The following is a 72,089-nucleotide window of genomic DNA, read 5'->3' as shown; positions in this document are numbered from 1 at the left end:
CAGATGACTGACTTGGAAAAGAGTCACTCGATCCCACGAAATTGACAGCTATTTCAACGTCGATTGCAGTAGAGCATCTTATTGAAGAGACCCAGCATTGTGTTTTATGTCCAGAGACCATATTTCATGTTCCAGAAGTAACGTCCAGGATCGCACAAAAAGACGTGGTTGGCAAAACGGAGGGAGTGAGCACAAAGGCAAAGAGTGTCAGACCAAAGATGGCGGCACGTATTAGGCGTCAAGCCGGGTGGTTCACGGCACACGTGTGGTGCCGCACGTACATCAGCAGCATCTTCCTGCGTTGAAATCACACCAAGGAGAAAGCTGACGTGGACAAAGCAGATGACGAATCCAGCATGACGAGATACCACGCGGCTTCAAATGGAGGTAAGCTTGCGCGAGCCAAAGTCTCGTGTTACCAATTAAAATGTCGCGGTTAAACTGCCATTCATCAGCGGTAACGTTAAACATATGAGCGAAGCCTTGATAGAGTGTAATATTTCAAAGTCCTCAGCGCTGACAGTAACACAAACGTGAAACAGAATAAGCAGCGTTCAAACTATATACTGTGCATAGCACAACCCAATCTATAACGCACCGGGTCAGCACATAAATTCACACATGTAGCCAGATTAAACCAGTAGTTGAGAGGATTTTCAAACCTTCACTGTGCGAAGTACGATTCTGTGGATGAAAACTACCATTTGGTTGTGGCATAGAACTGCTCCACGTAATTCTGATAAATATCCACTATGTGAAAAATGTTTAAAAACACACACCTTGTTACCAGAGCACTAGAGTTAGCAACACCACGCCACACTTGTGTTGCACTTGTGAATAAGCTTCACACTTTAACAGTCACAATTCTTCATTGATTCTGCAGTGTGTGTCTTTCAAAATAATCTTTCTGTTGCTCATGTGTCGCACGTCATTCACAAATTGTGACAGCCACACTACTCCTAGGTGGCACCTGTGAATTATCTTCACTGAGTTGTTCATGGTCATGCCAGTATCCTCTAGGAAAAATGACCATGACTGTGCTTTAAAGGCACGAAGCTTAACGCCACAGCGCTCCTTGCTTCACAGAGTTAGTCCATAACTCAAATCTTGAACAGCCACAGGCGCTCCAAACAACACAGAGTTAGACATAACTCTAAACTTGACCAACCACAGTTCTCTTGCGCAGTGAATACATCCATACTGCAGGATAAAAGTCTCCACCAACATACCCAAACTGCAAACAGGCCATACCTGTGGACAAGTCCATGGAGTAGGATCAGGCAACAAGTTGGGGCCGTCCGATGACTGGACACTGGTGGAGCTAACTTGCCTTTTACTCCATACTTTTATTTCCTTTATTTTTCTTCAAGTTACTCTGGTTACAAAGATTTCTTAGGAGTCTCTGGATCTGTGCTCAGTCCTTAAGTACGCTTGGGTCTTGGTCCTCGTCGCCAAAAATATGTTGTACTTTGTATAAGAAGACACTTGTAGTCAGGTTGTAGGTTTCTTGAAGTCTTCTTTAATAATCCATGTCTAGCAATATCTAACAGGGATCAACTTGGTACAACTGTAATCCAGCTCTTATGACTCCTGTGCCAGCCCCACCAGGAGCAGCCTGGCTAGCTGCTCAGCCCATCTCCAACTGTCACACACTCATCCACACAGGCACCCAGGCATTCCATTCATCACAGACACACCAACATTCCGTCACCATCTCTTGCTCTGGCTGAGCAGCTAGGAAGACCTAGGCTGATTTACATAGCAATGTAAATCTCAGGATACAACAGTGAGTTTTCCCAGAATTTTAGGAACGCTTTGTAAATGGCATTGCACTAGTCCTTGCATGACTTCAATCTGAGGGAACCCGAGAGTCATTTTGGCACTAATCAGACATGACAGGATGTCCAGCATCCTATTCTAACCAAGTTGATGATTCGTCAAAAGGATCTTAATTTTACATACAAGGGTGTAACCTTTGCACTCCCTATGAAGCATACCACTACCTATGCCCTCTCTTTTTTACATCCCTATAGTGTTGCTCCACACTCTCACACTTTTACTTCATCATTCCTTCTCGACCTCATTGTATTCCACCATCTCAAGATCTGTGCCTCTGACTCACCCTCTACACAACTGACCCAACCGCTACACAACTTACCCAACCTCTACACAACTGACCCAACCTATACAAAACTTACCCAACCTCTACACAACTGCCCTAAGCGCTACACTACTGACCCAACCGCATCACAACTGACCCAACCGCTACACAACTGACCCAACCGCTACACAACTGACCCAACCACGACACAACTGAACCAGCATATGCAAAACTTACCCAACCTCTACACAACTGACCCAACCTATACAAAACTTACCCAACCTCTACACAACTGCCCTAAGCGCTACACTACTGACCCAACCGCATCACAACTGACCCAACATCTACACAACGGACCCAACCGCTACACAACTGACCCAACCACTACACAACTGACCCAACCGCTACACAACTGACCCAACCTCTACACAACTGACCCAACCGCTACACAACTGACCCAAGTGCTAACAACTGACCCAACTGCTAACAACTGACCCAACTGCTAACAACTGACCCACCCTCTTCACAACTGACCCATCCGCTACACAACTGACCCAACCCTACACAACTGACCCAACCTATAAAAACTTACCCAACCTCTACACAACTGACCCACCCTCTACACAACTGAACCCACTGATACACAACTGACCCAACCGCTACACAACTGACCAACCGCTACACAACTGATCCAACCACTACACAACTGACCCAACCTATACAAAACATATCCAACCTCTACACAACTGACCCAACCTCTTCACAACTGACGCAACCTCTACACAACTGACCCAACCACTACATAACTGACCTAACCACTACACAACTGACCCAACCTATACACAACTTACCCAACCTCTACACAACTGACCCAAGCGCTACACAATTGACCCAACCAATACACAACTGACCCAACCTCTTCACAACTGACGCAATCGCTACACAACTGACCCAACCACTACACAATTGACCTAACCACTACACAACTGACCCAACCTATACACAACTTACCCAACCTCTACACAACTGACCCAACCACTACACAACTGACCCATCCACTACACAACTGACCCAACCGCTACACAACTGACCCAACCACTACACAACTGACCCAACCGCTACACAACTGACTCAACCGCTACACAACTGATCCAACCACTACACAACTGACCCAACCTATACACAACATATTCAACCTCTACACAACTGACCCAACCTCTACACAACTGACTCAACCTCTACACAAGTGGCCCAACCTCTACACAACTGACCCAACAGCTTCACAACTGACCCAACTACTACACAACTGACCCAACCTATACACAACTTACCCAACTCCTACACAACTGACCCAACCGCTTCACAACTGACCCAACCACTACACAAGCCTATACACAATTTACGCAACCTCAACACAACTGACTCATCCTCTACACAGCTGACCCCCTCTACACAACTTTCCTCTTACGTTATAACAGAACCCGTTACCATGCTGGTCTTATTGTATTTATTATGAGACTAGCAATAATACCAGTCCCATACCCAATGAGTATGGAAGATTCAATTAAAGCCGGTATATGGGGCAGTGGATGGCCCAGTCTCCTGGTAAGGCAGAAAATGTGGGCAGCGTGTGGCCCACCATCATAGTAAATCACAGATACTTGATGAAGGAAGGCTAATTTTCAATGAAAACCAGACAGAAGGGCAGAGGAATGTAGAGTATCTCTATAACTGGAACGAGGGGCAGAGGTTGTCCAGGCTTCATACCAAGAAATGGACAGAGGCTAGTCTCACAGTAAAGCAAACATGAGGGCAACAGACCTTTTGCCTCTCAAAGTAAGGCAGGAGAAGTTGTACGTGGGCTGCAGTCCCTCAATGAGACAGGAACTGGACACACTTAGGGGCATATTTACATGTTCTGGCGCATCTCTGCAAATCAGCAGGGATGCGCCAAAACAGATGTGTCATGCAATTCCCTCCTTCCGCCACCAGAGATGCGCCGCATTTACAATGCGGCGCACCACGGTGCAAAGAAGGGAAGATGCGTGACGCATCTTGTGGCGTATGGGCGGCGCATTGCTGGAGTTGCGTCGCAAGCGCGACGCAACTCCTGCAATGCACAGGGGCCACCCATACTCAACATGGTGCGTCACTCCTTACGCCTGCTTCAAGCAGGCGTAAGGATTTGACGCAGCAGCGTTGTAAAACTGACACAGTGAAATCATGTAGATTTCACTGCGCCAGTTTTACGGAGCTTTCCTGCGAGGGAAAGTCCACCCTGCGACAGAACGCCCACATGAAACCTGACGCAGGTTTCATGTGGCGCAGGGCTTTACAACGTGACACATCTGCCTAGATGCGTCACGTTGTAAATAAGTCGCAACGTGGCGCATTGTTTACGCCACCGCTGCGTCACAAAAGTGACGCAACGGCGGCGTAAAAGTGCCGCAAGGGGCTTGTAAATCTGCCCCTTAGTGAGCACATTTTACGGTAAGACAGTCTCAGCTGGAGGAAATGGCCTGGTTTCAGTAGGGTGGGCAACGAGGCAGCAGGAGCTCAGACTCTTACAGTAAGACAGAAGCAGGCTGAAGTGATGGGCCTACCTCAGAATTGCAGTACGGCTAGAGGAGGGGTGAGAGTGTGGCCAGTCTCACAGTGAGACAGGAAGAGGGAGCACGGAGTGATGCAGTCACAAAAGTGTCAGAGACATCGATTGGTTCTTGCTAGCATTGGCATGTACAACTGTATCAAGGTTGCTAAGAATACATCAGTGGAAATATGGATTAAGGAAAGCACGAGCCCCATTCCAAGACGACCATTGACTTGAAGATAAAGCTTGCTGTGACCTCTTGGGGTTGCACCATGTGTACCATATGTGCTCTGTCCCTGCAGTCAGCCATATTGCAGCCTCTATGGACTATTTTCAGACTCTGCACACACCCATATGTAATCACTTCCAGTACTTGCTGCCGGTCAAACACATTGACTGGTTTAAATCAGATGCAATAGCTACAATCTAATTGCCCATAACTCTTTTCCGTTCTGTGCTCTGAATATGAGAATCGACAATTTCAAAACTATTTAATAATAATGTAGGAAATTGAAAGACACGCCGTAATCTGGTTTTAATGGGAAAATAGCATTTTATGTCCATGGGATTAAGGGGCTATAAATGTTGAACACCAGCGCTGCTAAGAAGGTCGAGAGCAAAGGAGCCCTGCTTGACTTGCTGTCCTGGGGTTTGCAAGAAACATGATACAGCGAAACAACGACTAGCAGTCCAGGCGTGGACCAGGAAAAGTATAAGTGCAATTCAACAACATGGCACATTCCAGTCCCCTTCCTTCTTCGAAAACCTCCCCTTCCATCTGGAAGGCATTAGTAGACTCAGGGGCCTCCTACCTGGGAACAGCAGAACCAGGCTTTCTTGCAACTGTATTTTCTATTTATTTTATTTATTTATTTATAGTTACATCATGTATCTGATCCAGACCAAATAATACGAGGGCGTCATTTCCTCTCCTACATTTACTATTGAAAAAAACGTTTGTAATTTAAATCCTTTTGTAGTCCATTATGTTATATTATAGAAACGAACTAAAAGAATGTAACTAAGCGCCATCACTATGGCCCTACAGATCAGTTGGACTGATGTGTCTCCCTATCTCGCCATATGCAAGCCAGTGGTGTGGCGGCAGGCCACGCGTTTATAAGTCTCACAACTACAGAACCTTCCTTGTGTCCTTCTTTCACCCCCTTCTCTCCTGCTTTTTTCTATCACCTTTTTTCTTTTTTTTCTTATTCTCCGTAAACCACGTCAGGTGGGGTTAGCTAAGCAAATGTTTCGAAGTGACGGTTAACAATGTTGTACAAACTACGACTACGATTGGCTAACCCTGTAACAGAAATGCTAATGTTGTGACTATAAAAGTAGTAATAAAATACTTTGAAATAAAAAATAAAAAGATTTAACTTGAAAGTATATATTAGAACACATGTTCTTAAATGTAAACCAGATCGCCTAGTAGATAGATCAGAGTTACAATGGATCCTTGCTTGCAAAAGGCTAAAAAACACTAGTTGCACATAGACATATTTTTGCAACCACAGAGTTTCTGTTGGGGCGTAGTAACTCATGTTCCAGCCATGGGCGTCTATTCACCAAAATGCCTGGGGTAGCGGAAGTGACACCACACACCCCTGACCGTAATGCCATCACAGGAAGTGACATCACATGACCTTAGTCTTCCTAGGAAGTGATGTGCATGACCATAACCGTGATGACATCACAATAATTGACACTACTGAAGTTCTATAATAAATGCATGTTTAATATAAGAACACAACGCAGACACATATCTGCATTAGAAACCACCTGTATTAGGGTGCTTAAATGGTATGCAGGGGGGTGACTGCTTGTTTCTATTATTATTACACGAAAAAATATTTATTCATCTGAAGAGGATGTAATGCCTCAAAACACAAAATAGCACTATCAACCTTAATTTTTATACAACAAACTGGCATGATTTAATAGTTCCCCTATTGTATACCGGAATGAGAAATGTGTTGTTAGGGAGACAAAACAGAGATTTAAATAAAACAATAGTAATGTCCACATATTAATTGATGTAGAACATACATTGAATATTAGCTATATTATTGGCCTATATTATTCCTTAGTGTGATACATCTTGATTTAAGGCCATTTGCAAATCCCTGTCACTTGTGTGAAGCAGAGGTGAGGGTTTGTATTCAGACAGTTCATTTTTCATGTATTTCACAGTAATGAAATATGACAACAACTTGTTTAAATGTGTTTGTTTTTAGTTTTTAGTTTTTTTTATTATTCAGAAGAGTGCACATTGCACTGCTAAATGTTTTACTTGTGTAAAACCGAATGGGTAATGTCCAAGTCCCAGATGGAAGTTGCAGAACATGAACAGTTCCCATCAAGACACTGTTTACCTTTTGTTCTTGAAGTGGTAGATGGTGATTTGTTTAAAGAGGTGAGCCATAATACTTGACCTGAATTGTTGACAGTCCGCATGACATCTTATAGGGAGGGTTCCAGTGGTCTGCCCCCAAGAACTTTTCGAAAAAAATGGAACCAGACAGTGGAATGATACTCAAAGTATAGCCCGGGGCCGCATGCAGCCCTCCTGACCTTTCCATGCGGACCCCTGAGCAACAGCAGCACTGTCAGCTGTTCACTCCACTCCACACTAACACTAAAACAATTGTAAATACACAAGCAGGTCTTGTTTTAAAGGTTCATTGAAGTTAAAGAAAGGAAGTAACTAGATTGTCCTGCACTACTTAATTTTAGGAACACCTTCATTTTCAAAGTCATCTTGCAGCAAAAGTGTTCAAATACACTAAGGTCTTTTCAAAATTCTAACAGTGTATTTCATTAACATACAAAACCATTTCAGCTTAATACATCAAATTACATTTGTGCATTGAGAAGTATTTTTTCAAGAGATAGGTTTCAAACATGAATTTAGAAACATATTAAGAGGCATGTGTACTCTCAGGGTAGCCTGGGTTCCTATAATACATTAACAACATTAGAGTTTAGTAAATCAAACACAGGAGAAGGTTTTGTACAGTGCACATCCTGATGTCATGTATTTTCTAGGTCCTCTTTTATGTGATAATGAAGAAAAAGGAGGGAAAGTGAAATAAAACAATTCCATAGGATCACACAATTTGGTATAGTGGGTACACTGGGATTAATCCCAGGTTTTATGGTTTCCCATTGTTCAATTCCACAACTAGATGTACATGCTTTGCTTCCCCTATAATCTCCTTACCGCTGCCCCCCCCCCATTCCCCTCCAAGACCGCCACCCTGCTGACATCAATGCAGCACTCTGTCACAATACAGACCATACTTATTAGCCCCTGGGAAAATGTTTGTGAGCACCCATGAGATAATGCATTTAAAGCACAGTTTCCATATACATTTCATAAAAGCCACAGGCTCTGAAAAATGAATCATTAAATATTTAAGCCTTTCATGGTATTTAACTTGACTCTCCCCAAGAGATGACCCAATGTTTTCCAAAATGTAGTGGTAACACCCCATATGTCACAAGTGCATAATCTTGATAAACTGCCCGTAATCGCAGTCATTCTCACTCATTTTCATTATCTGTCGCTCGCTCTCACTCACTTTCATGCGCAGATACATGCTCACACGGACACGCTCACACATATACATGCTCTCTCTTTCACACAAACACACTCTTACCTGGCTGCACACAACATCCATTTAAAACCATTTTATTTTACTTACCACAGCTGCCACTTTTTCGGGATGTTCCCCTTCTGTCCCCAAAGGATACAGAATAACTATTGCCTTTGACAGTAGTGAATCTCTGACTGGATTCAGGGTGGGGAAATCATTATAAACGTGTGTGTTTATGCACTAACACATGCGGATATTCATTCACCTACTTTTAAAGGCACCTACTTTTAAAGGCATCCTGGACAGCAACTCCAGCAATGCTTCCTTTCACATTGGGAAAGCCTCATGTGAAAGGGCTTGCGTCAGTCTTACGCCTGCTGTGAGGCAGGCGCAAGATTTTGACGCAACAGCGTCCTAAAAGTGACGCAGTGAAATCTCATAGATTTCACCGCGTCACTATTACGAGGCTTTTTGCGGGTGAACGCCCCCTCTGCATACATTATACCTGACGCAGGTATAATGTAGCGCAGGGGTTTACAAAGTGACGCATCTGCTTAGATGCGTCACTTTGTAAATAGTGCGCATCAGGAGGCATGTTTTACGCCGCCGATGCGTCACAAAAAGTGACGCATCGGAAGCGCAAAACTCACGCAAGGCCTCATAAATGAGGCCCATTAATTTTCGTTATGCACACGGAGATTAAGTGATTTGCCTAGAATCACAGGATGTTGAGCGCCCCTGCCTTGACAGCTACGACGTTGACCGCTCCAGCCGTCAGGCCAGATCCTCTCCCCATGGTTTCTATCCTGACCATTTTCTATATTTACCATTTCTTTAATCCGTCTTAAATTTATTATGCTATCCAATAAAAACCAAATATTCTTCTGAATTATAACGAATTGATAAGTGTTTTTAGGTGTCCACACTAAATAAAATAAAAATCAAGATGATGACGGCGACAATGATAATAATACATCAACCATTAGGACCGTCTGCAAAATTAAAGTAGCAGCCTACTTATGTGAAAACAAGGACAGTAGCAATATTAAAGACCTACATAACTAAAGCATTCATGAATAATGGTTACAAAGAAATGAAGTATCATATTGGTTATCAGTTAGCAATTATGGATGGGTTGAGTGAAAGAGTGGATACATGGATGCGCAAAAGAATGGATGGGTGAAAGGATGGATGCTGGGATGCCGTGACTCCCCAGCTTTATAAGCTACAGTGGGATGGAGTTCTTGATGGACCACTTCTGTCTGCAACTTGGCAGGCAATGGGGAGTGAGTGAGTGAAAGGATGGATGATAGGTGAGTTAAAGAATGGTCGATGGGTAGATGGATGGATAAATGACTTGAAGAATGTAAGAAAGGTTAGATGAGTGAAAGAATGGATGTATTAGTGAAATGGTGGATGTATGGATGAAAGGCTGGATGGGGGAGGGAAAAAATGGATGGATAGATGAGGGAAAGGGTGGATGGATAAGTGAGTGAAAGGGTGGATGGCTGAGTGAAAGAAAAGATGGGTTGATTGATGGATGAGTTGAGATGAGTGAAAAGAAGGATGGACAGATGAGTGGAGTGAAAGGCTGGATGGATGGATGGACGGATGGATGGGTTGAACGGCTGGATGGATGAGTGAAAGGATAGATGGAAGAGTGAAATAATGGATGGATGAAAGGATTAATGAAAGGGGTGGAGGGTGGTTGGATGAGTTAAAGAATGGATGAGTGAAAGGGTGGTGGATGGATGAAAGCATGGATGGAAGGACGAGTGAGAGGGAGGAAAGGTGGGTGTAGTGAAAGCAGGGATTGGTGACAGAAAAGATAGATTGATGAGTGAATAGATGAGTGAAAGCATGGATGGATAGATGAGTGAAATGATAAATTGATGTGTGGATGAGAAGTTGGGTGGAAGGATGAGTGGAAGGATGGATGATTGGATTGCTGAGTAAAAGCGTGGATGGATGGATGAGTGAGAGGGAGGACAGATGGATGGAGTGCAAGGATGGATGGATGACAAAAAGTTTAGATTGCTGAGTGGATAGGTGTATGGAGAGATGGATGAGTGAAAAGGTGGATGGATGGGTAGATAGATGGATAGGCTTGGAGATGGATGCACAGATTTAGATATGGATGGGTGGAAGGACAGAATGGTAAAAGACTGAATGTCGCAGTCACATTCTTCTTTATTCGATCTCCCGAAGGCAGATCATAAAAGATACATACAATAAGAAGGAAACATGTAATATAAAACACATATGTTAAAAAGACTAAACATAATAGAATAATTTATACTATGTAAAGTGACAGTGCATACATTTTGAATCCAAGGACATCAAAACAAAAAAACAAACAACAAGATGGATAAAAAGGAAGATTCCAGGGACAAACTTACAATTTACAATACAAGACCCACAACACTTTATAAAATGGAAAATAAAAACTATTTCATTAAAACAACATGCACCTTCTTTTGGCTAAAACACACTTCAAGAAGCTAGCAACTGTGTGGCATACACTGTGGTCACTGAGTTGCAGCAGGTAAAATTGGGCGGCTTTACACTTGAAAAATGTATGTGTACGTAATAGGGGTAGGAAAAATGTCCTTGTATACAGCAAGTAAAATTGCCAAAAAGAGACAAAGTATAAAATGGTTTGGCTTGAATGCTCATCACATGGACAAATACAAATGGAATCCAAAGAATACTGGCCAAGGGAAAAATAAATTAACCAACAGAAAGTCTATCCTGAACCTTGCCAGAAGTGTTCTCTCATACACATTAATCATGTATAATAAGTATGGGGTAGTAGTTGGCACCATTTGAATGATGCAATAACATCGGACTGCTGGTTTACCCACTTCAGTTAGTTTCCTAGTAGTTTCTTTGTGCTTTAAAAAACAGTCCTGGACCCAGTTTCTGTCTTTCTTCACAATTGTCTCAGGGTGCTCAAACAAGTGGGCACATCCCATCACCTAGAAACTCTCTTTGATATACTTTAACCACAGGATCGCCGAACCATGCTCACAAGATAAACAATCTCTAATGACTGAATTATTAAGTTCGGCGTCTTCCTCATACCAAATAGAACACCAAAGAGCCATGGGTGCAGCATTAATAGTGTCTTGAACATATCCCAAGCCTAACTCCAAATGCAATGAAAAATGCGAGGTAGAGGGAGGGACACCTAGTAACGTGATACAGAATCTATTCTCTTCCATCTGCATTGCAAGGGCATCCCTGTATCCCCAAAAACCCATTCCATATGTCAACATTGGCAAGTATTTCTGTTTAAAGATCTCTAATATCAGGGTAATGGGTTTTTTGTTGATGGACATGGCAAGGGAGGAAATAGTACCAACAGCTTGGGTAAAGCACATTATCCTAGTTCTTTTAGTACAGGTAAACCACGTAAAGCCCTCATCAAAGTCTAATTCCAGATAAGCGAAGGAACTGACCCTGTCTAATGTTTTGCCTGCAATATTGAGGGTGCATGTTTTCGTATTTCTGGGTCCACAAACCACAGTAAAGGTTTTCTTAAGATTAGCCTCCAAGCCCAACTCTTTCATACAATTGACATAACTAAAAATAAGCCTCTTGAAGCCGTTGGCCGTCCTTGCCAGGAGCACTGCATCGTCAGCATAAAGGAGTCCTGGAACTGGCTTTTTCTTCATGCACGGCACATCTGCCCAAACGAATACCAGAGTTTTTTCCAGATCATTTGTGTAGAGGAACAAAAGAATTGGGGCAAGCACGCATCCTTCGCACACCTCCGCTTAATACAGAACAATTCTGTGCATTTACCGGCAGTACCATACCTAACTGTTGGCGTAAGGTCATGGTGAAGAAGTCTTAGAAATTAAACCATCCCCTCGTTAACATCCATATTCTCTCAAATGGACCACAGCTTTGTTCTAGATAAGTAGCCAAAAGCGCTTGACAGGTCCATAAACGGCAGGTGGGTAAGACCCTTTTTTTTTTACTGAGCAGAAACACAGAGAGTAGAAAGAATTGCTGCAAATGATTTGATAAATAGGCATCCTTTTATACATAAAATTTGAACACCAACATACATAAAGTGCAACGTGCCATATTAACAATTATATGTCCTTACAATAAAATTAACGTTGGCTACCATCGGCAGATCTTACCAATAAAAGGTACCAAATGCCTATTTGCCATCTGGACATAAAGATAGAAATTAATCTTGAAGAAGATTTAACAAAGTGCAATTCGGAAATAAAATACAAATATATAGTGCCAGATACAATATTTAATGGATATGTCCTATTCCCATCCAATTAACATTGGTTTCCTATGGATACATTTCCCTCTAAAGTGCAATGTGCTGATTTACCCTCAAAACATGATGTAAACAATTCCATCTTCCAGGCAACCTTTGCCAAATAGTGAAGCCAGTGCAGTTTACTACAGTACTTTCCAAACTACCAATTTCTAAAGTGCGGTGCTAAAGTTCTTTTTATAGATTCAGGCCTACTTCTCCGTAAAGGTCTCTAACCTCCCCATATATTTCCATACAGCATTAAACATTTTATTGGCACCTACTCTCTTGGCATATGCTTCCTCAAATTTCCTCGTACAAATAAATGTACTCAACCATTCCAAATAAGTAGGGATTTTCTGAGACCTCCATTTCTGAAGTACCAGAGAACGTGCCACAAAGGAAGCAATTGCTACAAATGTCTCCTCCCCTTTTGATATCCCATGGATGTGTCTCTGGATTGCAATTCCAAAAAATGCAATCTCTGCATCAGGGTTCAAACTTTTCTGAACTCCCCAGCTTAAAGCCGAAAAGATCCTCTCCCAGAATTGTCCTAGCTTTGGGCAGGTAAAAAAATATGGAGCCAACCTCCCTCGCCTAGCCTCTGACAGCGAAAACATTTATTCTCTAATCCCGCGTATCTAGTGAAGAGCATGTAGAGTATAATATGCCATCTACTCGACAAAAAGTCCATTCTTTTGAAACTAGCCACTATTAGGGCCTTGCTGCCTAGCTGTACAATTACTTGCCAATCCTGGTTTGAAAACCTGCATTGCGTCTCCTGGGTAATTTTTTCTAAGACTTTATTGACCATGATTGGCTCCCCTTGAAAGCGTATACAGCGATACCAATTGCCCACCCCTCTCAGCTTTGCTCTAAATAGAGCAATCACAAGTGGAGTTGGGCCGGAACAAGGTGAGAGACTGCACTTTTTTAGTGGTTGCAAAATCTGAATGTATTAAAAAAAAGAGGCTTACTCTCGTCGCTACACCTCGCTTGGACCTCTTGCCAAGTAATGCCTCTACCCCCCCTCTAAAATATGCCCTAGCTCTTTAAATTCCCAGTTCTGCCAGGACCTTAGATGGCTGCTCTGAATTTGGAGGCCTCCTGACTAATGTCAAGTTGGAGCACTGAGAGTTTTACTCTCGGAGCCTTCTTATTCCAAACAAACCTTCTAAAAATAGTTTCTAAATCCTTAAAATAGGTCATATTAATTTTTATAGCCACGCGGCCTATAACTATAAGCAGTAGTAATGACCATTCTTCTAACAGCTTTACAAATTTTTATCCACGTAGCTTGATAATTTGATTGATACATTTCAGAATATTGACTAGTGACATAAATCCCTAAATATCGGATTGGATTGGTAATAAGGGCTTGTTGTTTAAGATTGTCAGGAAAAAAATCATTGCAAGTATTCAGTATTAAAATCTCAGTCTTGGTGCAATTAATTTTGTAACCTCCAATTAATTCAAATTGTGTAAATTTGGCTAATATTAAATCAATATTCAGTCTTACCGGACCAAGATATAGAATAATGTCATCCGCAAACAACTTCAGTTTGGCCATTCCTGGTATTGGTGCTTTTATCTCCATATTGTTTCGAATTCTTGTGGCTAAGGGTTCGATAAAAAAAGGTGAAAAGCACGGGGGAAAGTGGGCACCCTTGCCTAGTCCCCGATTTACATTGACTGACCCATCTAAATTAAGTACATAAACACTTGTGCCTGTGCCCCTTGATAGATATTACAAAGCATTTTTATGACCTGGGAGGGAATCCCATATCTGCCCAGGCCAAAAAAAGGGCATCCCAGTTCACTAGGTCGAATGCTTTTTCTGCGTGGACCATCATAATGAGAGCTGGAGTTTGGTTACTGTTTAAAAAGTCAAGTGCCTGTACTAAAAACCCTGTATTTGTGGACATCAATCTCCATGCAACTAACCCTGTCTGGAATTTGGGATTACTTTTTGGGCCAAGAGTGTAAAAAGCTGTGCCCAGATTTTTATTAAAATGTTATAGCAAACTAATTGGCCTATACAAATTAACATCTCTGGGGTTTTTCCCCCTTCTTTATAAAAATAACAATAATGGATTCCTTAAAGTCCATAGGAACCGGACCACCCATTTTCACATAATTAAAAAGCTCCTCCAAAAAAGGTGCAAATTCCTTGGCAAAGACTGTATAAAATTCTGTTAGCAGTCCATCGCTACCACATGCTTTTCCTCCTGACATTGAGGCAAGGGTTAGCTGATTTTCAGCTACTGAAATATCAACTTGAATCTTGTCTGCCTGGCTATTCGATAGCTGCAGGTGTTTGATATCCCCAAAGTATTGTTGAATTGCCTCTTGCCCCACCATATATTTAGTCACAACCAACAGCTCATAATGCTGCAGAAAAACTTGAAGAATCTTTTCCTTATCAGTCACCAGGGTTCCTTATAAAAGTTGGAATGTCACAGCCCGAGAGGTAAGCAATCATATTGACCAGGCATCGTTCAGCCAGTAGGGGAAATAGGACCCACCCCCTAGTGTCCATCGTGTAGCAAACTGCATCACAAATTGCATGGCTAGATATAGTTATAGCCAATTGTTACAGGGCCATCTTCAATGTTCCCAAATACGCGTCTCCGGCCCAAATTCGTTTAGAATTTGGGGTGGTCAAACAAACACTAGAAAGACGGAGGGCATATGTAACTAACTGGCGCAAGATTCGCGATGCAGATCCTGATTCCTTAAATGCCAGCGTCTGGGAAGAGCTACTTAGATGTCGCACTTCACTGCCGAGGGACTACCTATTTGGATCTCTTGATGTGCTAGGCTTATCCGATATTTGGGAAACCGCCATAGATCACCAGTCCTTCAAAAAGTTGGCAAGAAAATCTGCCCGAATAATTTCGGCAATAGAAGATAAGAAAGACCTAGCCAACAGGGCGCATGGATGGATAACGGTAGGAGATCATGGCAAAATACGGCCACAGGCATATCTTAATATCGGGATGAAAATAAAAATCAAAGAAAAGTTCCTGAAACTGCGCCTTGGAGCTATCCCGATATTAATGCACCTGCCGCCATGGGAGAGAACTCATGCCTCCGCTCTATGTCGCCTGTGTAAATCTGGCAAGGAGGACATCATCCATGTGATATGCATTTGCCCGAGACAAATGGACTTGAGGCATAAGCTGTTGCTACCTTTTTTTAGATCAAATGCCGTTCGGACCTGTAGGCAGGCAGTCAAACTGTGTTTTTCCTCCAGTGACATTAAACTGAACTGTCAGGTTGTGAAGTTCTTTGATTTAATGAAGGAAAGACTCAAGCACACCTGAAAGACTCATCGGGACTTAATAACAACCTTGAATTGACAATAGTAACTGCTGTATTTTAAATCATTTGTACTGTCATATGGCGTTTTATATTTTTGTAAAGATTTTAATTAATCATACACAAATAAATATTACTTACTTACTTAACTGCATCACAAATAAAGGGTTTAAGAATAGTTGGGAATAGAGGTGGCAAAACCCTAATTTGGTGTTAAAATCCCCTGCCACTAACAAATTGAGGGGACGTTCTGCCAGTGCCTCTTTTCCACCAGCATATCACTTACTGCAAGAGGCCCTGGAAATTACAATTGCCCTTGCTGGAGAAATTGTTATAAAAATTCTCCATATAGAATTCCAGCTTAGGAAAAATACGTGTACCACCCCTGGTCCAAGAAAAGGGCAAGATAGAACAGCCAACATTTACTTTAAACCAGGCTGTAGACCCCTTTGGCTCTTCCAGCTAAAGACAGTATCGCTGGCAAACTAAAAACAAGTAAAACCATCAAAAGCTATCCCTTTCTCGTCCTATATTTCCTGCATAAATACTTTATCATACTTCAAGATAAAAATTTGCCAGTCTTCGTTCAAAATTTAGGAAGCTAGTCCTGCCACATTCCAGTTTAGAAATGTAATGTAAGTATGATCTAAGTCACCTTCTACCATTGGAGCGATCGCTTCTGGACCTTTTGGGAGATTAGTCTGGGCCACATTGGTAATCAATTGTACAGCAGGAATAGGCCTAAGAGATACACCTCCCTCAGCCGAGGAGCCCGAGAATTCCCACTCCTCGCTTGGCCGTCAATCATTGTCCTCCAGCCCACCCAATACTGTGAATCTGTTATTAAGAGGTACAATCAGTTGGGAGGGTTCTGAGGGAATCCTAGAAGGAGCGCTCTTTGTGGCAACTAACCCATCGACGTTACGGTGTAAGGTGGAAAAGTGTCCATAGAAATAGCCAAGTGGCAGAATCTTAACGGAGCTGGTTTTAACCATTCCGGCGCTAGCTTGTCTCAGGATCTCCATTACAACCAAAGGATAAAAAATGTTACCACAATATCATCCCCCTAGTACCCTTTTCCCAACCTGCCAGCCCCTCTTACACGTCTTGCCAACAATATCTCTTTAGTTATGTCCCCGTGGCCAGGCACGTTTGTGTTTAACCAGTGAATAGTTCTGTTCATAAGACCCTTGTATTTTCGAGGTTACCAACTCTGAGTCTGGGAAAGTTCGCCAGAACAATAACCTAGGTAGCAGAGGCAGGAGGTAAGTCAATCACAGAAAATGTGTCCGTGCTGGAATCACATATTACCGGTGGCTGGACAGCTTGATTATCTCTAATGTGGTGTGTTCCGTTGATCCTGGATGTTCTGGTAAGAGTTGGGCTAATATAAAAATCAGAGACTTGGTTATCAGCAGCACCCCCACCCCTGTGAGTGGAAGAATAATTTAAAGGGGAGATAAGGGTGCATTGAGTCTCCTGAGAACAAGTGAATGCACTGATGGCTGGTCACATTGCTATTTTGGCTTCCAACTGGTCCAGGCCATCAATAATGGGGTGCAATTTCACATCCAATAGCTCGCCTATGCGACAACTAAGCTGAGCCCTGATGTTCTCGGTGGCAACAAATACTGGCACAAGTATGCCCTCGTCATTACAGGGCCTATTTTGGGGGCCATTTCGATTTTTGCATCGTGGTATCTATGTAATTTTAACGTATTTTCTTCGGCGCTCAGGTTCTGGGCTACTCTCTGGGTCAGGCTCACAGTGTGGATCGCTAACCACCATGCCAGTAGGACTATGCTCAATGTCAATGGACTCCTCTCCCTTTCCTTTTGCAGGAGGCACACCCCCTGGGCAGGCCATGATAATGTTAGTACACAGCTCTCTCTCCCCTAGTATGGCATCTCCAGGTAAGCCTGCAGGCGGGCCTGAAGCCAAACTAATGTAATATAATAACAAAACGCCAATGCTGCCATTTACACTTAACCATTAATTTGCACAGCTCACTTTTGACTTAAACATAAAGTGAGAGGGTCTGATTTTCTTGAATGAATCTGAGTTTTTTATTTTCTTTTTACTTCATGTGATTATTTGATCATCTTTTTTTGCAAAACATTTTATCAAGTTCAAAAACAATATATACCATACAATATTTCGAAAACATTCCAATATATTAAAACACTCCCCTTTATTTTCTCATTCACCCAACCACTCATATGTGAATCACTTACATACACTCTCATACACTCAGCAATAACAACGCAATATTAACAATAAATCAGAGAATAGTAATGCACTGTATTTCAAATGCTGCCATAGATATGTGCTTGATGCATGTTTTTAGTTGTTTTTACAAAATCTTATATCTTGAACAGTATTCTTATGGCATAGCAAACACCAGGTCTACGCGTTACGAACTCTTTTCAATCTCGAGTTCTCATCAGGACCACACTGTGGGATGAAGAAGTGGGAGACCTTCGTTAAAAATGGATTCTCTGCCATATTAGAAGCCACCAGGTAGCTCAACAGCCACTATTGAACATCTTACCTCATTCTTGTATCAAAATTAATTGTAACATCAATATCACGACGCTGGACAACCTAAGTAACATTAAAGGACACCGCTTAGTTCAGCCTTACACCATAAACAACAGTCTAGTACAATCAACCTAACTTAGTTGATATCACTCACCACTGTGTCTTGAATTCAGTGTTCTCCCTGAAAGCAAATGATGTATGGGTCAATCAAACAGCCTTTTGTTTACACCCTGTCTCCTGCTCTTGGTCCATTTTTGTTTTCTTACCTATTTAAAATGTTCTATTCTTTTGGATTGTTGGATTCTTTTAGTTTAGGGGATGTCTCAATGATGTCCCTGTGAAAGCAACCAAAAACCATGTGTGTTACGGTGTGATCGCCCAGAGCTCTTGGGGGTAACTGTGCTAATCGGCGTGTGTTTACCTTGTTTGAAGGACGCCATTGTGGGGAGCCGACTCGAAAACCTGAAATGACAAAACATTGCATGTTTTTCAGGTCGGCGGTGCAGCGCACGAAGCGTTTTTTTCCCTTCTCACTAGCAAAATTCAGAGCCTCGGTGTAGGTAATTACCTTAGTCTTGTGGTTTTATTTCCAAACGCCGGCTCCTGGGGATCTGTTGGTACGCTGTCCGTCGTACTGTCTGATGCGCATGCGTGACCTCGGTATATACTAGTTCCGGGAAGCGCTGGCTCTGGGAACAGTCCTGTTGTACTGTGGAACAGCCGCGCCATGTTGGAAAGTATTATTCTCTATAGTGGTCATGTTATGAATTAAAAATATTTGCCCTGGGTCCTTGTTGGCAGTAACTGGGTGTCTGACCAGGTTTTCTTTGCTCAATCAGGCAGTCATTTTGCAGAGTGTTCTATTACAATGGAGCAGCTGTCGGTCTGAATATACTGAACGTAAATTCTTGTGTCCTTGTTCTGATTTTACGTGAATGTCAGGGTCCTCGGTCATGGGTGCGTTTATGATAATTTGTACATTTCGGAAATTTCATTTAATCCCTCCATTGCAGAATTAAATCTCACTATCATCATTGCTTCGTAGCGTGATAGTTTCACATCCAAATCCCCTCCTCTCTTGTCCTTCTCAACCTTAGTAATGACAGTCCAGCGTAGATCAGTTTCTGTATGATTTTTTAGCTGCCAATGTTGGACTAAGGGAGCATTGGGGACCTTCCGTTTGATCCTTGATCGATGTTGTTGAATTCTTGTCTTAATTTCTTGATTGGTTTTTCCCACATATAACAAATTGCATGGGCATGTTATTCCGTAAATCACATACCGTGACTTGCAGTTAGTGAATGTTTCGTGTCTCCATGAGATTGTCCTATATTTGAAAACACTTCCTTCAGCTGTGGTCGCACAACAATTGCAGCTCCCACATTTGTGGTGTCCTTGAATGGGCGGAAGACCAAGCATGTTTCTTAAGGTTGCTTGTTCCTTTGTGGGAATTGCTGCTCTTACCAATTTGTTCGCTATACTGGCTTCTTTCCGAAAAGCGAATAGAGGGGCGTTTGTAAATTCCTCATTTAAATTTTTGATTAAGTGCCAGTTCCCCTTGATCACTTTTTTTAGTTTATTCGAATTTGGGCAGTATGTGCTGACTAGAACCATCCGGTCCATTTTTTGTTTGTTTTTCTTTTTCAGAAGACACTCCCTTGGGGTCCACCATGCTCTTTTCAAGCTTCGTTTCAGTAGTTTTTTTGGGTAACCGCGTTCCATCAAATTCGTTATCAGTTTCTCCGAATGTTTCATTAATTCTTCTTTCTGATGGCAATTTCTACGGATTCTTAAAAATTGCCCGTAGGGAAGGTTTTCCTTGAGGCTCCGGGGATGGTTGCTTTGAAAATGCAATGATTTGTTCCGATCAGTATCTTTTTTATAAAGGGTGGTGATTAATCCTCCATCCTGTGAGGGATAGATTTCGACATCCAAAAAAGGCATTCTGGTCTTAGAATGATTTAGACTGAATTTTATCTCTTGGGTCCTATTATTTAACCAATTATGAAAATTGATTAATTCCTCTTCTGGGCCCGTCCACACAAAGAAGACATCATCAATGAAGCGATTCCAATTATTTATCCAGTGGATGAAAGGGTTGTTCCCATAGATAAATTTCTCCTCATAGGCTGACATATACAATATCGCCAGTTCCGGGGCAAAGGGGCACCCCATAGCCACACCTCCTGTTTGAAAATAAAAAGCTCCATCAAAGTTGAAGTAGTTACGTTTCAGTGAGAACGTAGCCAGTTGGATAATAAAATCCGTCTGTATTTTTTGTGGTTTGTCTCTTGTGTCCAATAACTGTCTCACCGTTCCCAACCCTTCATCCTGTGGTATTTGTGTGTATAAGGATGTTATATCCATCGTTACCATCCAGTGGTTGTTCCTGTCAAATTGAATCTCACTCAGTTTGTTGATAAAGTCCATTGTATCACGGATATATGATTTGACATTGGGTAAGAAGGGCTTTAAAAAGAAATCTACAAATTTGGATATTGGCTCCATTAGTGACTCGCAACCCGAGACTATGGGACGACCTGGAGGTGTTCCATAGTAAAATCAGAACAAGGACACAAGAATTTACATTCAGTATATTCAGACCGACAGCTGCTCCATTGTAATAGAACACTCTGCAAAATGACTGCCTGATTGAGCACAGAAAACCTGGTCAGACACCCAGTTACTGCCAACAAGGACCCAGGGCCAATATTTTTAATTCATAACATGACCACTATAGAGAATAATACTTTCCAACATGGCGCGGCTGTTCCACAGTACAACAGGACTGTTCCCAGAGCCAGCGCTTCCCGGAACTAGTATATACCGAGGTCACGCATGCGCATCAGACAGTACGACGGACAGCGTACCAACAGATCCCCAGGAGCCGGCGTTTGAAAATAAAACCACAAGACTAAGGTAATTACCTACACCGAGGCTCTGAATTTTGCTAGTGAAAAGGGAAAAAAACGCTTTGTGCGCTGCACCGCCGACCTGAAAAACATGCAATGTTTTGTCATTTCAGGTTTTCGAGTCGGCTCCCCACAATGGCGTCCTTCAAACAAGGTAAACACACGCCGATTAGCACAGTTACCCCCAAGAGCTCTGGGCGATCACACCGTAACACACATGGTTTTTGGTTGCTTTCACAGGGACATCATTGAGACATCCCCTAAACTAAAAGAATCCAACAATCCAAAAGAATAGAACATTTTAAATAGGTAAGAAAACAAAAATGGACCAAGAGCAGGAGACAGGGTGTAAACAAAAGGCTGTTTGATTGACCCATACATCATTTGCTTTCAGGGAGAACACTGAATTCAAGACACAGTGGTGAGTGATATCAACTAAGTTAGGTTGATTGTACTAGACTGTTGTTTATGGTGTAAGGCTGAACTAAGCGGTGTCCTTTAATGTTACTTAGGTTGTCCAGCGTCGTGATATTGATGTTACAATTAATTGTGATACAAGAATGAGGTAAGATGTTCAATAGTGGCTGTTGAGCTACCTGGTGGCTTCTAATATGGCAGAGAATCCATTTTTAACGAAGGTCTCCCATTTCTTCATCTCACAGTGTGGTCCTGATGAGAACTCGAGATTGAAAAGAGTTCGAAACGCGTAGACCTGGTGTTTGCTATGCCATAAGAATACTGTTCAAGATATAAGATTTTGTAAAAACAACTAAAAACATGCATCAAGCACATATCTATGGCAGCATTTGAAATACAGTGCATTACTATTCTCTGATTTATTGTTAATATTTCGTTGTTATTGCTGAGTGTATGAGAGTGTATGTAAGTGATTCACATATGAGTGGTTGGGTGAATGAGAAAATAAAGGGGAGTGTTTTAATATATTGGAATGTTTTCAAAATATTGTATGGTATATATTGTTTTTGAACTTGATAAAATGTTTTGCAAAAAAAGATGATCAAATAATCACATGAAGTAAAAAGAAAATAAAAAACTCAGATTCATTCAAGAAAATCAGACCCTCTCACTTTATGTTTAAGTCAAAAGTGAGCTGTGCAAATTAATGGTTAAGTGTAAATGGCAGCATTGGCGTTTTGTTATTATTTTACATGAGGCTGTGGCTTGGCCTTGCTGCTTGGGAGCCCGTACCCAGTGGTGTTTTCTTGCATTTATAGCAGGCGGTGGCCTGTGTGGTAGCCCTTAGTGGATACTTTTTGAATAAATGTCGTTGTATAAATATTTGAGATCCTCAAGTGAGGATTTGGAACTTTGTCCTGCGTCGGTGTGAATGAGTGGATTGATAGCACAATAGTTCATTGGTGTCACAGAATACACTTTAGAATATGTCAGATAAAGAGACCTTTGCCTATAGCGAAGACCATATACAGAAACTACTAGCGGCTCCACCGCTGTTTGCATCTGCCTCATTAAGCATAAATGCACAAAATCAAAACGAAACAGACAAATTACTACGACTTCGAAAAAAGCAAATCCGGACAGATTTACATGGGCACTTTCTGCTACAACATTTAAGAGCAGGTACTATTCCGGGAGGCCTACAAATTAAAAACATACCTGTTATCTTTACAGAGGATCCAATTTACAAGAAGGGTCATAGTTTCATAGAAACAAAGTGGAGCAGAGATCTAATGGTCCTGACAATAGAAACCGCACAAAGACTTTCTAAGGTCCAATTGGAAGAGATAGATACCCTAATATCTAGCATTTCCACAAATCAGCTAATAACCGACGCTAAATCTTTGCTTGAAAAAGTAGAGAAAGAAATCGGTGAGTTTAAAGACTACACTATTAACCAAAAAACCAACCAATTCGAGAAGGACCAAAAAAATTTCAATTTGGAAAAAGTCTATCCCTATCTCCAATCCGATTTTTATACACGTCCTGAATCAAGGAAGTATTTACAAGATTATCAAGGGAGATCAGGAAACAAATTCATTACATTCTCGGACACCTCCTCATCAGGAAGCGGAAGTGAGGGAGACAACAGTGACTCTCGGGGCAATAATAGCCGAAGAGGATCATTTCGCCAAAACCAACAAGGCACCAATAATTTTTTAGGAAGAGGACAGTCGAAACCCAGAGGCAGAGTGAGATCAAATCAACCCTGGGAAATGTCAACACGACGTCAAAATTACAAGAACTAACGAAACCTTCTCTGATATTTAACCTCTCCAAATGAATTCTCACAGAACAAGAGGAAAGTGTCCTCCAAAAAGGACTATCTTTCGTTCCAACCTAAAGAACTGATTTTGTAAAACTCAAAACTGAAACGATAGAGTTCTTCAGGAAAATTAGGTTGAAAACCTTCTTTATGGAAAACCCAATGGATCAAGGGATGGAAACCACGGGCCTCAGGAACAAATCCACTTTCTGTCCCCCGAATTACAAAGTACCCAAAGAAGTGATAACCTTTGAAAGAACAATATTGTCCGCAATCTCTGAAATGGAAAAAGAGAAAAAATGGCTGAAACACAATATAACTAAATCAGAATCGATGGCCCTTACCACCTTAAAAAATGACACATCAGTGATTATCAAACAAGCTGATAAGGGCGGGTCCATTGTCATCTGGGACCGGCAACTTTACATGGATGAGGTCAACAAACAACTAAATGATGCGAATTGCTATCGCAAAATAAACAAAGACCCTACATTGGATTTAAAAAATGAATTGTTTTCCATCATAGATGATGCATCCGAACTAGGCTTCCTTGGCAAAAAAGAAAAAGAATATTTAAAGATCAATCATCCAAGAATCCCTCTATTCTACATTTTGCCCAAAGTTCACAAAAACGAAAAAACACCTCCAGGTCGCCCCATAGTCTCGGGTTGCGAGTCACTAATGGAGCCAATATCCAAATTTGTAGATTTCTTTTTAAAGCCCTTCTTACCCAATGTCAAATCATATATCCGTGATACAATGGACTTTATCAACAAACTGAGTGAGATTCAATTTGACAGGAACAACCACTGGATGGTAAAGATGGATATAACATCCTTATACACACAAATACCACAGGATGAAGGGTTGGGAATCTTGAGACAGTTATTGGACACAAGAGACAAACCACAAAAAATACCGACGGATTTTATTATCCAACTGGCTACGTTCTCACTGAAACGTAACTACTTCAACTTTGATGGAGCTTTTTATTTTCAAACAGGAGGTGTGGCTATGGGGTGCCCCTTTGCCCCGGAACTGGCGATATTGTATATGTCAGCCTATGAGGAGAAATTTATCTATGGGAACAACCCTTTCATCCACTGGATAAATAATTGGAATCGCTTCATTGATGTTGTCTTCTTTGTGTGGACGGGCCCAGAAGAGGAATTAATCAATTTTCATAATTGGTTAAATAATAGGACCCAAGAGATAAAATTCAGTCTAAATCATTCTAAGACCAGAATGCCTTTTTTGGATGTCGAAATCTATCCCTCACAGGATGGAGGATTAATCACCACCCTTTATAAAAAAAGATACTGATCGGAACAAATCATTGCATTTTCAAACCAACCATCCCCGGAGCCTCAAGGAAAACCTTCCCTACGGGCAATTTTTAAGAATCCGTAGAAATTGCCATCAGAAAGAAGAATTCATGAAACATTCGGAAAAACTGATAACTAATTTGATGGAACGCGGTTACCCAAAAAAACTACTGAAACGAAGCATGAAAAGAGCATGGTGGACCCCAAGGGAGTGTCTTCTGGAAAAGAAAAACAAACAAAAAATGGACCGGATGGTTCTAGTCAGCACATACTGCCCAAATTCGAATAAACTAAAAAAAGTGATCAAGGGGAACTGGCACTTAATCAAAAATTTAAATGAGGAATTTACAAACGCCCCTCTATTTGCTTTTCGGAAAGAAGCCAGTATAGCGAACAAATTGGTAAGAGCAGCAATTCCCACAAAGGAACAAGCAACCTTAAGAAACATGCTTGGTCTTCCGCCCATTCAAGGACACCACAAATGTGGGAGCTGCAATTGTTGTGCGACCACAGATGAAGGAAGTGTTTTCAAATATAGGACAATCTCATGGAGACACGAAACATTCACTAACTGCAAGTCACGGTATGTGATTTACGGAATAACATGCCCATGCAATTTGTTATATGTGGGAAAAACCAATCAAGAAATCAAGACAAGAATTCAACAACATCGATCAAGGATCAAACGGAAGGTCCCCAATGCTCCCTTAGTCCAACATTGGCAGCTAAAAAATCATACAGAAACTGATCTACGCTGGACTGTCATTACTAAGGTTGAGAAGGACAAGAGAGGAGGGGATTTGGATGTGAAACTATCACGCTATGAAGCAATGATGATAGTGAGATTTAATTCTGCAATGGAAGGATTAAATGAAATTTCCGAAATGTACAAATTATCATAAACGCACCCATGACCGAGGACCCTGACATTCACGTAAAATCAGAACAAGGACACAAGAATTTACGTTCAGTATATTCAGACCGACAGCTGCTCCATTGTAATAGAACACTCAGCAAAATGACTGCCTGATTGAGCAAAGAAAACCTGGTCAGACACCCAGTTACTGCCAACAAGGACCCAGGGCCAATATTTTTAATTCATAACATGACCACTATAGAGAATAATACTTTCCAACATGGCGCGGCTGTTCCACAGTACAACAGGACTGTTCCCAGAGCCAGCGCTTCCCGGAACTAGTATATACCGAGGTCACGCATGCGCATCAGACAGTACGACGGACAGCGTACCAACAGATCCCCAGGAGCCGGCGTTTGGAAATAAAACCACAAGACTAAGGTAATTACCTACACCGAGGCTCTGAATTTTGCTAGTGAAAAGGGAAAAAAACGCTTTGTGCGCTGCACCGCCGACCTGAAAAACATGAAATGTTTTGTCATTTCAGGTTTTCGAGTCGGCTCCCCACAATGGCGTCCTTCAAACAAGGTAAACACACGCCGATTAGCACAGTTACCCCCAAGAGCTCTGGGCGATCACACCGTAACACACATGGTTTTTGGTTGCTTTCACAGGGACATCATTGAGACATCCCCTAAACTAAAAGAATCCAACAATCCAAAAGAATAGAACATTTTAAATAGGTAAGAAAACAAAAATGGACCAACAGCAGGAGACAGGGTGTAAACAAAAGGCTGTTTGATTGACCCATACATCATTTGCTTTCAGGGAGAACACTGAATTCAAGACACAGTGGTGAGTGATATCAACTAAGTTAGGTTGATTGTACTAGACTGTTGTTTATGGTGTAAGGCTGAACTAAGCGGTGTCCTTTAATGTTACTTAGGTTGTCCAGCGTCGTGATATTGATGTTACAATTAATTGTGATACAAGAATGAGGTAAGATGTTCAATAGTGGCTGTTGAGCTACCTGGTGGCTTCTAATATGGCAGAGAATCCATTTTTAATGAAGGTCTCCCACTTCTTCATCCCACAGTGTGGTCCTGATGAGAACTCGAGATTGAAAAGAGTTCGAATCGCGTAGACCTGGTGTTTGCTATGCCATAAGAATACTGTTCAAGATATAAGATTTTGTAAAAACAACTAAAAACATGCATCAAGCACATATCTATGGCAGCATTTGAAATACAGTGCATTACTATTCTCTGATTTATTGTTAATATTTCGTTGTTATTGCTGATTGTATGAGAGTGTATGTAAGTGATTCACATATGAGTGGTTGGGCGAATGAGAAAATAAAGGGGAGTGTTTTAATATATTGGAATGTTTTCGAAATATTGTATGGTATATATTGTTTTTGAACTTGATAAAATGTTTTGCAAAAAAAGATGATCAAATAATCACATGAAGTAAAAAGAAAATAAAAAACTCAGATTCATTCAAGAAAATCAGACCCTCTCACTTTATGTTTAAGTCAAAAGTGAGCTGTGCAAATTAATGGTTAAGTGTAAATGGCAGCATTGGCGTTTTGTTATTATATTACATGAGGCTGTGGCTTGGCCTTGCTGCTTGGGAGCCCGTACCCAGTGGTGTTTTCTGAAGCCAAACTAGGCATACTCAACCAGGCGAGTTCAGATGGACTTTGAGCATTAGGATGTTACAGAAGTACTGCTAGTGCAAGCTCCTCGGTGTAAGGGAGAAGTGTCACTCTACCAGCCTCATTTTATTATTACCCATACCCACAACCCGGGTTAAATATTTATCAATGGTAGAGCGAGTATGAGGCTGTGGCAGCGTGCTAGTGGCACCAAAAGATCCCTTTGATGACGGGCTATGACGGGTTAAGTTGGGGCCTGTGCCGAGCCTGCAGCCATGGGAGAAGCCTTGATGCTTTTTGCGGTACTCCGACATATTACAGGTGTCGCGACCCCTCAGAGCCCTCCTCTGGGGCTGAGGCTGGTGCGGCAGATTTCAGAATCCCACACAGCAGGTTTCAGCGTCCAAGCTCTTCACATGTTTATAACACAGTTCCCCCCAAAATGGCCACTCTGGCCATTCTTTAGTCTGTTTTTTTTTTGTTCTTCATTTGTTTACTTTTGTAACGCATTACATCTCGGCGTTGAGTACTCTATCAATAAGAAGAAAGTGATACTGGTGAAATATATTGTTGTTGTTCTCTGGCCCTATTCTTCGTCCTGGTCTGGCCCGTGCACCTCTCCAAGTCCGGGGTGATTCTGGTAAACGCTTGTGCTGAATGATTGATGAAAAATTGAGTGGATGACAGAATATACAGGTGGAATTTCCAGTCTTAGCGCGTTGCCTACAGCAGCGCTCGCATTTGCAGCAGTCACCGGCGACTTGGAGCCTGTGATTTTAAATTCTCCCGTTTTTGTCTTTTAATTTGTTTTTTGTTCTGGGCACTTTCCCCTGGTTTTAACTAGCCTGGCCACGCACACCCCCACTGCTGTCACCTTACCTGCACTTTAATCGCTAATTCGACCGCATTTGGCGGGTCCTCTGCCCTTGTCTTGTTGGCGGCCATCTTGGGTGAGGGGCTCAGATCGCGCGCTGTAGTCCGCTCTCTATTTCCTTCAGGCGAGCATAAAGGCAGGCAAACTTACAGGATCGTTCTTTCCAGTCTTAGCGCGTTGCCTACAGCAGCGCTCGCATTTGCAGCAGTCACCGGCGACTTGGAGCCTGTGATTTTAAATTCTCCTGTTTTTGTCTTTTAATTTGTTTTTTGTTCTGGGCACTTTCCCCTGGTTTTAACTAGCCTGGCCACGCACACCCCCACTGCTGTCACCTTACCTGCACTTTAATCGCTAATTCCACCGCATTTGGCGGGTCCTCTGCCCTTGTCTTGTTGGCGGCCATCTTGGGTGAGGGGCTCAGATCGCGCGCTGTAGTCCGCTCTCTATTTCCTTCAGGCGAGCATAAAGGCAGGCAAACTTACAGGATCGTTCTTTCCAGTCTTAGCGCGTTGCCTACAGCAGCGCTCGCATTTGCAGCAGTCACCGGCGACTTGGAGCCTGTGATTTTAAATTCTCCCGTTTTTGTCTTTTAATTTGTTTTTTGTTCTGGGCACTTTCCCCTGGTTTTAACTAGCCTGGCCACGCACACCCCCACTGCTGTCACCTTACCTGCACTTTAATCGCTAATTCCACCGCATTTGGCGGGTCCTCTGCCCTTGTCTTGTTGGCGGCCATCTTGGGTGAGAGGCTCAGATCGCGCGCTGTAGTCCGCTCTCTATTTCCTTCAGGCGAACATAAAGGCAGCCATGCCGGCGCGCAGCGGTAACGCGCAGCGGGGACGCTGGATCGACGCCGGAGTTACGCCAGAGTTCAGCCCGTCTGTGCCTGTCCGGGCCCAGACGGGCTCAGGGCCAAACACCCTGGCCGACCCACGGGAGCCACACGCAGCCTGTACTAGGTACACGAAGGAGGAACTCATGCTTTGGCGGTCCCCACATCCCGCCTCATGTAGATTTTCCCATGAGAAGGGGCAACCGTTTCTGCCTTGTGGGGCTGGCAACCCAGGTCAGGATATGGCCAGAGACAACTGTGTGTTGTTAATGGCCCTGCTGAATTGCCGGTCCCTTCCCAGCCATGCGATAGAAATCAATTCCCTCATCCTTGACCATAAGCTGGACGCATTATTTCTTACAGAGACCTGGATCTCCTCCTGCTCCGGCCCGGACATGGTCAGGGCACTTCCACCGGGCTTTCTTATATTCCATCTAGACAGACCATCGGGACGGGGAGGCGGAATTGCCATTATTTACAGGGACACTCTAACTTGCAAGGCCCAGGATGGTGGGATGAGCGATTGTGAGAGCTGTCAGTCCTCCCTACGCGTGTCACCCACTGCCTCCCTGGCTGGCCTTCTCGTTTACTGCCCACCGGGGATCATGGGCAACTTCCCTAACTCTTTTCTCGAAATGGTCGCGCTCCTTGCCTCTTCCACTGCTAACTTTGTGGCATTGGGTGACTTTAACATCCACTTCGACGACCCTCACAATTCCTTGGGAGTCGATCTGCAGCGTGATCTCAAAGCATTCGAGATCAACTTGGTCAACTCTGGTGCAACACATGAAAAAGGACATCTGCTCGACCCCGTCTTTTCAAACTCAGATGGCCTTCTAGCTCTGCCCGCGCTGCCTCTGCCCTGGACGGACCACTTTGTGATTCCGGTTCGGTGGCAGTATGATGCCCCAGTAGTATTTACACCTAGGGTATTCACGATGGAAAGAGCCTGGTCTAGGCTCTCAGTGGACACCTGGGCGGCACATTTGGAGGCGTCCCGTCCCGTCCTCGGAACCGACCCGTTAGTAGCGGACGAGAATGTAAATGCCTGGCTGACCAACTCGTTGAACACCATCCTCCCTAAGAAAAGACAACTTACTAGGGGTAGGAGAGTGGGATCAGCCCCCTGGTATACGCCAGAGCTTAGAACACTGAGGAAAGGCTGTAAGAGGCAAGAGCAGACCTGGAGGAAGGATTGGGGCGAAGTAAGCCGGAGAGAATATCGGGAGGCCCTTAAGGCTTATAAATCGGCCATTAGGGCAGCGAAAGCTGGGTTCTTTGAGGAAAGGATAGCTCGCTCTTCCAATTCATCGAAAGAGTCATTCAAGGTCATCAGAGAACTCCTGAACACCCCCGAATCCCCGGTCTCTCATAACAACCCACGCGAGAAATGTCGAGAACTGGCCTCTTTTTTCAAACTGAAGATAGAAAACATCTTGTCTTCCCTTCCCCGGCTAGCCCAGGAGCCATCTACGGAGGGTCACCTAGGGCTTTGGCCCGAGGCGAGGACGGCAGAGCTGGTCTCCTTTGGACCTGTCACTGCGGATGAAGTTCTCGAGGCTTTGGTCTCTGTGAAGAGTGGGTCCCCGCGAGACCCGGCACCTATGAGATATCTGAAACAGGTAGCCCCTACCATCGGCGGCCTAGTGACGGATCTCATCAATCTATCCCTCACCCAAGGTGTGGTGCCCCCCAGTTGGAAAGGAGCGGTAGTCAAGGCCCTCCTAAAGAAGCCCAACCTAGACCCCGACGACCTGGCGAATTTTAGGCCTATTTCTTTACTTCCTGGCCTTAGCAAGGTGGCGGAAAAACTAGTGAATAGGCGCCTATCGGGCTTTCTGGAAACCAACTCCCTGCTGGGTGACTCGCAGACGGGCTTCCGCCCCCGGCCAAGGGACGGACACCGCCCTGCTGGCAGTCATGGAGAATGCCAGGAGCATTTTGGATTCAGGGGGATCGGTGGCAGTGATCCTCCTGGCCCTCAGTGCGGCATTCGACACCGTAAACCATCAGGTGTTACTCCAGCGACTGTCGGGGGCAGGGGTCACTGGAATGGCCCTGAAATGGCTTGCGTCCTTCTTAGAGGCGCGCTCGTTCGAGGTTTGGGAAGGCCACGAGAAGTCAACATCGTTCCCTCTCCAGTGTGGTGTGCCACAGGGCTCTTCGTTGAGCCCTACATTGTTCAACATCTATATGGCCCCGCTGGAGAGTGTGGTACTCCCACTGGGAATCAAGATCATCAGCTACGCTGATGATACCCAGTTGGTGGTAGGGCTTCCTCAGTTGGCGGACCAACCCGATCAGTTGCATGCATGCCTGGCTAAGATCTACACCTGGATGTGCAACTCAGCCCTCAAACTCAACGGTTCTAAAACCGAACTGATGATGTTGGGGAACTCTCCTCCTTCCCTTCCCTTAAGCAGCTGGCCCTGCTGTCTGGGAGCGCCACCTACCCCAAAAAAAGGAGATTAAGAGCTTGGGGGTGTGGCTGGAGCAGGACCTTTCTTTTAAGACACACGCCAAAAAGACCGCAGGCGTGTGCTTTGGCCTGCTCCGGTCAGCCCGGAAGATTCTACCCCTCCTCCCGACGGCCACCAGGAGGCTTCTAATCCAGGGGCTCATCATCTCCCGGCTGGATTACAGTAATGCGCTGTTCCTGGGGGCGCCAGAAGCAACTCTGAACAAACTGCAGCGAATACAAAACGCCGCTGCCAGGCTTTTGACCGACCTTCCCAGGTGGCAATCAGCCCGCCCGGCGCTGAAGGCGCTTCACTGGCTCCCAGTCAGAGAGAGGGTGAAATTTAAGTCCCTCTGTATGGCCCATAAAATCCTGCAGGGGAAAGGGCCACCTATCCTCCGGGGCATGGTCCAACCCTACAAGGCCTCCCGTGCCCTTCGCTCAGACCATCTGCATCTCCTGCAAGTTGCAAGGGTAAGAAAGGCCAGGACTAGCGGCAGAAGATTCTCCGTCAATGTGGCAGCCCTATGGAACTCCCTCCCGCCCACTTTACGTTCCGAAACCGGCACCCTCCGTTTTCGCAAAATTTTAAAGACCTACTTGTTTCCTGTCTAACGAGTCACTTCTGCTAAGTCCGCCTTGTCTGGATAAGCGCTGGGATGCCCAAGGGTAACCATGCGTGATACAAAACTCACTAATAATAATAATTGTGGATATCAGCAGGTGGGTGGAATGATGAATGGATATACTTGGACAGATGAGGCAAGAGTGGAGAAGTGTGGCTCAATGGTAAGAGCAGGCAGACTACAATGCAAAGCTCTGGCCAGGGACCAGCGTTCGATTCCCGCCTCGGCGGGTCTCGGGCTCATTAATTCCCCAGACCGGATATTCTTGCCTCAGTGCCTGTTCTGATCATGGGTCCCACGCTGCAACTCTGGGCAATAGCTTGCTTAGTCTCCACAACGGCCCCCACAACGCGAGGGATGCCTGGTCTGCACCATGGGGGTGCCCAGGAGTGAACACTTCACAGGGAAAGCAAGGAAGGGTTCCCTTGCGGTATTCGTACAAGCGCCGGGAAACCCACTGCGGGTAGCTGTGCGCTATACAAGTACAAAAACAACAAACAAAACAAGAGAGCTCTTATGTGGAGGATCATGATGACTTGGAATTAAATGAAATTTTTATTGTTTACGTTAATTAAAACCACAACAATACATTTTCTAATAAGTTAGTGAACTGTAGTAAAAATTATTATTATATGATTCATAAAACCGACTTAAAAAAACTTGTATTTAACCGTTATCAGCTCTCAATTCTGTAGAAAATGCCATCAGTCAGTTAGTCGATCTCTTGGTGATATGCTGAGGTTTCTAGATGGTTGTCGTTAGCAGGTGATTAGACCAAAGCTTATTTAATGCCTAGTCAGCTGCACAAGGGGGAATGATTCTACAGACGTTCTTAGCCAACTGTTCAATTATTGTTTTTTAATGCAAGTTCTGGATGAGGACCAGTCAGTCTTGATGTTAAGGTACCAAGCTCAGGGACCATCATAGTTTATTTATTTATTGTTATTATTTGTTTATTTATTTATTTGTTTTTAATATGTTTGCATTTGCCAAGAGGAACTTTATTAATTGGCAGTTCAATGGGGTATCTGTTGGGTCCAAGCCTGCTATGATAGCGGATCTGCATGTCCTTATGCCTCTGAAGTTCATAGCATGTCTTAGAAAAGCAGTTCGTGCTACTGATAGTTTTGGACAAATGCAGACTAGATGAACAAAGTCCTCTTTACTACTCCCGCATAGTCTGCAATCTTTCGGCCCTTTATGTGCCCATGTTGACTGATCTGCGATGAACGGCAGTTTGCCTAGGCGCAGGGCCATTAGTTGTAGCTTCCGGTAGGCCGAAAATGTGATATTTAAGTACAGCGCTGGGGTAAGTGTTTTATAGTTGGTAATTACCATCCAGGCATGTTTTCTCTTACTGGGGATGTTTTTGTCGACTAGCAAAGAGTGACATTTTGCTGACTTATTTATGGCTTGCTTGAAGGCAGAATAAGACAAGTTGGTTTCCCAGAGCTCGCATGTACCGGTTTCTCATATGGCTTTTTTTAGATAATGGTAGTATGGGGAATTTTCATCGTTCTCTAGTTCCTCCCATAATGCCTTATTTAGTTCCAAATCTGCTGTGTTTAGCTTCAGGCTATACCATTGTTTAATAGTTGCATACATTCTCCCCAGTGTTTCGTTAATTACTCCAAATTCTAGCCTTATTTGCGCTGGAGATGCGGTCTGATGGATTTGAAAGACACTTTTGTAAATTAAAACTTGAGATTTATTTAGCAGGTCGGCATCTTTCCAGTGTAGTGCAGGGCTGTCATATGATAGTGTTGGTAACATTTTGGCTTTCATTACTGCTAGAAGGGGTTTAAATGATGGCCCCTTTAGTTTTTTTGCTAGCGACCTGAAAGCAAACGATAGGGCGTTTGTCCTCTGGGCCATGTATGCTTTTTGCTCCTGCTGAATATTCCTGTTGTCAATGTAAAAACCCAGGTACTTATAATTAGATACGACTTCTAGTTTTTTGCCATCTAGTTGAAGTTGCTGATTGGCCGTCCGATGTCTAGTGATCAACAGTGTTTTGCTTTTTGAGGTGTTTATCTGTAGCCTGTTGGCGGCTATATATTCCAGCATTCCTACTAGTGATCTTTGTAGGCCGATCTTAGTTAGGCTCATCAGGACGACATCGTCCGCACATGATAGGTGAGATAATGATAAGGAGCCTAACTTGGGTGGATGAGATTTAATCATGTTACATTTTGGTGCCAGGTCTGCCATGAAAAGGTTGAAGAGATGCGGGGCCAGAACACATCCTTGTTTTAGCCCTTTCTGGATAGCCTTGAGCCGTCTCCTAGCTTTACTTCCATCCATGTGTTCGAGTATAGAAGTAGTATTCCTCTGAGTAATTTTTCTGGGATGTTCCACTTGCGCAGTTTTTCCCATAAGATGTGACGGTCCACACTGTCAAATGCCGCCTTGAAGTCGACAAAACAGAGGTGAAGCTGTTGTTTCCTCCGAATATATTTGTCGGCGGTCATCGAAAGCGACAGGATGTTTGTCCCACATCCTTTTTTTAACCCAGTTTTAAAGTGTCAGACCAGATCGTCAGTTCTTCTTGTAATAGCGAGGCGTAAAACTTTGCATCCACGTCCAGAAGAGCTATTAACCTATAGTTGGACACGGACTCCAATCTGCGCGTCCAACTATAGGTTACACCAATCTCCTTTGAAGATTGGAGTAATTGCTGCTCCTTGCCAGCTTGAGGGAATTTGTCTTTCTTTCTCCACCTCATCAAAAAGGGTTTTTAGTTTTCCACTCCAGAAGTCAAGGGCTGATTTGAAGATTATTGGGGGGATGCCATTCGGACCTGGGGCCCCGTTTCCACGGCCTTTCAATATTACTTTTTATACATCTTCAATACTAAAGCTTTGGTTTCCAAGTGTGGACCAAAAACCACTAGCTTCTTCCCATTGTGTGGCATCTATGTTTTGCATTTCTGGTGGATAGCAAGTTGGTCTGATATTTGTGTTCCGTGAGATAATTCTAACGTAGTCTGTTTGTTCCTCTTGTTCCTTGGTAATTACTTGCCCCTTGTCTCCCCTTGTTTGGCGGTTCAGCGATTCAATATCTTTGAATCTGTTTACCAATAATGAGACCCAATCTTTTTCTTGTACACTTGAGACAGTTGGATTCACGGGCCGCCTTAGCGCGTTTATTATTCCCCAGAATCCACTTGAATTTATGTTCTTCGCGGTGTATAGTAGTTTAGCCCAAAAGTTGTCCTCCTGTCGTCTTTTATGTTCCCACGTCTTCTTTTTATATTCTTTCTTCAGCTTCCGTGTTAATTCCCAATCCTGGCAGGACATCTCAGTTGTTTTTTGGCACCTGACGTTTTTCCTTATTTCTCGCTTAAGTTTAACAAGTTCTGTTGATGTTACAATGTTTTTTTCCGGCTGTGAGGCTTGTTTGGATTTAACAGCCATATTTGTGGCCAGTTTGTCAGTAAAACATGTCCACTCTTGTATTTTATTGCAGTCGCTAGTGTAACTTTCTATTTTGATTCTCTGGACTTTTACTTGTAATTCATCTAAATTCTCTGTAGACCATTTCAATCATTTCAAGTCAGTTGTGAATGTGCTTTCTGCCATTATTGCGCTGCTTTGATGCTTTGAAAGCTTTAAATTAAAATTAATATGTTGTTATGAATGGTCACTTTTAGTCGTGAATTCAATTGAAAACCGGGTGAGAAGGGGCAACAATGGTCGTGAAATTGCTGTGTAATCAATCCTTGCTTGCAAATTGCCTCCCAGGTGGTTATATTTTGGTGGACGGTCTTCTGATGCTCTACCATTGATTATTCTCAGCCCCAGGTATTCCAGAGTTGTCACCAATTGTTGTCCTACTAGGTCAGGCGGTCCGACTTGAGCTGATATAGAGGTTGCACCTCCCAGAACTCATTATCTGCTGCTAATATGTCGTCCTCTTCTGGAGTATAAATTAAATTTGAATTGAAGTCGCCTGTTAAAATGATTTCCCAAAAGGGATTATTGTTTTGTATGTAATTGATTATAGATGTTAACAGAAGAATATGGGCTTTCTTCTCTTTTGCCGATGGATGTATGTAGGTATTAATTAGTAATATAGGTGCCTCTTTGTGTGGAACAGAGAGTTTTATTAGTTGCACGTTTGGTTTATAAGGGGCTATATGCTCTGATTTGAGATCAATTTCAGTCAAAACGTAGACTGCTAACCCTCCCTTCGGGCGCCCATGCCTCTTATTTTTCTCTGCTGGAGTGCTAAAATGTGTAAATCCGACGAGCGGCAACTCCTCTAATGCCCAAGTCTCCTGTAGGGCGATGATGTCGCATGACTCCCAGCTTTTGAAGGGCCGGCCATCTTCTAGCCATTTCTCGGCTCCGGCTATGTTCCATGAGATAAGGTGTAGAGTTTCTTGGGTGTTGTTCGTTTTTGTATTTCTGTAGAGGTCAGTTAGGTTTCATTTTATTCAGTGTACCTGCAATCCAGTACCAGTGGTCCACGGCGTGTTCCATGGTTGCTTTTTCCTTAGACTGGCCCACACTGTGGCTTATTGTTGGTGAACTGTTCCCCCTTGCATTCTGTAAGACTGAGTAAACCTGTTCTTTTTTGCCATGCTATGCCCTACTTTTCGCATCTCTGGGGAATTTTCCCTTAGTGGGCCAGTGTAACGTGGTTTTGCAGGTTTCGAAAATGTGACGCCCCGTGTGTCAAAGTATTGTGCAAAGGACATGATTAGTTGGGCGACTTCCTCCGTTTGCCAGTATGTGAGTGTTTGCTCATTGGAGTTTCCGTGTCCTGCCTGGCAAAGTTCCACAGAGAGTAAATGATCCGACTTTAAATGTTGTAGCCCTGTGATACATGACGTCAGTTTGAGAATGTTACCCCTATTTAAGGTGTCGTACCTCCCCTGGGACTCGTACTCTGGTGATAATAGTATTTGTGGAGGCTGTTGTCTTTGCTGCCCTGTGGAACTTGTAAATCTGATATATTGGTCTGTTCCCTCCACTGCAGGAACTTTTATTCTCCGGTTGTCACCACTGGTCTTATTGCAGTTTTCGATGATGTGTATTGTAATTATTAGTGGTGACCTACTAGGCTGGTTGTTCTGTGTCCCAGTTGAGGCGAGGTCATTTCTCCGGGGGACCTGTACCTTTCCCGAGGTAGCTAACCTTGGCTGGTCCACATGTGCACTTCCTGAAGGGGCATCTTCCTCCTTGTTGTTGACCCTAATTATATGGCTTTCGTGTTGTGGGACTGTCTTTTTTTTCCGGACTGGGAGATGATCTCTTGATGATCCCAAGTGAAGAGACATTACTGGCCATGCCTCGTGGAATAATATCCACAAGGTCTTTGGGCCCTTGTTTGCTGTTTTTTCTGCTTGTCTATTCCCGGTTCGGCCCAACTGGCTCCAGGCGTTTTTCCCTGGTTCCTTACTTTGTTGCGGATTTAATCCTTCTTTTCCAGGTGCCGTTGCTTTTGTCCCTTCTGTCTGCTTCACCTTTTTGGCACAGAATTTGGGCATATGCGACGTGGATTTTGTTACTTGCCCTACTTTTTTCTCATTTTCCCTGCTCCCAGCCGTCGCTGTAAACCTTTTGGTTGTTCACTTTTTTCGTGTTTTCTCGGGCACCAACATTTTGGACTTAATTCAGCATCGATGTCTGTTTGGGTACTGTTCTGTGGGCTGATTATTGTATTTGTCCATGTTGCAGGTACTGTATACTTCCTGGTCCTTGCTGTTTTTTCCTTTTCATTGTTAACGGGCTCCACTGTTCTTTTAGCGTTGGAGTACCTTGGCTTCTTGGGATCTTGTTATACCCTTGCCGGTGTTGATGAAAGGGATGCTGTTGGAGCCTCAGTTGATGTATCCGATACTCCCTCTGAGGATATTGTTATATTTGTTGTGTGATCTTTTTCTTTGATTGTACTAAAAATTGGAAAGAATTTGGTTTCTAGCTCTGCTTTGTCAGCTGGTACTTTATTTCTTGCTTTCCTTTCCCGTTTCTTTTGTCTTCTTGTTCATTTGATTGGATTAGGTGAAATAGGTGAATGTGATAAGGCGCCTGCTTTAATCTCCCCTGATGTTTTTTGTTTTTCCTTGTCCATTTCTTTCTTGACCTCCTGTTTAGGGAACGTTGATTGTGGTTTGCTTTCAGGCACTTTGGACTTAAAGCATGATGTATTTAGTTGTCTAAGTGCTAGTATTTGTTCTAGGAGGGATGTGAGGAGGCTGGGCTTGTCGATGATCGGACCGCAGGTGCAGGAACTTGGTTCTAGCGTTTATTTTGATTGTGCCGCTGTTATTATTTGTTAAGATTGTCCAGTTTGGTGTCTATCCCTGCTATGTGGAGCGCTATAATGTTCATTAAGTCTATTTGGTTATCACGTTTGTCTGATTGCCAGTTCAGTGCTTTAGCTGATGATTGTAGGGTTTCTATAACAGATTTAAGAAGCTCCGGGGGAAGTGTAAGGGTACTCGGTGCTTTCTCTTGCTGGAATTGTTGATTGATACCAGTGTGCTTTTCTGATTTGGGCAGGTGGTTACTGGGTTCTATTTGGTCGATGTACTGGATGGGGATTGTTGCTGTTCCGAGGATGTCCCGATTTTTCGGTCTGCTTCCCTGTGTTTTGCTTTAGGGGCTTGTTGTCCTCCGTGACTCTATTTTTGTTGAGTCTTGTGAGGTCTCCTTACTCAATATGGGGTTTAGGAGCTTTAACCATGAGTTTTCTAGATCCTCCAGGTCATTAACTTCGTCTGCAATTGTCCTGTGAATCTGGGCTTCAGTTGTCAATACTGTAATATGTTTATTGTGCAGTTAATTAAAACCGTTACAAAAAGATTGAATGTCATTTATAAACAGTAAAACATCAATTTAAAATATGTTTGTGACCACGGTTAAAAAGCACACTTTAAGATCACGGAACAGGTCCACTCCTCCGGCCTTGACAACGCATAGTATTGGTTCTTTGTTTTTATCATTTGAGGTTCGCAGCAGTTCATGAGACAGAATTGCCCCGCTAGTAAGAGTCTTGGCTAAAAAAAGACATGCTAACAAATGCATGTATGTAGTGCGTAGTCCCGTCTCAACGTTCATTAGTTTATACAACAATAGGCTATTTTCATTTCCTTTGAGGCTTATATGTGCAAATAGTGCTTAAAATTGTATGCTTAAAAACACAGTAACAGATGTGAGCGCAAAGGATTGACTGGTCTTCGCCATCTCTGTTCCAGTACAGCTTAATCGTTGATCCGATGATGTCTGTTTTAATCGAAGGTCCGCTGCAGTTACAAATTTCACCAGGTTGCAGCTTAATTGAATATCTTCACCAGAGAAGCTTGCAAGTACTGCTTGTCGGCGCGACCGTATTTGATTTTTGTTAAAAGTTGATCTAAGTAGTGACCGGCGTTCCCGCATCAGCTCTGGGCAGATGGTTATAATATGGACTATGTCTTCCTCTCTTCCCCGCAGAGGCGGCACGTTGCTGGCTTTGACGGGCACAGCCAACGTGGCAGATGGTATGCTATTGGCAATAAACCTAACCTGAATTTCAAAAACTTCTCTTTGGTGGCTTTAGAGAAGTTAGCGAGTAGGTAAGCTTGGGAGACGCTTTACTGTAAGATTGAATAGTGAGCCAGCCATGTGAACGCTCCGTCAAAGCCGCTTTGTCTTGTATAATGGACTCTTTTTTGACAATGTTGTTCACAATTTTTTTGAAGCTTGCCATGGTCGCCGATGTTGCCCAGAGTTACCGTACCCCCAGCTGGTCCAGTGCAGTGTCCAGAAAGTGTCTGGCTGGGCAGGTTTCTATGGTTTCTACTTCTCTCCACAAGTAGAAGTTTAGTGTTTCCGGTTGCCCTTTTTTGATCTTGAACCAGGTTTTAACAAAAGCTCCTTTTCTATCTAGCTCCTGACTTTGTATCCCAAAGTCAAGCCGCATTTGTGCAGGAGATGTGTATCCAGGCAAACCATATATTATTCTCAGCGCCCTAGCGATGATGCCATTCAATGTTTCCGCGTCCCTCCCTCTCATGGCTTCACTTCCATATGTGATTGATGGGATAAGTTTGGCCTGTATCACCTTGGTCAGAGGGAGAAAGCTTGGCTTGGTTTTTCAAGTTCCTTAGTGCAATCGCTGTTGTTAATCCCCTCTTTTTTATTGCCTCACATTGCGCTTTGTAGTTGCCTTTGCTATCAATCATGACCCCCAAGTATTTATATTCTTGTACGACTTCAAGCTTAACTTTTGCCAGGTGCCAGTTATACTTTGTCTTTGTTTTCCCGTTGATTTACACACATGACATTTGTTTTATCTTGGTTAATACTTAGTCTATTGATGACTGAGTATTGCAATGTAGTGTCCAGCAGGCGTTGTAGTCCTATGGGTGTCCTGCGGATGAGTACTTAGTCGTCTGCGAATAGAATGTTAGATAGCTGACGACCTCCTAGCTTCTGGGTATGCGCGTTAATTCCATTGAGTTGGGTTGAAAGCTCGGCCATAAATAGATTAAAAAGTGTTAGGGCAAGTACGCACCCTTGTTTTAGTCCAGCGGTTGTATTGATCTTTTTTGATAAGTAGTCTCCAGCCCCCAGCTTTTCTTGTACCCAGGTGTTGCTATGCAAAAGGATTAGTTGTCTCAAGAGTAATGGAGGGATTTGTGAGAAGTTGGCCTGATGTATGATGTCCACAATTCTGTGGGCACCTTGTATCAGTCCAAACAATCCCTTATGGTGGTGGTTGTAAGTAAACCTTAAAAGACAAGCTATCCTAGTGGTAGCATGGACTAAGCAGCCTAAAGGCTTAACTCAAGAGGACATGTGAAGCCAGCTGTTTTACCATATGCAATCCTGTAATATCAAATGAAAGGACACCACACAAGTTATATATTATAAAAATATATGTATTTATTCTCAGAATAATCCCCTGTACTCTTTATGAGTATAGAAGCACAAGCGTTTAAACAAAAGCGCAATATAACATATGAAAGTTGCACGTTTATGGATGAGGCCGGTGGCCACTCAAACCATATATCAAAAAAGTGGTATAAGTATCACTATTCGATCAGTGGTAAGGCCTAGGGCCTTGGGAATCGCTGGGACTACACTGGGCTAACAGCAGTTAGGACGGGAGTAGCCCACGGGAATCGGGTGCAGCGCTAAAAGCACACGCATGCACCAATGCAAAGTCAATGGTGCGTAAAAGTTATCGAGTTACAGTTTTAAGAGTCTTCCAACTGGACTAGAAGGACAAAACTTTAGACTTAGACACTAGAGGTGTAAACCACTACAGGAGCACTGGCGTTCAAGAGTTACCTCACCCACAGGAAGCGGGTGCACAGGTGCAAAAGCGTGTCGGGTCTCGTCGTGTAGATCTATGGAGGCTGGAGATGAAGATGCTGCCGGCGGCCAAAAGAGAAGTGTCCGGTGTGATCCAAGGGTGGATCGAAGATGTAGAGTACCTGAAAGCAGAGGGGGCAGAGTCTGGGTCACTAGCCAGTGACCAGGAAGGAACTAGGAAGGAACCAGGCGATGTCGGGTGCAATCAGGTGCTTGTCGCAAAGCTTCTCTCCGCTGCCACGTGGACTCTGGAGCACCGAGGATATCCAGGAAAGGATCACGATCTGTTCCACAAAGGCTCTCGCTGTGGGCGGTGTCTGCTTCTGGATCGGAGTTAACAAGCCTTGGCAAGGGCAACCCACGCCAGATTCGAAGATCGCTTCTTACTCGGACCAGCAAGGTCAGAGCGGGTGCTCCTTTTCAGGGGAGCGAGGGCCAGTCTGGAGCACCAGACTAGCAAAGCAAATTCAAAGGTTCATCGGTACTGGGGCCGCTAGCCAACGGGCAAGCGACTGGACCAACACGTCGAGCAGGAAAATGCAAAAGGGCCCCACGCAGCACTCAATGAGTGTGGAGGGGTGAGCTTTGGTGCACAAGCTGCTCGGGGCTAGAGCTTCTCAAACTCCAATGTACAGCTTCGAGGGATCCTCGGAAGCTGCACGGTCAGCACTTAGTAGTTTTTCCAAGATTGCCGGCCTCACGCTTCAGGTCGCCTCCACGGGTCTCAGCTTTGCAGGGACTGTGGATCCACCTGTTGGAAGGCAGGAACGCTGGGTCTTGTTGATGTCTGTTGCTCGAGTTTTGGCAGGAACTGCAACAAAGCAAACGGTGACGTGCTGGATGGTGCCTGTTTGCACAGGGTGGTCACTCCTTGACCACAAGGGAGATTCTTCAGTCTTCTACGTCGAGTAGGATGTCAAAGGGTCCAGAACTTTGTTTCATAAGTTTCAGTCAGGATAATCTGATGTGCATTGGCACTGCTCCCACCTTTATTCCAAATCTGGGGGCTGGATTACCTGCTAGGTCCCGCCTATGGGTGGGACCCAGGAAGGGGGTGGGTACACCCCTTTCCCTTTGTCCAGTTTTGCGCCAGAGCTGGGGCTGGAGTGCCCCAGAACCGGTTAGACTGGATTTTGCATGGGACACCTTGTGTGCCCCAGGCAGTGTCTAGTTTCTTTCAACCCTCCCTGCTCCAATCCACTATCTCCTGTCTGGGGTGGTGTAGCACCTCCCTATGACAGGAAACCCTTTGTCCAGGCCTCCCCTGCCAAGTTTCGGTCAGCAGCAAGAGGTCAGACTTGTGTCGGGGAAGCAGCATCCATTTTGTGATGCTGAGGCTCTGGTTAGGATTAACCGCGTTTTAAATAAAGTAACATGTCTTCTCCCTCTAGAAGGGTGGAATGCTACCCTCGTCGCCAGAACTGGCGAGGGGGTAGTATTCCAAAGTGTATGACACCAAACACGACATGTTTTGATACATCCAAACCAAAGTTAGCATTAACCGCGAGGATTGTAATGCACTTAAGAGTATATCGTATGGCAGTATCACTGGAACAGCAGTAAGGAAATGGTTCCGAACACTGCAGACAGGCTCAGCTCATGCTAGAGCACCATCTCACATAAAACCAAGCACTCTGCCTCCAGGATTGTTAAGGCCTGCTATAGGAGTGACTGATAGGTATGTATGTGTCCAGATATAGGTTTAGATATAGGTATACTATATCTAAACAAGGGGTGATTACACCACCTTGCCCCAGCTGAGTGATCAGCCAGTTGTATTGATTTAAGTACCAGCCAGGGGTGGCAAAAGATATGCTGCAGCCCCTGGTAGGCCTTGGATGCACCTATGCCCTGGGCACCTATAGTGCATGGTACAGGGTCTGATAAGGTGTCCAGTACCAATTTAGTTATGCTCCTAGGGTACATGGAGTCCATTTTAAGAGAGAGCAGATAGCCTGGGGCCCTGATTAGCAGGATCCCAGGCCAACTAAGTCGAAAACCAGCTAAACACTAGGCAAAAAATCTGGGGTAACCATAGTCAGGTATCCACCTTCCTACATAATCCCCCCAAATGAAAGGAGATAAGGCTATCCTTGATCAGGTAAGCCTATATTGCCTAAGTGGCCATATAAGGAAGTACCTGCACTAGCATGGTTACCCCCTGTCTCATGGTCCACTAAGCAATCCCTCACCCTAGGGGTATCAGAGGGTCTCCACCATAGGGAATCACTACCTGTGGTGTGTTTTGGCAAAGTAAAAGGCTGGTGTTGAGATGGAGTACTGAAGTGAGGCTCCACTAATGTAGGGTTCAGCTTCCTCCAATCATTCTCCACCATGTGTGCCTTTCTTTCCTTGACTGAGTTGCACTGTGCTCTCAGGGTCAACCTCTGGCTGCCTACAGCTAGAGGTTGGGTCCCTTCTGTTGGCTTACTGGAGGGACAGGTCAGGTTTGGGGCCTTGGGGTCCCAGGTTTGGCTGTGCCCAACAGTGTCCATTTGGGGGAGGTCCCTAACTAGTTGTAAGGGGGATCCCTCAGGAATTTTTAAAGTTTTTACCTGGCTAGGGCTGCTAGCTTTGGTGCCCCTAATCTGCTGATGGGGGTGTTTTATTTGACAGGGGGCCCTTTGGGGCTCACTGACCTCCTTGACCTCTGCAGCCCTGGGCTGACTGAGGCAGGGTAGAGAGGGGCAGGTTACCTGCTCCAGACTGGGTCCCACCTTGGAAGGGTACACTGACATCAGGGGCTCTGCCAGGCTAGGCCTGAGTACCTCTGGGGCAGTTTCTTCACAAGGGGTAAGATCAGTTCCCTGAGGAGGCTGATCCTTTCCTAATGTCTGGTGGGAGGGAGATTTCTCTTCCTACTCAGTGCTCTCTGTTTGTGTGGAGTGATCCACAGTTTCAGGCTTCACAACACATGAATCAGTTTGAGTTTGGGCTGTGGCCATCACAGCCCACCAACCTTTTCAGGAAGGGACTCAGTTTGGGTATGGGCTGTTACCATAACAGCTCTGCTAACTTGTTCAGGAAGGGATTCTGCTGAAGATGGGGCTGAGACTTGCACAGCCCTACCAACCTTTTCAGGAAGGACATCTTGGATTGGGGCTGTGTCCATCACAGCCCACTAACCTTTCCATGGACGTTTACCAATTTAGATCGGATTTCTTGTTCTACCTCAGCCCAGGCTGAGATTTCTAAATCATTCCCAAGTAGACAATCTACAGACAAGTTTGTTGACACTGCCACTCTCTTTGGGCCAGTCACACCTCCCCAGCTGAGATGTACTACTGCCATGGGATGATTTTTCTGCACTCCATCAATATTAGTCACCTGATATGTGGCACCAGGTAAAAGTTGCTTTGAGGGGACTAGATTCTCAGTCACCATCGTGATACTAGCCCCTGTGTCTCTGTAGGCCTCAACCTTTTGACCATTGATGAGGGGCTCCTGTCTGTACTTGCTCAAAGTGTTTGGACAATCAGTGAAGTTGGCAAACCCCATGCCATTTTCACAGACAAGAGTATCTGTATTAGGGGACCTGGTTAGGCCAGAGTCCACCTGATTTCCAAAAGTAAACCCACCCAAATTCCTGGGGGTGCTCCCACCACCTGGGGGATTACTACTTATAGTAACAGGGGGTGTTGGAGCTTTACTTGGAGAAATATTTTCTTTATTGCTATTCTTTGGACAACAGCTGTCTGTTTTCCAGTGACCAGGCTTTTTACAAGCATGGCAATAAGGTTTCTTTTGGTCAGGGGAAGTGTTTTGGGACCCACCCCCATCCTTGGAGTTTTGGGGCCCTGTGGGAGATTTTTCTTTAGATGTATCCCCACCCTTCACTTGAGCCTTGGAAGTATCCTTCTTTTGGTTATTACCCTGATTCTTAGGCCTAATCCTGGTTCTGAACCATTTGTCTGCCCTCTTACCCAATTCTTTTGGAGAGGTCAGATCTGAGTCCACCAGGTGCTGGTGCAAAAGCTGGTTCTGACAATTACTTAGGAACTGTTCCCTCATAATCAAATTATACAATCCTGTATAGTCATGTACTTTGCTGCCATGTAGCCAACCTTCCAGAGCCTTAGTAGCACAATCTACAAAATCAGTCCAGTCCTGAGTCTGAGCTTTTTGGGTGTCTCTGAACAACAACCTGTATTGTTCAGTGGTTAAGCCAAACCCATCAATAAGAGCACTCTTCAGGACAGAGTAGTTTTTAGCATCCTCAGGTCTAACAGTGAGGAGCTTATCTCTCCCTTTCTCAGAGAAGGAGAGCCACAAGATTGCTGCCCACTGATCTTGAGGGACCTGCTGTACCATGCAGGCCCTCTCCAGAGCAGTTATCCATTTGTGGATATCATCCCCATCTCTGTAGGGGGGCACAATCTTACTCAGGTTTCTATGTTCATAGGAGCTGTCTTTATCCTTAGGGATAATGCTGCCACCAGTGGGTGTCTCCCCACTCAATTTCTGTTCTCTTGCAAAAGCAAGTTTAGCTTGGGCCAGGGCTACTTCCTCCCTCTCTATCTGGAGTCTAACAGCTCTCACCCTGGCCTTATGCTCATTTCTCTGGGGGGAAGTCATTCCCCTTTGAGATTCCCTTGAGGCACTAGAAATGTGAGAATCCCTGGAAGGAGATCTCTCCCTTCTATTGCCTGGAAGGATTCTGTTATGTACTCTGGGGAGTTGCTGGCCCTCTCCATTTCCATGTAGGTCCAAGTTGACTTGGCTAAGCCTCCCAACTGGTACCTGGTTCTCCCTCTGATCCTGATCTGACTCTTCACCTTCTGATTCAGGGTCCACCTCCTCATCTTCTACCTCTGGGGTGGTGTTCTCAGTATCTGGGGGATTCACTCCTTCTCCTGACCCTGAGGGAACTTCTCTAGCTTTCTCAAGATCATCCTTCTCTAGGATGGCTATCAGGATGGGAATCGTAGGGTTGTGACCCTTTTTCAGCCTCCTTGCCGTGCACAAGGCACTCAAGTCCCTATGGCTGAGTTTGTCATAGCTGGAGGTTGCCTTTGGAAGGTCACCCACCACAGGTAAAGAGCTGGGAGCTTCACCTGTGCCAGACATGACTCTAGTGAGGTGTAAGTGATGCACTTACCTACACTAAGTGTTTTCCTACTGTACCTTGCTAGTGAGTTGTAGGCAGGGTGTGCTAAGCCCTTTTATCTACAACTACTACGTTCAGTAGAACTTAAATATGCTAAGCTTTGTTTATATGTACCTATGGTACTTAATGTGATCTTTCAATTTGATAAAAGATTGCAATGGTAAAACAACAGCAAGCTCAAATCCGCACTGCTGCTCACCAATGTGAGAAGTTGGCCTGATGTATGATGTCCACAATTCTGTGGGCACCTTGTATCAGTCCAAACAATCCCTTATGGTGGTGGTTGTAAGTCAACCTTAAAAGACAAGCTATCCTAGTGGTAGCATGGACTAAGCAGCCTAAAGGCTTAACTCAAAAGGACATGTGAAGCCAGCTGTTTTATCATATGCAATCCTGTAATATCAAATGAAAGGACACCACACAAGTTATATATCATAAAAATATATGTATTTATTCTCAGAATAATCCCCTGTACTCTTTATGAGTATAGAAGCACAAGCGTTTAAACAAAAGCACAATATAAGATATGAAAGTTGCACGTTTATGGATGAGGCCGGTGGCCACTCAAACCATATATCAAAAAAGTGGTATAAGTATCACTATTCGATCAGTGGTAAGGCCTAGGGCCTTGGGAATCGCTGGGACTACACTGGACTAACAGCAGTTAGGACGGGAGTAGCCCGCGGGAATCGGGTGCAGCGCTAAAAGCACACGCATGCACCAATGCAAAGTCAATGGTGCGTAAAAGTTATCGAGTTACAGTTTTAAGAGTCTTCCGACTGGACTAGAAGGACAAAACTTTAGACTTAGACACTAGAGGTGTAACCCACTACAGGAGCAGCGGCGTTCAAGAGTTACCTCACCCACAGGAAGCGGGTGCACAGGTGCAAAAGTGTGTCGGGTCTCGTCGTGTAGATCTATGGAGCCTGGAGATGAAGATGCTGCAGGCGGCCAGAAGAGAAGTGTCCGGTGTGATCCAAGGGTGGATCGAAGATGTAGAGTACCTGAAAGCAGAGGGGACAGAGTCTGGGTCACTAGCCAGTGACCAGGAAGGAACCAGGAAGGAATCAGGCGATGTCGGGCGCAATCAGGTGCTTGTCGCGAAGCTTGTCTCCGCTGCCACGTGGACTCTGAGGCACCGAGGATGTCCAGGAGTGGATCACAAGCTGTCCCACGAAGGCTCTCACTGTCGGCGGTGTCGGCTTCCGGGGCGGAGTTAACAAGCCCTGGCAAGGGCAATCCACACAGGATTTGAAGATCGCTTCTTACTCGGACCAGCAAGGTCAGAGCGGGTGCTCCTTTTCAGGGGAGCGAGGGCCAGTCTGGAGCAACCAGACTAGCAGAGCACCTTCAAAGGTTCGTCGGTACTGGGGCCGCTAGCCAATGGGCAAGCAACCGGACCAACGCATCAAGCACAAAAATGCAAAAGGGCCCCACGCAGCACTCGATGAGTGTGGAGGGGTGAGCTTCGGTGCAAAAGCTGCTCTGGGCTTGAGCTTCGCAAACCCCAATGCACAGCTTCGAGGGATCCTGGGAAGCTGCACGGTCAGCACTTTGTAGTTTTTCCAAGATGGCCGGCCCCACGCTTCAGGTCACCTCCACGGGTTTCAGCTTTGCAGAGACTGTGGATCGGGCTGTTGGAAAGCAGAAACTCTGGGTCTTGTCGATCTCTGTTGATCGAGTTCTGGCGGGAACTGCAACAAAGCAAACGGTGACGTGCTGGATGGTGCCTGTTTGCACAGGGTGGTCACTCCTTGACCACAAGTGAGATTCTTCAGTCTTCTACATCGAGTAGGATGTCGAAGGGTCCAGAGTTTTGTTTCATAAGTTTCAGTCAGGATAATCTGATGTGAATTGGCACTGCTCCCACCTTTATTCGAAATCTGGGGGCTGAATTACCTGCTAGGTCCCTCCTATGGGTGGGACCCAGGAAGGGGGTGGTTACACCCCTTTCCCTTTGTCCAGTTTCGCGCCAGAGCTGGGGCTGGAGTGCCCCAGAACCGGTTTGACTGGATTTTGCATGGGACACCTTGTGTGCCCCAGGCAGTGTCTAGTTTCTTTCAACCCTCCCTGCTCCAATCCACTATCTCCTGTCTGGGGTGGTGTAGCACCTCCCTGTGACAGGAAACCCTTTGTCTAGGCCTCCCCTGCCAAGTTCCGGTCAGCAGCAGGAGGTCAGACTTGTGTCGGGGCAGCAGCATCCATTTTGTGGTGCTGAGGCTCTGGTTAGGATTAACCGCGTTTTAAGTAAAGTAACATGTCTTCTCCCTCTAGAAGGGTGGAATGCTACCCCCGTCGCCAGAACTGGCGAGGGGGTAGTATTCCAAAGTGTATGACGCCAAACACGACATGTTTTGATAAAGCCAAACAAAAGTTAGCATCAACCGCGAGGATTATAATGCATTTAAGAGTATTTGGTATGGCAGTATCACTGGAACAGCAGTAAGGAAATGGTTCCGAACACTGCAGACAGGCTCAGCTCATGCTAGAGCACCATATCACATAAAACCAAGCACTCTGCCTCCAGGATTGTTAAGGCCTGCTATAGGAGTGGCTGATAGGTATGTATGTGTCCAGATATAGGTTTAGATATAGGTATATCTAAGCAAGGGGTGATTACACCACCTTGCCCCAGCTGAGTGATCAGCCAGTTGTGTCGATTTAAGTACCAGCCAGGGGTGGCAAAAGATATGCTGCAGCCCCTGGTAGGCCTTGGATGCACCTATGCCCTGGGCACCTATAGTGCACTGTACAGGGTCTGATAAGGTGTCCAGTACCAATTTAGTTATGCACCTAGGGTACATGGAGTCCATTTTAAGAGAGAGCAGATAGCCTGGGGCCCTGATTAGCAGGATCCCAGGCCAACTGAGTCGAAAACCAGCTAAACACTAGGCAAAGAATCTGGGGTAACCATAGTCAGGTATCCAGCTTCCTACAGGATTCCTAACGTTTTTAATTTTGCCCACAGAATATTTCTGTGTATATGATCAAATGCTGAACTGTAATCGATGAAGCAGATGTATAGAGGCTGTGTGTTTATAAGTGCGGTATCAATCATTAGTGAGAGGGCGGAGATGTTAGTAGCAGTGCCCATATCTCTACAAAATCCAGTTTCATTATAGGGTATTGCTTTAATTTCTGTGACCCATGTTGTTAATTCCTGTAAGAATACCCCGGCATAGTATTTAGCCTCATTGTCCAAAATAGCTACCAGCCGGTAGCTCTTTGGGTCACTCCTGTTACCTTTTTTATAAATGGGTGAGATTATTGAGCCCCTCCACGACGATGGTATTATTGATGTCTGCAGGATTTTATCGAAAACCGTTTTTAGGGCTATGGTCCAAAATTCAGGATCTTGTTTAAATAGTATAGGTGGGATCCCATTTGGGCCAGGAGCTCCCTCTCGCCTGCCCTTCAAAATTCTCTTGCAAACTTGTTTTTTTGTGATCATGAGGTTCTGACCATGTTCTGCCATGAGGTTTCGCTGATGCAGGTGGGTTTCCGTGCTGGGCGCGGTGTTGTTTAAGCCAATTTGGAGAGTCTCTTTTTTGTTAAAATGGGACTCGAGGTAACTTATCCAAGCCTCTTCTGTGACATTGGAGCTAATGCGTCGACCTTGCAAATTGGATAGGGCATTAATCTTTTTCCAGAATTGTGCACTGTTGTTGCTTTTGATATCATGCAGAAGAGTAGCCCAAAGAGATTCCTCGGCTTCCTTTTTTCCTCGCCATATAAGTTTTTTCCGGGTGGCTTTTAACTGCCGCAGTTCTTGCAGTGCTGAGTGATCGGTCTTCAGTCTCCGCAGTGTATAGTTTATCTGTGCTTTTAGCTGTTTTAGTTTGACGGTATTACGTAGGCTGTGGCCTGACCGTAGGTTTTGGTAGCACTTTATTCTCCTGTTTCGAGAATGGCATCCCTCTGGGTCATTGGTTCTACATTTTACTCTTCTTTCGTTGTTGGTGTATTCTGAGCAGATTATGTTTGCCGGGGGCAATTTGTATAATGATTGATCTTCTATCGTGATTTCTTGGGGAAAGTGGTCACTGAAATCCATACTTCCAATACAATAGTTTTTTACTCTTGTGAACATATATGGCGAGAGCAGAATGTGAAGTCAATTGTGGACCGTCTTGATGCATTGTTAAATGTTGCTGTTTGTGGGAGATCCCCAGGAAATCTGCCATTTAATGCACGTAAGCCCAGTTGTTCTAAGAACGACAACAGATTTTTCGAGGTGTTTGTGAGTCTTCCATCTGCGCTGATGTCTTGGGGCATTTCCTCCCAAGCAAATGGATCCTCCTCTGAATTGATGTCAACGACTAGTTTCCTCATCATGTATAGGTTGAAGTCCCCAGTAATTACCAGTTATTTGTTTTCTCCTCTGTTAGGAGTTTCACCAGCTCCTCCTTTAATTGTTGACTCCCTTTATTTTTGTCGCGTGGGTGCAAATAGTGGTTCACAAGTATTATATGTTCTTTTCTTGTCTTCCCCTGAGGACTGATTCGAGTTACTTGTATTTCGTTTGGTGGCGCTAGGTTGTATAGTAAGGGTTCTGCTGCTTAAATACTGCTTATGGAGCTGTATGTAGCTAAACCTCCCTTTTTGTGTCCGAATTTAGCGTTTCTAGTTGCCGGTAGGTGAAGCATGTTGAAGCCATGCAATGCCGTCGGTGCTTCACTCCACGTTTCTTGGAGTGAGATTATATCACATTTTTGCAGGTAAGATTGCAGTTCCGGGTCCGAGGTCTTATCTCCCAGCCCATTGATATTCCAGAGGCAGATTTTCAGTGTATTTTTTTTTTGAGTGGGAGTGCATGCCTCTCAGAATGTCACGGTCTTCCAGTTTTTATGTTTATTGTCCTGGTAACCATGCTCCACTCTGGTGTTGGTCTGCTTCTGTCCGCGTATGCATTAAGTGCAATGTGTTCTCTATTCCCCCTGTGCTCTGTGCTGTTGCTACGCGCCCCTCGCAGCACTGAGAATGATCGTTGGCTCGGTTGTCCAGAGCCGGGGTTTTCTTCTTGGTACTTAGGTTTGGCCAACAAGGGGTCAGGATACCTCGGTTTTTCGAGTGGCAGGAGTTTGATGCCCCAGTCATTAAACCTATTTTTTTCCTTTAGGATTTGGTCAACTAGGTCTGGTGTAACCCAGACTGTTTTCGTTGACTCTGTGCATGGGCGGTCAGGCGATTCATAAAACTCAACTGACTCCAGGTCAGTGGTTTTTATGTTCTTTAAAGAGTTGATGGACCTTAATAAGCGCAAAAAGGTGCCTCTGTTTAATATGTCAACCCGTCCCTTTGATATATACTCTGGGTAAAACATAATTGTAGTTGTTGTACCAGACTGCCCTGTTTGTGAGTCCTGAGTATTCTCTGTCTCTATTGAGATCTCTGTTAATGGTGATGGCCTCCGCACTGGTATAGTCAGGCCGAGAAGCTGGCTGTTGTTTGCTGAAGCTTGCTCCATGCTCTGCCCTGTTGTTTTAGTTGTCAATACATATTTGTGGTCCTGTGAGTTTGTAGGTGTGAGGGAGATTGTAGGTTTTGAGGTAAGGCATGAAGCAAGTTTCGGGGATTCACACGATTCTGAAGTGCTGATCCTTGCGAGTTGCTTTCCACCGTCTTCACCCCAATTGCTTCCATTCCAATTGCTGTCTCCTTCATAGGAGGACTCGACTGTTGCTTTGGACTTGTTCCCAGAAGTGCTACTTTTTTTGGATACCTCTGTTGATGGTTCCATTAATGTGACCGGCTGCTTGTCTGGTGTTGATGAATCCCTTCCGTCCGCCGTTGTCAAGATGGTTTCTTTTCTGGAGCTATTCTCTTCCTTGTCCTTTTGTAGCTGGCATTTGTCTTTGTGTGAGTCATGGTTTAGATCTTGACAACTTGGGTCCATTTGGTCCATTTGGTCCACTGTACAGACTGTTGGTCCCAAGGCTGTCTGGGCGGTAAAGGTGCTGTCTAGCCCTTGATTTTGTATCGCCCTTTGAGGGGTCAATGGGGCAGGCAAGTCAGGCAGGACACGGGGTGTTGAAAAGGGATCACTGAAACAATATCGACAGACCGAATATCGAGTACCCAAAAATTCAAAATTAAAATATCGAGTACAAAAATATCGACTACCAATACTTAACTAAATAAAAACACAAATATCGAGTCCACAATATCGCAACTCAAAATAATCGATTACAACATTATCGACCCTTAAAAATATCGAAAACAATATATTTCGACTTTTAACACATATAAAGACATAAGCCAAAATTTCAAAACCAAAAATATAGACCACAAAAATATCGAAAAAATTATTATCGACTTACCTATACATAATAAAATACACAACATATTAACTTAAAAAACATGGTACAAAGAAACATAACTCACCCTAATTAAATAAAATGAAACATACTATAATCACTTATTGAATAAACAACATAAAATTAAAATAAAGTTACATTTCAAAAATACAATACATTCACATAAAATTAAAAAATTAAACATTATACATCTCACACTATGAAATATTTATCAAATAAAACATAGTAAAAATACCGACACAAACAAAAAAAAGACTAATTGGCATCTTCTACATAAACAACACAACTACCAAAAAAATTCAAAAACTCTAAACCAACCAATAAAAAACATCAAACAATTAGACCAACCAATGAAAACAAGCAACACATTATAGAAACACTATAAAAAGAAAGCAAAAACACAACTATATAAGACTTTGCGCCACAAAACGTGAAGAAGGGGAAACTCTACCAGATTTTCACCAGAAGACAAAGCTACTACATCTAAAGAAAACTACACAAAATTAAAGTAAGTACAACTACCTTATAATAGCTACTAAACTTAGTGCTAAAAAATAAAACTAAATTATTAAACAACAATAAGTAATACATTTTCTTGCTTTCTTACCATGTCCTGCAGATATATCAAAATTACCAAAAAAGAAGCCCAAAGTTAACAACTTTATCAACTATAAAATACAAGTAAGTATATAAACTAGAATAAAATAGCCAACTGTTAAAAGAAAAACTAGCAAAATAAGGCCTTATAGGAAAAAATCCAAAATAAAAAACAAAACATATACAATAAATATCATTTTCTTTTCCCAACAGAAGCATCAACAAAAATAAAGAGAAGTAAAGCATCCAAACAAAAAGGGCACAGCCCTGCAAACAACAAAAAAACAGGTAAATATATAATGAAAATGTTATAAATGCTAATGATTAACTTAAAAACAATACTAAGGGGCCATTACGATGTCGAGCGGATTGCCTCCGCCAGGCTGGCGGTAGCCACCGCCGGCCTGGAGGAGGCAAACCTGCCCGACACCGTTTTCCGAATTCCCCCCCGCCATATTAGTATGGCGGGGGGACCGCGGCAGACGGAAAGACCGTCCGCCGCTTTTCTACCCCGGTCGCCTTGCGGCCGGGGCGGAAAAGGAATAATATGGTGCCAGCCATATTGCGATGGGGGGAAACGGATGCCTTTCCGTGGTGGCAAGGCATGCGGTCTACACTTTGGGGGCCCCTGCGGGCCCCCAAAGTGAAGGAGGGGTGGGGGGTGCACACGGGGGTACCTGTGGTACCCCCCGCATTTGCATATGCAATGGGGTAGGCACCGCACGGTGCCTGCCGCATTGCGTATGCAAATGCATGCAAGCATTCATAGCATTGTGGCGGGCGGTGCAGAGTGCACCGCCCGCCACAATGTTATGAATGCAGGATGCGGCTGCCACTGTGGCGGCCGCATCCTAATTACACCCACGGGACCCCCGCCCTAATGGCGGGCAGTCCCAATCCACGCTAGGATGACCGGCGGAAAAAGTCCACCCATCATCCTAATGGACCCCTAAATATCTCCATGCAACATTTATTTACTATAGAAAGAACAAAGAAAAATGACTGAAGAACCCAAATGTATTACTTCACAAAAAGGCAGAATGCTTTTATGTTACATGGGATATACATATACCCAAGAAAAACAGTATGAAATGAAAGTGTTTTGGAAATGCTCAAAATATTACAGTAATAAAAGTTATGGTCGAGCTATAACACAGGAGACAACTGTAACCAAAACTACAGAACATAACCACCCTGCCAACGTAACTGAAATAGAAATTAGACAAATGCTAGACTCACTAAAAGAAGCTAGTACTAGCACAGACCTCCTTACAACAACTATCCTTAAAGAACACTTAAAAGTACTCCCCCAACATACCTCAAGCCAACTACCTTCCATCCAATCTCTAAAAAGGACAATAGCAAGGCAAAAAAGAACAACTGCAGCTACTCCACCTGCCCCAAAAACCTTTCAACAAGTCCAAATTCCAGCTGAACTAAGATTAACACATAATGACGAACCTTTCATCCTATACGACAATGCATCCAATGATAAAAGAATTATAATGTTTGCTACAGCAGACAATATGATGAAATTACACCACTGCGAAACATGGATGATGGATGGTACATTCTCAGTATGTCCAAAACCTTTCTATCAATGATGTACCATCCATGGGCACTATCAGAACTGCAATATTCCATTCATATATACCCTACTACCCAACAAACAGCAAACAACTTATGTGGAGCTACTAAATAAAATAATAGAACAAACAAATAATGACTTCCACCAAAAAATAATCATTGACTTTGAGAAAGCAATGATAAGCTCCATTCTAAAAACCTACCCTCACACAGCAATCCAAGGTTGCTACTACCATTTCAACCAGTGTATATGGAAACATATACAAAAATCTGCCCTAAGCTCACAATACTGCAATGACAGCACTTTTGCCTACCAGGTAAATAAATTAACAGCACTAGCCTACGTTCCTGTTACAGACGTAGCAGAACATTATAACCTCCTAATAGACAGCCCCTTTTATAAAAAAAATGAAACAAAATTAAGCCCTCTATTAGATTACTACGAAGACACGTGGGTAGGAAGGCTACACAGAGCAGGACACAGAAGGCAACCGAAATATCAAATTCCCTGGTGGAACGTCTACCTAAGCACCCTAAATAAACAGGCTAAAAGTAACAACGCAGTCGAAGGATGGCACAATACTTTCCAAGCAAGTACAGGCAGAGGTACCCCCACACTCCATAAACTACTACTAGCATTACAAAAGGTACAAAGCTATCAAGAACCCAGAATGGAGCAATCTATAACACTAATCGGCCCTAAGCTAACCAAACAAACTAAAAGAATTTACAATACCTTACAAGAGCAAGTAACCCTATACCCATCAACCAGAGGCCTACCATATCTTTCTATGATAGCAAAAACAATACTTTAAACAAATGTAACACACCTATACACAACAAATATTACACATAATATATATATATATATATATTCACTGAAAAAACCATAGGTTATAGACCATATATAGTTAGGAATTAGCATTTAAAAAACCTTATTTTACTCACACAAAACCATTGAAATTCCATATATAGTTAGTTGTACTAACTATATATCGCGCACCCGCAATCCACTGCTGATCATGTCACATATTACATCATTCATGACATGGTCAGTGACATCACTGATGACATCACTGATGACATCTCAAATGACATCACTGATGACATCACTGATGACATCTCAAATGACATCACTGATGACATCACTGATGACATCTCAAATGACATCACTGATGATATCACTGATGACAACATCCAGTGACTGTATTTTTCTGTAAAGTTAAAATATGTCTTACATATTGAAGAATGAGTGGATGTATAAGTGTCTGGATGAAGGATTTAGTAGGTGCATGACTGACTGTATGAGTGAGTGATTAAATGTGTCTCACTGAGTGCATGGGTTAGTGACTAAACTGTCTTAATTTGTGCATCAATATGTCTGTTGTTCTGAAAACTGCTGCATATGTTGTTCAGTAGCTATATGAGTAACTATATGGGTTATTGATTGGTTGCCCAAGTATTTGTATGGGAGAATGAGTGTGTGTGTGGGTGGCTGGGAGGTGTATGACTCTGTGCATAGATGTGTGAGCAGTTGATTCACTAGATGTATGGGTTCAAAAGTGCATGTGGAAACAGCTGTATGGGCGGTTGACTGTGTGCATCAGTGTATTGGTGAGTGAATGGATATCTCAGTGCTACATGTCAAAGTAAGTACATATGTAAAACACAGTACATGTGAGACTTGCCATATATAAATAACTGTCCATAAGAACCAGTGAATGTGTGAGTGTCTGTATGCATCATTGTGAACTTGTATCCAGGATTGTATAAGAGAGTAAATATGTTTTAGTATATGTTTGAATAAGTAAGGTGTGTATAACTGTATAGTTGAGAAAATGGAGGTGTGATTGATTGTTTGCATGACTGACTATGATGAAGAATACAGAGGAGATAATACATGTAAAGGCCTACCAATGAAGTAAGTAATGTCCACTTCATTGCGCCAGTCATCATAAATGTATCCCTAACCTTATCTTGTTACAGATGAACCGCCATATGCATCATCAAACTATTTTGCATTTCCTAAATAGCGAATTTTAAGGAATAAATAGCGATTGTTTACCATTCCTAATTTGCAATGAGCAAATTGCTAATTGCAAATTACCCATTCATTTCCATGGGCCAGGAGGCCCATAGGAATGAAGGTGCAATTTGCGATTAGCAATTAGCTCATCGCAAATTAGGAATTTTTCCAAGGGTGCATGGGTGTCTCAAGAACACCCTGCTGCACCCCCTGAAAAAGAAATTTGGGGGCATATGGCGCACATACATGCCCTAAGGGCATGTATGGGCGTCATATGGCACCTTTTGTTTTTTGGAAAAAAAGCTTTTTGAAAAGAATTCGCAAATTACCACCAACTAGAAGTTGGTGGTAATTTGCAAATCCTTAATGGCATTTTTTGCATATTTTTTGTTTGATACATTGCATTTAAGGAATCGCAAAATTTGCAAATCCTTCAGTGCAATCGCAAAATAAGGAATAGCAAATTTTGCTATTCCTTATTTTGCATCAAACTTGTTTGATACATAACATTTGTCTAATTAGCATTCGCAAAGGCTGAAATTCGCAGAATTTCGGCCTTTGCAAAGGCTAATTAGCTTCATACATATGGCCCCAAGTGAGGCCTGTCTTGCAACATGGTGCATCTTTTGCATCACTGCTGCATCAGTTTCATGTGGCACGGTGTTTTTTACACCATGACACATCTGCCTAAATGCATCAATTTGTAATTTTGTCGACTCATTGCAAATCTTTTGCACCGCCGCTGCATCACAAAAGTGACGCACAGTGGCGCAAAAGAGGCATACACCTATCATAAATCTGTCCCTAGCATTTGAAATGATTAATTCAGGATGACAATAAGGTGTGCCCTATCCAGAGGTTTGTTTAAGGTGAGGCCTACTCAGGATTGCAGATTAAAGTTACGCTTGATGAAGAATACAGAGGAGATAATACATGTAAAGCTCTACCAATGAAGTAAGTGATGTCCACTTCATTGCGCCAGTCATCATAAATGTATCCCTAAGCTTCTTATCTTGTTACAGATGAACCGCCATATGTATCATCAAACTATTTTGCATTTCCTAAATAGCGAATTTTAAGGAATAAATAGCGATTCTTTACCATTCCTAATTTATGATGAGCAAATTGCTAATTGCAAATTACCCATTCATTTCCATGGGCCAGGAGGCCCATAGGAATGAAGGTGCAATTTGCGATTAGCAATTAGCTCATCGCAAATTAGGAATTTTTCCAAAGGTGCAGGGGTGTCTCAATAACACCCTGCTGCACCCCTGAAAAAGAAATTTGGGGGCATATGGCGCACATAAATTTTAACAACATTCCTTTACGTCAAAAACGATTTTCAAGTCATAATTTGAAAACACTGCACCTGGGGGGAAATGACTTAAAATGTCCTTAAGACACATGAAAGTGTTTTTTTAAAGCCTTTGCAAGTTTTTGGGTCACTTTTAACATGGCTATGTAACTCAAACAGTCAAAATGTAAATTTACCATGCACAGGTGGGACCATATTTACAAGGAATGTGCCCCACGGGGAAAGGTCTTTTAATCAAGTCAAGTCAAGTCAAAAGATCTTTATTCGGAATAAAAGAACATCCATAAAAGTACAAACAAAATACATTTAAAAACATTCAATTCAATAATGACAGTTGGAGAATAAATCCGAGGACAAACGAACATAATCAAATTCCATTTGCAATTTCGCATCTATACAAGATTTGTCCCTTCATAAAAAAGAGGTATTTAAAAAAAGAAAATATTTTACAGCACTATTTAAGAAACGCTGTTTTAAAAACACTGTTAAGAACACAATTTTAAAAACCATGATTAAAAAAAGGATGGCTAGCACATTGTCATAAATTTATCTACATACACATGAAAATTTTTTATTACAACAGGATAAAACAGACAGATAAAAATTCTCTAAAATACATAATCGAAAGTGCAGTGTGCAAAGGTTATACCTCAGTATTTAGAGTGGTTCTCAATCTAACAGCAGCTTTAAGAAAACAGCTCACCCTAAAAATGACTTCATCTGATCCCAATAATAAGAGGGACCGAGATGCTAATTTAAAATTAGTCAACCCATTTTTTCTGCAATAGGGCATAAGATAATGTCCAGTGAGCTTTTTGTAGAAACCACAAAAGAACAAGAAATGCATAAGATTTTGCTTCATGTCAGGGTTACAAGGGCAATTTAAAGTTTCGAGGTGTTTATTATATCCCAGCGGGAAGTTCAGTAGATTAACTATACTCCCATCTCGGAAACGAAACAGTAAACCCCTAACCCATCTGCCGAGATGCAGGCGCAAATATCTATACGGTAGGCCAGGTTGTTTAGTGTGCGGTTCAGAATAGGCCAAGTATTTTACAACAGTGCATTTAGTCAGGTTCTTTCTATTACGCTCTTCACTGTATAAATCATACAATGCCCTTAAAGTGATGGTCTTATGGGAGCGATTTATTAGGTTTGGTGATGTAAACAGAGAGCCCAACCCTACACTTACAAGGCACTCTTTTACTGCTTTCAACCATGGTATGTGGTGTCCCCTATCACACTTTAGGCAGTCCAAGATAATTTCACGAGTCAGGGTAGCAGCCGTGTTGTTCCATATCTTTATCCAGAATAGTGCTGGTCTGGATCTCACGAAATCCTCTATGTATGGAATATTTAATTCATTATGACATACATAGTTGGGTGAACAAATAACCCCCCCCAATATCTTACGGCAAAATCTATTTTCTTCTCTTTGAATATGGGAGCAGTTGGTATAACCCCAAACTTCTGCCCCATAAGTGCCGGTTGGCATACATTGGGTTTGATATATCTTAACCAGGGGAGTTATTACATCAGCTTGGTTGGGTTGTCTTAGGGAGGTTACACAATTAATGGCCTTACCCAACTTATTCCTGGCATAAGATACATGTGCATGCCACGTACCACTGTTTGAAAATAGCAACCCTAGGTAGGGGAAAGTGCTGGTGCTTTTTAGAACATTTGACCCTGAGTTGATCTGGGAGATTTTGTGATTTTTAGGCCCACAGCTCATGATCAGTGATTTTTTAAAATTAGTTGTTAGGCCTAAGTCAGCCATAAAAAGGACAAAGCCTGAAATTAAAATACGGAGTGCCTTGGGAGTGCGGCCCATCAGGACCGCATCGTCTGCATAAAGAAGGGTGGGTATGGGGACTCCATTGATGTAAGGTACATCACTAGTTAGAGTACTCAGAGAGCCACTTAGCTTGTTGATATACAAAATAAACAGGAGGGGGGCCAGCACACACCCTTGTCTGACCCCCCTACCAATGCTAATATCATCAGAGACTTCACCCATTTGATTCACACGTACACATGCTTTAAGATCACGGTGTAAAAAAGCTAAAAAGTGTACCAGATGGTCGTCTAGGCCATATTCAAGAAGGGTAGACCAGAGGCGGGAGCGGTTAACGAAATCAAAAGCCGAGCTCAAATCCATGAAACCAAAATATAAAGGGGATTTCTTAGCAATGTTATATTTTGCCATGATCAAGTTCAAGTTCAGGCATTGTTCCACCGTTCCGACACTGCTACGGAACCCAATCTGGCTAGGGTGTAGGATATTATTCTCATCAGTCCAAGTTCTAATCCTTTTAAATATGATCCGTCCCAGAACTTTCAAGGTATTATCTATTAGAGAAATTGGACGGTAACACCCAGGATCCAGCCTGTCGCCCTTTTTAAAAATGGGGACAATAATGCTACGTGACCATGTTTCCGGAATTTGCCCGTCCGTTAAATTGTTAAAAACATTGCAGAGCAATGCGGCCCAGAAATCGGGCTCACATTTTAACTGGTCAATAGAGAGCCCATCGGAACCGGGCGCTTTATTCCCGGCGCTTTCTAAAATAGCATCAAATACCTCCGATACAGAAATAGACAATGGGCATAGGGGGGGTAGCAACAGAGGAGGATTATCTGGTGTTGCATAGATTTTTCCAAAATGTGCAACCCAGGTAGGACCAGTAATGTTACAATTAATTTCGGTCAAGTTAGAACCAATAGATCTTATCACCTTTACCTCCTTCCAGAACCCAGTGGTATCTTTCAGGTCAGCAGATCGTGCCAGGGAATCCCAGTGGGTTTTAAGTAATTCATTTGATCTGGTGCGTAAAGCACGCTTATACTCTGCTCTAAGCAACCTTACACGTGGTATATCCCTCGGTTCGGTTTTTAAGGCAGCTCTAAGCATCCTATTTGCTTTGGAGCATGGGGCATCAAACCATCTAGGCGTTTCCTCAGCCTTACTAGAGGCTGGTCTGGAAATCTCACCTTTAATTACAGAACAAAGTTCAGAAAATGATTTAATCACGTTAGCCCCATGGTCCTCGGTAGTAAGACAATCTTCGATCAAAGTTGGGTATTTTTTACAAATTCCTGCTAGGATTCCCTTATTGTCTGCTCCCTTCCAGATTACCCTCAATTTGTCTGTCGAGACTTCCAAATCCCTTGCGCCTATTTCATGTCTTGGACACTTACCCCTCGGCAATGATAAGTGGATGGCAATTGGATAATGATCACTGTAAATTTTACACACTACTTCTGCCCTTATTAATGCCTTGGCGACAGCGGGTGAGACAAAAACATAATCAATTGTTGTGCCTCCCCCGTGTCCAATAAAGGTAGGAAATGGGGATACTCGGTTTTCCATACCTACATATTCCATGCAATTAACAAGTTCGCTAGTAACAAGAAAATTTAACAGTTCTATACCTCTTTTACATGGGGGATTTCTTAAATGTACATGTGCATTAAAATCCCCCCCTAAACAAATGCCATCAAATTTCCCATGTACCTGTCCATCCATAATTTCATTGATAAAATCAAATAAAAGAATAAAATTTGGGTTAGGCTGGGACAAAAAGTCATTGTTATAGAAATTAATTAAACACAGTTTTATCCTCTGAGTATATGAGAGTGCCATGAAACTGGAACAATTAGTTTGTAGTTTGTCAATTGTTACTTCTGCAGAAATTTTTATCCAAATGGACAATCCTCCACTAGGGCGACCAGACAAAGGGGCCGTAGCAGACCTATTGTGGCAACTGTACCCCTCGAACAGCAAGTCCTCAACACACCAAGTTTCTTGAAACATTAATATATCGTAACAATTGACACAGTTCCTCCATGAAGGGATTCCCATCTTGGTTTTCAGACCCGCAATGTTCCAACTGAGAATTTTTAGATTATTATTATTCCTCAGACAAGAACCCTGATTAATTCTTGAGGCGGATTTAGTTGTGACATGCCCCTGTTGGTTGCATAATGTACTTGGTGGAGAGATCTCCAATGTTAACGGGGCCGCCTCTGGAGGTGTTTCCACTGGCTGGACTGCCTCGAGGCACACAGAAGGCAATTTGGTGCTTTCGGGGGGCAGTCAGTCCAATGTGTCCAGGTCCTGAAATATTCCAAACCTATTATGTAATGGAAAAACTGGTGGGGGTTGCATCATCTTGTGGGGAGGGCGATAGAAATATTTTAATGGTAGAGGGGTCACCACAGTAGATGGGCCATGTCGACCAGAGTTGTTGTTCAGCAAGAATTTTGCAGTGCCCGGGTTTCTAAAGTTAATTACAATACAGTCCCCATTAATATTTTTGAAAAGAGGACCGACCCAAGTTACTCGCCGTGTGGTTATAATCTCTTTTGAAATATCATAACCCACCCCCTTATGTTTTGTTAACCAATCTATACACTTATTGTGCAATTGAACCCATGATTCTCCCTGACCTTCCCTAAGCGGTGGGATACCAGCTAGAACTAAAACATAAGGACAAGCCTCAGGTGGAAGATGTAAGGCAGGGCCTTGATGTTTTATAGGCCTAGTGTCCTCATGCGAGATCTTTTTATCGCGCTGGCTGGTATTAACAGGACCCTTCTGTGTTAAAGTTGTCTGCATCGCTGTGTTACTCTTTTTGTTAGAATTAATTAATGGTCCGCTTGCAGCGTTAGCAGAAACAGAGGGTTTGGACGAAGTGACAGGTCCGCGTGTAGAATTGCGTGGGAGTAAGGGGGTGACAGTTAGAGGGTCAGGCGGATTGTTGCCTGTTGTGCCTTTACTTTTAGTCACCTTGGGTGTAACAGACTGCGTTGGAGTAATGGTATCCTGCTGTTCCACAGCCCTGATAATGCCATGGTCACTGTTAGTGAGAACACGGGTAGTGGATTCGAGGTCTTTTAGCAGACGTTCTACTCTCATTTTGTCCAAATTCGCTATACCTTTTCTCTTGGCATCCTCATTTTTAATTAGGTTCTCCAATTTGTCAAGTCTTTTAAAAATATTATTAAATTGTTTAATCATTTGACCTTCCAGGTTATTAAAAATAGTATCTGCGATAGTCTCAATAAGGTTCCCCTCAGACTTAGAATAATGACTGGATTTGTCAGTTCCTTTGGGGGATTCAGTCTGGGTGGAAATAGATATGTAATTTGACCCGTCGTTATTTATAACGACGACGTCACCCAGATGCGGTTTTCCCTGTGTAGGTACAATATGTTGAACCAGCTTCTGTCTCTTCCCCTTATTCCACATGCTTTGTGGGGTTGGTTGGTTTACAATCCTTAATGGCTGCTTCCGTTTGTTGTGGCTTAATTTAATTTAACAGGGCCCCTCTTTCTCTTGGCTACGACTTTATCAGATGCCTTATTGGTAGTCTCAGTAGGTGGTGTTGCCGAGGCAAGGCCAAGAGCTACCTCTGGTGCAATGTACGTAACAGTGTCATCATCGTCTAAGACAATTGGTACATCAACAACAAGATGCGAGGGTTTTACCACAGTAACTTCAGGGTTTATATGGGTATTACCATTGAGACTGCTCATGGTATGTGGTTGGTTACTACTCAATGGACCCATAGAGAATCTCCTTTCAGTCTCAACAATCTCATTGAATGCGGTATCTATCAATGCCTCAAACGACGTTAGCAATGATACAGGGGACTCTGTATCCTGAGTAAGGATGTCAACATTATTACTTGCAACGGTGCAATCAGCCATTGTAGAAACCTGTTAGGGGACTGACCTTATAGAAGAATGTTAGAGGGGTGGCCCGCCCGACCACTGTTGACCTCTGAGGGCCTCAGAGGGCCCGCCCTTTGCCCGGGCTTCGCCCCGGGCGTCCCGCTCGCGTCCCGCGACGCGGGGGCTCTCCTCCCTTTGAAGGGCTCTGGCGCCCTCAGCAGCGCGACCCGCGTCACTGCGTACGCGCCGCCGCGAGGCCTGCCGGGATTTGTGGTCTCCCAGAGCGGCGGCGCGGAGTCCGGTGCCCTGGGACTCTTGGCAGTGGCGGCGGAGATGGCGGCGTTCCCTCGAGCCTGCTGGCTGCTGCTGGCTGCTTACTGACTCGTGGCGGTGGCGGCAATCAGGTATGTTGCGTTTCCTTTCCCCCCGCTCTGCCGGGGCTCTCCTCCCTTTGAAGGGCTCTGGCGCCCTCAGCAGCGCGACCCGCGTCACTGCGTACGCGCCGCCGCGAGGCCTGCCGGGATTTGTGGTCTCCCGGAGCGGCGGCGCGGAGTCCGGTGCCCTGGGACTCTTGGCAGTGGCGGCGGAGATGGCGGCGTTCCCTCGAGCCTGCTGGCTGCTGCTGGCTGCTTACTGACTCGTGGCGGTGGCGGCAATCAGGTATGTTGCGTTTCCTTTCCCCCTTTAATGTAATATGGGAAAAATGATATCAGAGACACTGAAATGCCTTATAAAGAAGCATACACCATTATATCCTTGTCATAAATTTACAAACCATTCCTTTTCCCCAAAAACGATTTTCAAATCATAATTTGAAAACACTGCACATAGGGAAATGACATAAAATGTCCTTAAGACACATGAAAGCGTTTTTTGATTGCCTTTCCAGAATGGTTGGGTCACTTTTAACATAGCTATGTAACACAAACATTCAAAACCTAAATTTGCCATGCACAGGTGGGAGCATATTTACAAGGAATGTGCCCCACGGGGAAAGGTCTTTTAATGTAATATGGGAAAAATGACATCAGAGACACTGAAATGCCTTATAAAGAAGCATACACCATTATATCCTTGTCAAAAATTTACAAACCATTCCTTTTCCCCAAAAACGATTTTCAAATCATAATTTGAAAACACTGCACATAGGGAAATGACTTAAAATGTCCTTAAGACACATGAAAGCGTTTTTTAATTGCCTTTCCAGCATGGTTGGGTCACTTTTAACATAGCTATGTAACACAAACATTCAAAATCTAAATTTGCCATGCACAGGTGGGAGCATATTTACAAGCAATTTGCTCCACAGAGAAAGGTCTTACATTAAAATGGGAAAAATAACATCAGAGACACTCAATTGCCTTATAATGAAGCATACACCATTATGTCCTTGTCATAAATATTATAACCATTCATTTTCCTCAAAAACGATTTTCAAGTCATAATTTGAAAACACCCCACAGCTCCTATGCACAAAAACACCCTGTCAGTACTAATACTTCACATTTTCTCCAATTACATTTTCTCAAAGAAACAAAATCTATTTGTAAAACACTTGAGACAAAGCAACATTTGAAGAACACAACTTTCTTCATAATTTTCTCCTTAAAGCACACTATTCTCTATCTAAATTAAAGAAATCTTTTCTCACCTTAGCAAATACTTTGAGTTTCAAAACAGTCTCAGAAACACACCAATTTGTCTTCAGCAGAGCAAAAGGTATGCACTCCAGAGTCTGCAGCTATCAAAAGCACAGAAATGCTGTAATTCTTCACACATATCTCTCATGTCACCCAATCAAAACTCTTCCCTCACTTTTTTCAAATCAAAACCCTTCCCCCCTCTGCCCTTTCTTCCTTTTTTGCATGGCAACCACCTCTTGGAAGACCTCTGGTGTTTGCAAGTTCACACAACAATGTTGCAATTGAACTCTGAACTCTCAGTGCACCTCATATCCAGTGCATTCTTTCATTTAATGATTTTTTCTTGACCACTCAAAATACATCTTTCAAAGAACTCATCCATGCACCCTAACTTTCTGTTTTCAGCAATCAAAATCCACCAATCACTGTTACTGCTTCATTAACACATAAACTCCACAGTTTTTTTCATTTTAAACTCTTATTTTTTCAACTGCCATTTCATTGCCACACTTCATCTGACTGCAGGAGAACCTTCTCTCACCATGTTTTCTGTCTGGATTGTTGGACATAGTTACATCTATTGGGCTCAGAGGTATGCTGAGAACAGGAATTTACTTAACCTCAATTTACAAGATGTGGAAATTAAGTGGTTTGGCCACAGAGGATTAAAATGTCACCAATTGATACCATTGGTGAAAACCTTTATGCATTTGCCAAAACCTGACCTGTTAATTGTGCACTGTGGAGGTAATGATTTGGGCACTTTGACTGGGGTAGGTCTGGAAATGCTTTTAAAGGACACCTTTGAGCAATTGATGGCACTTTTTCCTCAGACTGCCTTGGTATATTCAAATATATGCCAAAGACAGAAATGGAGGTGGTCAAACCAATTTTGTCCACAAATTGAGAAGTCGAGGAAGCATGTAAACAAATCTGTTTCAGCTTACATGAGAGACCATGGAATGGGCTCCGTGTACAACAATAACTTGCGTTACTACATGCAAGATATCTACAGAGGAGATGGAGTTCACTTCTCAGATGAGGGCAACAGAATTTTCATTCTGAATTTGAGACTGTGCATTGGTACCTACTTATAAGTACCTAAATGTACCATAAACCCAAAAGCTCTTCTCAGAGCTACCCTACATCTGATCACTCTCAATTATTATTTTACTCTAACATTTTTCACTAATTTTCAAAAAAGTACGCTCCCTGGGGCGCTACCCGGTACGCGAACCGGGAGCTAACCTCGCTAAATTTTTTTTAAATGTTTTTTTTTCGCACATATGGGCCTCCTCAGCCACCCTCAGAAAACCTAGGGGGTCAAGATAAGTCTACCGTGCCCCCTTCTACCCATTCTGAACATTATTTGCCCTCCATCTTGTATCTTAATTCGACCGAAACACAAAATGGTGGACTCCCGTAACGCTTAAGGTTCGCGAACCGGGGCGCTCGCCAGTTCGCGTACCGGGTCGCTCCCTGGGAAGCTCACCATCAAAAAAGGTGGGAAAGTAATTTACAGAAAAGCGACTGGAGACAATTTCACCAAATATAGATTAGCTCATACTACATACCAATCCCTACCATTTTCACAAATTTGATTGGAATTCCATTTAGCCATTTAGCCTGTAGACCTCTCTAAATACCCTGAGGTAAATTACTTCACAAAACACATCTGAAGTGTTGGAATTGACAACCAATTAAAATGTTACTTTCATTTTCTACTTTTTTTACCTGACATTTGATTGGTTATGTACCTGAATATATATAAAGGAAGAGAGAGAAACACAGCCATTTTGACTACTACTTCCTGAACTACATTGCAAGATCATTTTCACTCACAACTTAAACTTGTTTTTAGAAGGTGAGATATTATTTTATAAATTTGAAAACATTTTCAGATAGTTATATACTATCCCTCTGTAAGAGTTAGACATTGAGAAAGGTTTCTTTATTATAATTATGGATTGATTTAGGTTTCTGTGGTATAATTATGAATTTACTTAGGCTTCTTCACAGGCACTTTTTAATAGTACTACTTCACGCCTGAAACCATACAGTGCCCATAGATTACTTCTCTGTTATAAACTCACAAGTACCTGTCTGAACTTAAACCCAACAGTGCCCTATCTCTACTGATATATTTATTTTTTATGCAAATTACAGCAATAAAATGGAAGGTGAGCAGAATGTTTCCTTCGAAATTGTTCTGGAGAACAACACAGAAAAAGATATTGAGGACAATGATGACTCAGATTTCATGGATGAATCACGGGACCATGAATTAGTTCAATGTGTAGAATCTGTGGATCATTTACTTTATTATGATGACGGTCAAATGTGGGAACTTATGTTCACTCAACAAGAGGACATATCGGACAGTCAAATGCTAGACGTTCTATTAAATTTTGAAAAACAATCCGAAAAATAAAATTGTATGTAATATTAAAAAATTGTTTGAGTCTTTAATCATTTTTATATGTAATTCATAAACTAGTTAAATGTTAGAAATGTTATTACATTTTGAAACACAATCACAATAATAAATAATTGCTTAAATAATAAAAAAATTAAAAAATAATCAACAAAACCAACAATCAATTAACATACAGTATTTGAAAAGTCTATCATTCTTTTTTCCTTATAGTACGCTGCCCAGAACGCTTCCCGGTTCGCGAACCGGGCGCTACCCACGCAAAAAAACAAAAAAAAATCATTTTTTTTTTGCCCCGCGGGGCCCTTTTAAAGCCTCCACATTAAACCTAGGGGGTCAGGGAGGATCTACTATGCCCCCTTATGGTCATTTCCCCCTTTGTTTTGGCCTCCTCTTGTCTCTCAATCCTACCGAGAGACAAGATGGCGGCCGCTCCGGACTGTTTAGAATGTTGACAGACACCGGAGAGCCAATCAGCTTCGCTACGCGAAGTTCCGTTACGCGTAAGGTCCGCGAACCGGAGCGCTGCCCGGTCCGCTGTTACAGATATATATCTTTTTTTGAACGTTAATTTCTCAAAATCCACTGAAGCACATATATTGAGACCTAGCAAAGGCACATCGGGCTACCAGTCCCTACAATTTTGCCAAGTTTCGTGGAAATCCATTCAGCCGTTCGGGCTAAAAGTGAGGCCAACCGCCCTATGGAAAACTCAATGTTAAAAACACGTTTTGGGACCCCCCTTTTTTCTCGGGCCCCCCTTGACGAACCCCCCCCAAATTTCCAGGGGCTGCTCAGAAACAAAATGTTCCATTTTCCAGAAAATTTCAGCCAATTACGTCCACAAACGCCAAAGTTATTAGACATAGAATTTTCAAAAATCCCATAGGGAAAAAATCCTAACTATATATACCTACTGGCGACTGCCAGTAGGTAATATATATATTACATACATGCTAGAAACTGTAACAAAATTGTCAAATATATTTAATACATTTATTTAAATATATCTGAACAATTATCTTATAATTTCTAACACACAGCATAAAATAATTAAACAAATAAAATAACAATCCCACCCAAAAATTAAATGAAGAAAACTTACTCACTTTGTTGCTGAAGACCAAAGTCTGTGACGAAAGAAATCCTTCCCTAGTAGTAATCCATTCAATAATCCAAAGGAATCCATAAAAATCTAACAAATCCAAAACCATTCTTCTCCAAAAGGAACAAATGTAAAACCCTTAAAAACCCGAAAATATTTGTCAAAAACTAAAAAAACGCTCCAAGGAAAGCAAAAAGAAAAAAAAACACATCCATAAGAAATCTTCCCCAAATTCGATCCGACGATAATCCATTTAAAACCCAAAAATAGTTTAAAAATTTTAAAAACGCTCCTTGAAAACCCAAAAATGTAAGAAAGTGTGTGTAAAAAAGATTCAATAATAATTTACACACTTCTTAGTAAAAAAAACACAATCTTCTCCCAAAAACGACATCCATGCGAAACACCTGAAAAATAGAAAACAAACATACCCACCCACACACAATAAACCCCAACATACACTTTTAAACATTATTAAACTTTACACATAACATTTAATTAACATTTCTAACACTATTCCTACCTCAACATAGTGAGCCCAAAACGCGAAACCGATACGAAAACCGTAAACTCCACCTAAAAACATACATCCTAAAACTACCAAACATTAGAAAACCTATACCCACTCCACAAACACTCAAACTACATATCTAACTTAAATAATATACTTAAAATCAAACTTACCCTTCCATAGGCGAAGCTGCATCCAACCGCGAACTCTTCAACGTCGAAATGACCCAAAATAACAATACGCGGTTACAAAATAGACCCTAACAAACAAATAGTCCCATTCATATTATCATTAAATAACATTATAAATGTACTTAATACATATTTCAGTGAGTATTACTTAACTATTGTATTTTTTTAATTAAAAAAATGTAACAATGTTATAAAAAATATTTACAATATCATATGTTATTTTCAATTACTTAATATTGTTTAAACAAACATTTACTGTGATAAAAAATTACTCATATCACTGTATAAATATGAAACATTTTAATAAATACTACTATGAATTGTTATACCTAAAGACATTACCTGTGTAACAATACTTTACCTCTGTAAAAATTATTATCATTAATATTTGATGTATTAATAACAGTAATTTATTTTAAAAAATACAATTGTAAATTATATATGAATATCAACAATACCTACTTTTTTAACATAAAAACAAATATGTTTGCTTCATAAAATGTTTGAAAATACAAAAACTATATTAATAAATGATTAATAAATGTGTTGCATATGACTTTAATATAAATCTTTATTTTTGCAATAAAAATTGTGAAATAGGGGGAGGAGCTACGCTAGCAAGCAAGATGGCCGCATAAGCTCCCGGCTCCGCCGACCTCCGCCAGCAGCTCGTATATCCTGCAAGTTATCCTGTTTTCCAACCGGACTCCCGTATATATGAGGAGTGACTGACTCTGAAGGCGCAATCCCGAACTTTTTATCACACCGGATGACGGAGATACGCCGTGTTTCATTTTCGGCCTACCTGGGAGTGGAAGCCGGGGCCTCGATTTCTAACCCATCCGGGCTGGAATTGAACAACATCGGCTGTGAACCTTGGGCTTTGTCCGGTCTCCCGAACGGGGACATAATCTACCTGTTTTAAACGGCGATTTCGTATCCTGCCTGTAACGCACACGCCACGGCGTGACACATCGTTCGCTGCGGCCCTGTATCTGACGCCCGGAGACATAGTAAGCTTGTCGGGGGGGTGCGGTCGGGAGCCCCGACCAGCAGCGAAGGTGCAAAATTGTGAGGTGAGAGCGCCCGTGGTTGGTGTCCGCTCCAGATTTGCCTGCTTCCCCGGAGTAGCCGGCCTCCGGGGTCTGCATCCTGATCTGTTGCTTACGAGAGGAGATGGAGGGGACGAAAGACACATCACCGCTGCGCGCCGTAATGGCGGCCATTAGAGCGCTCCACTCACAGATCATCGTCAACTACCAGGCACTGTCGGTAACAATGGATGATCTTTGCCGGAGACCGGACAGCGGCTTTTTGCCATCATCGCAGCCAGCGGTGCCACCAACGAAACATCGTGTATCCAACTTCGAGGTCCCTGTGCAGACGCCGGATCCCTTTCGCGCTGCTGATTCCTATGAGACAGATCGCGCGCCCGTGGACATTGTCAGCGTCCCTTGCTTGAACCCTATCTCGCCGAATATCACTATGGACGACCTTGACTGCCTTAACAAGATCACCTGTGACTATTGGAAAGTTTTATCATCCTCCCACGCTTTTCCTCGCTTGCTCTGTGGAGATCGTGAACTTTTATCCTTTATTTGGCATGCTCATACTGACTTGAACTTTCATGAAAACTTTACCTCTCTCATTGTTGCAGTGGCCTGGGTTATAAGTGCTCCAGTGGACATTCGTACTGGCCAGGGTTAACTTGTGGGACTTTTTAGGATACGGGAAAATAATTTTATCTGCTGCTGGGATTGTGACCTGTGAAATGCGGGAGTCGGGTGGTATGTTTCGTACTTACCCGGATTGATTGTGCATCTCGCTACATTTATTTTGCACTTGTTTCCGGGTGGTCGCGTCTGGTGGAGGGTAAGGGAGTCCGGGAGTGTGTTTTTTTGTCTCTCCTCCTCCGCTTCTTTCTCTCTTTTAGGGACGTTTCTGGGCGACAGGCACGCTGCTAGTGGGTTAGGCCGTAGCCATTGCAGGGGTGCAGGGTGGTGGGGGGGTTTGTTATTTTGCCTTTGTTTTGTTCTATGGCCCCTTCT

Source organism: Lissotriton helveticus, chromosome 1_1, assembly GCF_964261635.1.
Source record: "Lissotriton helveticus chromosome 1_1, aLisHel1.1, whole genome shotgun sequence".
Lineage (NCBI taxonomy): Eukaryota > Metazoa > Chordata > Amphibia > Caudata > Salamandridae > Lissotriton > Lissotriton helveticus.
Note: the sequence above shows the minus strand (reverse complement) of the source record.